General features: G+C 43.0%; 1 protein-coding gene across 1 annotated transcript; it reads right to left on the bottom strand.

Moving 5' to 3' along the window:
* Positions 1 to 15,701: 15,701 nt before the first annotated feature.
* Positions 15,702 to 49,229, bottom strand: KLF16 (Kruppel like factor 16). The gene is made up of 2 exons (XM_030220166.1): positions 48,677 to 49,229; positions 15,702 to 18,859 (listed from the first exon to the last, which is right to left on the bottom strand). Exons 1-2 carry the CDS (start codon positions 49,146 to 49,148, stop codon positions 18,552 to 18,554), a joined length of 780 nt encoding a protein of 259 aa, XP_030076026.1. The 5' UTR covers positions 49,149 to 49,229; the 3' UTR covers positions 15,702 to 18,551.
* Between the last annotated feature and the right edge of the window lie 16,942 nt (positions 49,230 to 66,171).

Below are 66,171 nucleotides of genomic sequence, written 5' to 3'. Positions count from 1 at the left end.
TAAAAGATCTTGACGACACCTCCTAGTCTGCCATTGTTACCTTTATGAAAGAAAATCAGGAGTGTTGCCATGCTGATAACATATGAAGCACAAATACAGCATGGACAGTTGAAGAGATTTTCATCGGAGTCCCATACAGGCAAAGCACAAAGAAAGTTGCATGTTCTCTGTCCCAAAGACTGCTGTTCATCTTTTATAAAAGTGTTACAAATATGTAATAAGGAATCTTTCCCCTTCACTCCAGGGAAAAGTACTTCACAGATCAGTACTAAGTTCCACTCTACAACATTTTTAGTGAAATTGAACAGGGCTTGTGATTACTACCAGACAAACGTTAGGCGTGGTTTGTAGAGTAGCGCATAGGCCATGGAATCGTGTAACTTTAGGCGTAGCCATTTACACCATCTGAAACATGGTGCAAATCTTTGCATCTAAATTAGGCGCACACCCTCTTTCCACCCATGATCCTCTCATTTCCGTGCTCCCTTTTTCAACTTGCGTGTAAATTTAGGCATGGATCCCACACCTAAACTTACATGCATATATTTTAATTAAATCTAATTAGTGCCAATAATTCTTAAGCCAATTATCAATCCTAATTAACTCGTTCAAATTGTGCACACAAATTTGGCACACACCTAAATTTGCACGCACAATTTTTAACAACTTTTATAGAATTCTGGGGCAAGTGGACAATTTTTTAAATGTATGGAACTGCAAGTGAAATTCCAAAGAGAAACTCCACACAGATTCCAGGGTTGGCTGCAAGGCCTGCACCATAAAGCAAATGCAGGGATTTCAAAAGGAAACTCCTGTATGTTTCTTACTGACCCCACCCTTTGTCAGCAAAGGTAAAAGTACATACAGTATGTTATGAAAGCACAAATACTATTACCAGCATGGGGGAGGGCAAATGTCAGCTTCGTTTTTACCCAGCTGACTAGTAAGTTATTGCGTTCAGCCAGAAACAGATCTTTAAGATTTTGAAATGTATTAGTCTACTTTTGAGTTTATTTGGCGAAAATGATGTCCATCCCAGGAAATACAGAACTAGGGAACTTAAAGGAGTATTGAGTATGGGAGACTTCGTTGAAGGTCAAGCATTCTTAAATCATTTCACCACAAGGTGGCAGTAAATGAAAATTGTTTGGGCAAGTAAAATTTGTTTTGCATGGCCTGGTACAGTTCTGTAAAATGTATTGATAAGCTTTTCTTTTTCTTTAACCCAGAATTAAAGCTTCCAGGCTTGTATATGATTAAAAATGTAACGGTAGAGCAAGAAAAAAAGAAAAGGTACTGTATGATAGATAATCTGGGGGTTCTTCCATGTACACTGGTACCAGGTCCAGGGAAGGTTGCAACTGAGCTAAAGTTCAAAAAGAGCAGACCTGACTAAGCTACATTTTTATTACTTACTAGTAAAACATGCCCGTTTCTTGCGCAAATGAAACAGGTGCTAGCACGGTTTCCTTCCGAACCTCCCCCCCTCCCTACTCACCCCTTCGGCGTTCTGAAGGCACTGACCGCCATTGTTGTTGTGGACCTCGGCACACCACCTTCAATCTGCTGTTTGTTGGTTGTGAAGCCACTGACGCCATTGCTCCGCCCTCGACGTCATCACGTTTGACGCGAGGGCGGGGCCCCAACACAGTGTTTTCGGTGGCTTCACCACCACGAAGGCTTCGAACCGGAAGGAAGTGCCCGGAGGACCTGACAGTGACGTCAGTGTCCTCAGAACATTGAGGGTGAATTTTATTATATAGGAGATATTCTGAGATTCTAGTGCTGGGTTTTCAACAGAAATGAGAGGCATTTGCCAAAATCTCTGAAGGTGAATGTTGATATAGCAAAGGTGATCTTGTTTTTTATTGAATGTGTTGTCTTTGTGGACTGACATTTTCAATTTCTTTTCTCCGCTCTTGCACGGGAGTTACAAGACCTTAAATTGCCCTCTTGCCCTTCTGTGGCCAAGAGCATCAAGACTGGATCTGCTTTTCAGGTGAAATGACATCACTCTTCTCTGGAGGTAAGAATAAAGCCAATTTAACATTTTAAAAACCCTACAAATTTCTTTGATATTGAAATGCAACACAAGTGTTAAAAATTATTCATGCAGTTGCACACTTCAGATAAAAAGAACACCCTCATTTCATTGTTACACAAATGCAACATCTGGATCCATTAACCCACAGCACAGACATACAATGTTCTCTCATTCAGTGCAGACTTACATTTTTTTTAAAGGCCAGATTTGCATTTGTTTAATACCCAAGCTGCAGTCTTCATGTGCATTCTATATGAAATTCAGATTAGAGATAATAAAATCCGTGTCTGTACATGGATTCCAAAACAAAAGCTGTCACCAGTGGGCCCACACTACAGTCTGTGATACATACAACAGTGCCGGAATACAGTTTGCAGGAATGTTTTCATTCAGGCAGCCTAGTAGAATACCCAGATTCTCCTCTTCCTCCTTGTACTCCCTGATGCTGCTCTAGTCCTAACCCCTACACATTTTCAACTGTATGTAGGCTTGACTCAACAGACTTGAATTGTTCAGCTCTGTGCTAATGATTACCCCTGCTCATAGTTGCTTTGTGATAATTAGATCTTTGAATTGACTGTGCTTCTGTACTGACTTTCAGGACATATTTGTGCAGCCCAACCAAAAGTACTGCTTGCCCCTTCTTCCCATACTGCAATAGAACACAGATTGGCATCCATTTGTTGCCTATAATGTGCATATTAATTAAAATAATATTTAATGATTTGACCAGCATAGAACCTGGAAATGCAGTCATTTAGGATGAAACTGGTCATCTCTTGCTTTCTAAAACTATGTTTAAATCTATTCTGTTTAAGAATAGCAATAAAGGGCTGACCAATTTACTTCAATTCTTTGAAGGAGTGAACAAACATGTGGACAAAGGGGAGTCAGTTGATATTGTGTATCTGGATTTTCAAAAGGCGTTTGACAAGGTACCTCATGAAAGGCTACAGAGGAAATTGGAGGGTTATGGGATAGGAGGAAATGTCCTATTGTGGATTAAAAACTGGTTGAAGGATAGGAAACAGAGAGTGGGGTTAAATGGGCAGTATTCACAATGGAGAAGGGTAGTTAGTGGGGTTCCTCAGGGGTCCGTGCTAGGACCGCTGCTTTTTAATATATTTATAAATGATTTAGAGATGGGAGTAACTAGCGAGGTAATTAAATTTGCTGATGACACAAAGTTATTCAAAGTCGTTAAATCGCGACAGGATTGTGAAAAATTACAAGAGGACCTTACGAGACTGGGAGACTGGGCGGCTAAATGGCAGATGATGTTTAATGTGAGCAAGTGCAAGGTGATGCATGTGGGAAAAAAGAACCCGAATTATAGCTACATCATGCAAGGTTCCACGTTAGGAGTTACGGACCAAGAAAGGGATCTGGGTGTCGTCGTCGATAACACACTGAAACCTTCTGCTCAGTGTGCTGCTGCGGCTAAGAAAGCGAATAGAATGTTGGGTATTATTAGGAAAGGTATGGAAAACAGGTGTGAGGATGTTATAATGCCGTTGTATCGCTCCATGGTGCGACCGCACCTTGAGTATTGTGTTCAATTCTGGTCGCCGCATCTCAAGGAAAGATATAGTAGAATTGGAAAAGGTGCAGCGAAGGGCGACTAAAATGATAGCAGGGATGGGACGACTTCCCTATGAAGAAAGACTAAGGAGGCTAGGGCTATACAGCTTGGAGAAGAAACGGCTGAGGGGAGACATGATAGAGGTATATAAAATAATGAGTGGAGTGGAACAGGTGGATGTGAAGCGTCTGTTCACGCTTTCCAAAAATACTAGGACTAGGGGGCATGCGATGAAACTACAGTATAGTAAATTTAAAACAAATCGGAGAAAATTTTTCTTCACCCAACGTGTAATTAAACTCTGGAATTCGTTGCCGGAGAAAGTGGTGAAGGCGGTTAGCTTAGCAGAGTTTAAAAAGGGGTTGGACGGATTCCTAAAGCACAAGTCCATAAACCGCTACTAAACGGACTTGGAAAAATCCAAAATTCCAGGAATAACATGTATAGAATGTTTGTACGTTTGGGAAGCTTGCCAGGTGCCCTTGGCCTGGATTGGCCGCTGTCGTGGACAAGATGCTGGGCTCGATGGACCCTTGGTCTTTTCCCAGTATGGCATTACTTATGTACTTATGTGTTTCATTCTTTATAATCCACTTTTCTTTGAAAAAGGAAAGGCTCATTTAATTGGCAGCTATAAAGACATGCCTAAATTTGTCTGTTGTAATATTTCTGTAGTTGAATTTGCTGCTAATCAGTTTTTAGCCTGTCGTGTATGGACTTAAGAGGATAAATGGTGTTCAGTATAAAGGAGCTCTTTTGTATGTATGGATAGGTGCCAGCTATGTGGGTGTTGTGGATGTCTGAGCACCCTTAATATTGAGCAAATGCATTCATTTTGTCCAGGGAGGGGTAATTTGTGATGGATTTAGCACGTCCAACTATTCTGAAAAGCTGGCTTCTATGTATGGATGTGTCACCAAATATCCCTGCAATAACTCATTTGTTTTCTACTAATTTTCCCCCTTTTATTGTTAAATCTTCTAATGAAGAAAGCATGGGGTGCTGAGGTGAGGGGTAAAGCCAAGTAGAGACAATCCAGAGCAGTTACCAAAATGGTGAGAGCCCGTCCCATATGGCTGGCTTACGAAAAGAATCTTAAGGACCTAAATATGCTAGAAGCTAATAAGAAACAGGGAACATAGCATTCAAATAAATACCTCAGACCTATTAAAAAAAAAAAAACCCACAAGAGTAGTTGAGTTCTATACTATATATGTGGGTCAAAGAGGTTTAGACTGAAGTGGCAAAGTAAATGCTTCTTCAAAAAGAATATGGTGGAAGCGAAACTAGTAACAGAAAAATCAGAGGATCCTTTGATAAAAAGGTGCAAAGGTAAAGCTTTAAGGGCTTCTTTTACAAAGCTGCGCTGCCGATTCTTGGTGTGGCAAAGAGGAAGCCCATTCAATTCCTATGGGCTTCCTCTCATTTGCCGCACGGGAATCACTAGCGCAGCTTTGTAAAAGAAGCCCTCAATGAGTTAAGACTCTTCAGTAGGCCTTACAATCCATATCTGCTGTCATTTTCTAGGTACATATGGAAGATTTCAGTCAGTTTCAACTGAAGACAATCCTGTTCAAATACAAGCTTTTTATGACACATGTAAACAAGAGCACACTCATATGAAAATAAAGGAACAAGAAAAGGAATACTGTTTAAAAATATATATATTTTACACAACAAAGAAGCCAACTCACATTACAAGATCCTGTACATAATTCTGACTGTCTGCTTCACATCAAATATGGCTTTCCACTCCTTCTCCAAAAAAATTCAAAGACACTCGTTTTTTTTACATACAAAGCAATAGGTGAAGTTTCTGAAAACATTTGCTTAAATATATTTTAATGATAAAATCAAGTAATAATAATTATTGAAGACATGATGCACTACATACTCTGCTTTCCAAAAGCAATGTAATACCTCCCTTCCCCTCCCCCAGCACACAAACAGAAAGAGACTATCATAAGCTGAAATGTTGTGATGTAAGTCCATGAAAACTAGTGCTAGGCTGCATGCTTATCATGGATAGTGTAAAACGTTGTCATAATACTGGTTCCGTTTTCGCCATGCCTTTTTTTTAGCTGAATTTGGAGCAAATTGCCAGTTAGGAGAACTCTATGTTGATTTGGAGCGGTGTTTGCTCACTTCTTCTGACTTTCTTCTGAACCAGTTTCTGATTACTGACCACTTGCACACTCTCCTATGCAATGATTTTACAACCAATTAGAATTTTAAAGCCTATAATACATTTTTGCTGTTACCCCCATCCTCAAGAAAAGAATAAAAATAAGGACTGCTATACAGTTCCATGTCTATAAAGAGCTTGGCTGAGGCCAACCTATGGGTCTCTTTTATCAAGGCGCGTGGCAGTGCCAACAGAGCCCATTCAGAGTGAATGGGCGTTGTCGGCGTTACCGCACCGGGAGCAGCTAGCGTGGCTTGATAAAAGAGGCCCTATGTCTTTATGCATCAAGGGGAGTAAAAGCAGAACCATCTCAACCTGGCCTTTGTGACACAGAATTCTAGAGTGACCCTAACAAGCAGCTTGCAGTGTTATATGACTGTCTGGGAGTATGAAAACCAGTATAAAACATGAAATCATGTTATCAATTAAACAGTGTTTACCCATTAGGCTAGCAAAATTGCTCACCTTTATACACAATGACCCACAATTTTAAGGCACTTTTTGATATATGTATTTAAGCTTTTTTTTTTTTTTTAATCAAGTAGTTTGGAAAGAAGGTGTTGAACACTGCAAGCTAAAGAAATAAAAAGCTGTAGGCATCATGTTTGAGGACTTTTCTCATTTCCCATCTTATGCCTCTTTTCACAAGGTCCAATCCATGATTTTATTCACCAGAAGGCCCTGCTAAACTAGGCCATGATAAAATTACAACTCCATTTAGTAGACAGGAACTTATTTGACTTGGGGGGCCCTTTTACTAAAGCTTAGCGCGCCACATAGCATTTAGCGTGCACTAACGAACATTAGTGTTTGCTAAGCTTTAGTAAAAGGGCCACTTAGTTGTTAGAAAACAACAGCAAAAAGTTACAGGAAGGTCAAGAAATACTCCTCTGGTGTACAAACGGAAACCTACCAAGTTCTTATGGTCTCTGAATCCAGCATACAACTGTGGTTTACAGGATGGCAGTGACATGCATGAACTGTATCCAGGTTTCTTCATATTGAAACTACTAAAGGCTCAATCCAAAGAGAAATACTGGGTTGTATACTGTATGCCTATGTATGATTGTCTGGATGAATTAGGACCCACATGAAAGGGTTCAGCAAAAATGAATCATTCCCCTTGCACAGGTTCTAGACTTGCTGAGGCTCCCATTCTTCTTTTCTTTCTCCTTTCGTGCCTATCTAGTTGAGGTGTGCACAGGGACTTGTGATAACAGGAAATCCGCCTGAATCCATGGTATTGGAGACAAAGGAGCCATTTATGTGGTGTGTGGGAATTGTAAAAGGTGTGATAGTAATACCGCAATAGCAAATTAAACAGTAGCCCCAAGGATGCAGAAATCAGTCTCTTGGTTAATAAGCAATGTTTTCTTACCTCCCTCCCTGTGATTTTGGCTGGCGGGCATGAGGCCTTGGGCATGGTCAAAGCCTACCGCCTTCTGGCCCCCTTTAAAACAGGAAGTTTGGTGGGAGCAGATGCAAGACTCCACGCTGGCCAGTAATGATCCCTCTTCCCTTTTGTGGACTTTAATGTTGCAGTTCGGGGGAGGGAGTAAGAAAACATGTATTTATTTTTGTTACATTTGTACCCCGCGCTTTCCCACTCATGGCAGGCTCAATGTGGTTTACATGGGGCAATGGAGGGTTAAGTGACTTGCCCAGAGTCGCAAGGAGCTGCCTGTGCCTGAAGTGGGAATCTAACTCAGTTCCTCAGTTCCATAGGACCAAAGTCCACCACTCTAACCACTTGGCCACTCCTCCACTCATGGGAGAAAGGGAAGGAAGGAGTGAGATTCTGGAACCCACCAGGGGGGAAGGGGAGAGGATATGCTGAAGACTACTGGGGGCAGGGGGAAGAAGTAAGATGCTAGAAGCCACATGAGTGGAGGAGAAAGAAGAATATGCTGGAGAAAGCAAAGTAATAAGCTTTGTACCTGAACAATAAGGATGAGTATTACGTGGTCACAGATCACAGAATGCACCAAATGCGCCACGATCCAGTAACAAAAAACAGACAGAAGAGGACCCTAATGGCGAAGGCTCTTGCTGTAAAAAAGATGTTACACAGAGAGACCCCAGTGTCTGTCTTCCTACTTCTGTTTTTATATTTTCCATGCAAAATTCTACTCCTGTTTAATTTTGCCTAGTACCTAGTCACAACTTGCATAATAAATGCTGTCTATTATGGTATTGTTTGTATTGTACTGACACAAGTTTACCATATTTATTGCATTTATGTTTAGATTTGGTCATTTTACTATTGTTACGATGTTAAAAGTTTTATGTTAAGCTGGACCTGCAGTACACCGCCTTGGGTGAATCTGTTCATAAAGGCAGTTAATAAATCCCAATAAATAAAATAAATAATTACTACTGATTCTTGGACTGAAATCCAGACAAACGGTCATTACACCACAGTTACACTGCACTACTTTGATGTAAACTGGTGCATGCATTTGGCAATTTTGGCAACAAGGGAGACCACTGATAAACTGGTGAGAATATTCTTTAATTTGTTTTGAGCATTTTGGCAGAGTATAATCTCTACTGAGCTAGTCTCATCTTTGTGAATGATAATGCAGCTAATGAAAGCAGCATTTCAAGACGAGGTCTGAGTAGGTTGTGGAAGTCATAATCTCAATCTCGTACTCTCTCATGGACTTCAGCTACCAAAAACTGAAGTCAATCCAAATATCTCCCCAGTGAGGAAAGCTAGTTTATAACATTGTGCAAGGAGGTACTTACACTCGCTAAGCGAATGAAACTCAACTGTTCATTGGAGAAAAGGCTCACTTAGTGCATGTCAACTCAGTAGAACAGCATTCTACTGACAGAGAAATCTGTGACACAGAATATGGAGGAGCTGCATGCAATTGGCACTGAAACTGGTGCAAACAAGCAGTTCCTGACCAAACTGTGTACAGTTGATGACACCTTGCTGGCAGAAGTTCTTATAGTATTATCTAACAAATATCAGTCGAAATGGCACCTGACAATTGCAGGCTTAGACATCCGTGTGAGTCATCCTTAAAGAATCGTCTTGCAGCTTGTCTAGATTGCTGTTTTACAGTTACAGAGACACACGGATCCAAGGCTGAAGGGTCGTTTAGATCTGATGATCCTCAAAGGGTGGAACAGAACTGTAAAAAGACAGCACTCACTAACAGCAGGTCAAGATGGAGCCAACTGCTAAACCACCAACATATCACCCAAAATGAGAATAATCCGAGACAATTTTTTTTGGAACCTTATTCAAGATCCAGGAAATGGCATCGGTGATTGACAAAGTGGATGCATACATATTGAGCATGGACAAGGAATTATATTCCTATCTTACTACCTACTGGCAGTAACGGTCTCATGTGTTGCTTGTTCCCTGCTTGGAACTCCTGCCACCAGTCCAGCATATCTTCAGAATGGTCATCTTGCTACTGAAAAAGAACAATCGAGGAACGTAGAATGGAGCTGAACTCTGGCTCTGTAGATGGTTTATTATTTTTACATAGTTTGAAATGATGGACTGTGAGAGTGTTATATAGACTTTGACATTTAAGAAAACTGTGTTAAGAATACATAGTTAAATATGCTAAAAAAGTAATGTCTATTGTTTTGTGTTAAATTTTAACAAGTTATAGGCTGCTTTTTATGTTTTGTTTGAATTTACAAGATCTTTTAAATGTGGGTTGGGGATGAGAAAGAAACTTTGAGGAAAAGAATTGACTGGGGACGGGTGGGGATGGGGACCAGATTATATCCCTGTGTACACCTCTACTATCCAGCCATTCCTACTAAGAAAACAGAACAAATTAGCAAGCAATGGAATCAGTGCACACAAAAATAAGGGCCTCAGTAATGTCAAAGACCCTAACATGTCAGCTGAACCCTCCTTTCTTGACCTTCCAAAAATAGTTTTAGGTGGGCCTTCAAATGCATGAAATTGCTGGATGAGAAGTGAAAGGAAAATTAAAAGCAGCATTCATAGTGTGACACTAATAATGTGGAGGTAAATCTTCACAGCAAGCTTCCATATTGCACTCTATAGCAAAAGTGTGAAGGCTGCTGAAAGGCGCAGGGCTCTACACAAATTAGAATATCAAAACAAGACACAAGAAGTATGCACTTGCACTCATTAACAAAATCAGGGCCCCTTTTACTAAGCGGCAGTAAGCCCAATGTGGGCTTAAAGCTTGCTAAACAGGAAGTACCACCGGGTTACTGCAGTAGCCCAGTGATACTTCCCACCCCTAGTGCGCCGTCATATCCGGCGCTACAAAAATATATTTATTTTTGTAGCACCAGGCTGTATCCAGCGGTAATTGGGCAGTGCTGCGTGCTGGCCGGTTACCGCCGGGTTAGCGTGGGAGCCCTTACTGCCATCTCAATAGGTGGCGGTAAAGGCTCCCCCCCCCCCCCCCTGAAATGGCTGTTTAGAAAGTGCTTTACTTGCCACACGGCCATTTCCTGCAGGAAATAAAGACTTCCCTTTTACCTGCTATGGTAAAAGGGGGCCTCTGCACGTGTAAAAAATATGCGCCAACGCCAGTGCAGGTCCCCTTTTGCCGCAGCTTAGTAAAAGGGGCCCTCAGTTTGCACAATTTTTTGCCAGTAAAATTTCTGGAAAAGACAAAGAAAGAGAGCTAGTTATTTTCCTTTATATTTGGAATCACCCCTCACAATAAGCAAAAGTGATTCTTCCCCTAGTGCTTTTCTGTCCACTTTGTTAACAATTATATGCCAAGTCAGTTCAACTCCTACCCGTTAAGAATAAAATGCTAAGTGTTGCTAACTAAGCCTTTCTGTACTTCACTTCTGAAAGTGAGGGCTTGTATCACATCAACAAGACACTGCTATATGGCTTGTGATCAACCTTGAGAAACTATACAAAGCCAGATTATAAATTAATAGAAACAAATATTAAATATTACAGACATGAAGAAAAGCATAAAAGCATAAGTTACTGGAACTCCCCTTCCACCGTGTACAGAGCCAGTATCCAAAGGAACAAGGCTTACTCTAAGGCAGGGGTTCTCAACCTGACTGGAACACACCCAACCAGTCAGGATTTCAGAATACCCACAATGAATATGCATGAGATAGTTCTGTATACAATGGAGGCAGTGCATGCAAATTTATCTCTTGCATATTCATTGTGGATAACCTGAAAACTTGACTGGTTAGGTATGTCCCGAGGACTGGGTTGAGAACCCCTGGGTAACTTTTTTGAGACAAAGTAGGATGCTTAATAATATAAAAAAAGATGGTAAGAATAAAGAAATAAAAAGAGGCACCTGATCAACAGTTATCCTCTGCAAACCATCAAACAAACAAAAAAAATTAATGGCAAATTATTAATTATATATATACACATTATATCAAACAACCATAGAAACAGGTTCAAATCACACATCTGTAAGTTACAGGTGATTTTTTTAACTAAATACTTTTTCAATTCCCATTAAAAAGGGAGCCTAGTGAGGGCAGCTAGAAAAGCAACCTATTCTTTTAAAACATTATTTTTTAAATATATATTTTAGGTTATTATAGAGAAAACTGTAAGAAATCTTTAGGTCATATACTACATAATTGTATACTCTCTTGCAAATAAAATCTAAAACATCATACACTTCTACAAATAATTTAAAGAAAATTGTGAAAATACTCTGAACCCACTTACAACTTTGGGCCAATGCAAGTAAACGAAAGTAACTTCATCATTCTGTTTATTTAAAAGAATGTATTAGAGTCCACCATGAAAGGTACCAAGATCAGAAACGTGCCCATATTTGAAATCGAGCAATAGGGTAGACTCAAAGGAGATTTCTGATTTTCTCAGTTGTGCTGGAAGAAGATTAAGAAAGTAGATTAGAAAAAGAGCCCTGAGCACTTTTATTTTCTAGTCTTGAATATATGAGTTACAGAGAGGGACATCTTAATTCTTTTCCTTCTGAGGATGACCTGTGGATGGGCAAATCATAGGAAGGCAAGCCTCCTAATGGGTCCAGCCATGAAGGCTTCCTCTAGTGCATTCTTTCATTATGAAAAGGATGCAAAGTTCTGGAACTAATACACAGAACAGACTTCAGTAACAAGAGGTATTTCACTCAAGCAAAGAGTCAAATGCAAATAAGTACCACCACTGGAAATAAGAATACCCAGAAGAATAAAGAAATAAATAAATAAATAAATAACAAAGGCGAATTACATGGTAGAAGATGAGGATAGTATGGAAATGCTCCTCCTCCTAAGAAGTTTCTTTTGGCCTTTGGCTAGCTGGGAATAGCTGTTCAACTGTCCACATGGGAAATAGAGCAGAGGAATAGCTCCAGTGAGCAATGACAGATTAAGTTCTGGGTGGGAAGCATACAGGGTAGTTGCTGAAGTCTGGATAAGATTAAGGGTTCTTTAGATTTATTTTTTAGTTTTGCTTTTATGTTCTTCAGGGTTCAGTTGGTTGGGGAGGGGAGAAATTGAATGTTTTATTGTCTGTTCTATTAAGGTATTTTAAATTGATGTTAACTGCTTTGGGTCTATTTGGAGAAAAACAGTAAAGAAATAAGAGTATTGGGAGTAGGGAAGAGAGCCACGACATTCAGGGTGCCATCTAGGGCCCAAGGCATCCGTAATCCATCCCTGCTGGTGAGCAAAGGCGCCATCTGGTCACACTCAACAGAAGGAAGAATAGGATTCTGTTTGGTGCAACTCTAACTGCAGCAAGGGCTGCCCACTGGAATGATCGAGTCCTAAGCCAACGGAGCTTCCACCCATACATACAGTTCTTTGGATAATTATACTGTAGTCAAGACTAAACTTCGCCAAAGCTTTCCTTGCTCTCAGATAGCTATTGGAAAGTAGATGTGATCGAAGCACAAGGATCCAGTATTTGTTACCGAACCTGCTGTATTCCAGAGCACTTAGAACTGCTTAGTGGTAACTGCCTAGCTGAACTAGCTGAGGCTAGGAGATACTGGAAGGACCAAGATAGTATGCGACAACATAACCTGGAAATCCACCACACAAAATAGCAACACAGATGTAGAGAGCAAAATTGAAAGATCCAGGTCAGGTCATGTTCAATTCTGGTTTTATTTTAGAAAAGGCTCTGCTGACACAGTGGCTTTTCTAAATACCTGCAGGAATGCATGTGAACTTTCTAGCATGTGCAGTGGAAGCAGCCAACTTACATATATACATGTTGAAAAAATGAATGGCACAAACCCAGCAGATTCCACATGGAGATAATGGCATTTACCTATGGAAGTGGTGCCACTTCTATGTATAGCTGTCCGTTTTACAAACCTACATGTGGACGTGCTGCCAGTTTTGCAGTGAGACTGCAGTTAACATGGCTTCCTCTTGGAGGTGGAAATAAACAATGGGGGATTAAAAGAGTGATGTCCTTAATCCAGCCTTTCAGCTGGTAATTTTCCCAATATATATGTATGGGGGAAAATTATCTGCATGGTATGGATCTCCACATGTAAATACTAGCTTTATGAAATCAGTATTTACACATATATACAATATACACTTGTAAAAGCTACTATTTACATGTGGATTTGTTTCTAAAATAATGGCCAGTCACTTCTGTGCTGGAGCACAAAACCTTTCATGGTTCAGCAAGGAACAGGGACATTCCTTGGTGACTCCAATGCATGCAATACTTTGTGTAGGCAATCACTACTGCAAGAGAAGATTGGAATGAAAATGTCCTGATGCCAGGTGCTGCTTTTATAGAGGAACTTGCTGGCCAAAACAAAGTCCTGTGCTGCTCTTTCAAACACGGCAGGGCACTTCAGAGCTTGGGCTACATGTGCAAGAAAATGGAAAATACTTGTGGTTTTTGTGTGATGGCTGATCAGATCCATTCGTGCAATTAGCTTTCTGGATTCTTTTGCACAATGTTATGACAGATGACAAAAGTAGGAGGAGGAGAAATCCCTGTTTCCTAATTTCCTTATCCATTTCCTGTAATAACTTCCTTTGCATTCAGTATTACATATTAGGACACTGCATGACTTCTGTCATCCAGTGAATGCAAATTATTAATGAAATGAACCTGTCTGAAGACTTAGGCACATCCCAAATGGTGAGGTAAAAAATTAAAAAAAAAAAAAAGGCATTTTCAGAGTTAGCCTCTGCTGACTGGCCATTGCAGTAGGACATAAATAATTTTGATAATGTAGTGTAAACCCAACAAACTATTGAAAATGAGGTAAATGAGAAACTATCTCATCAATGGATATGATATACCGCACATGGCTGTGATAAGCCTTTTCTGCTGTCGTTTCTGTTGATACTTTCATGACTTAGTGCCCAGTATCTGGAGTCTTTCAAGTGTTGAAAACTAAATTATACAGATGAACAGGACAATATCTTACAAGAGTCCACCTCAGTCATTTATATGTCTCAGGAGTATACAGATGTGTTGGGTAAACAAGCGGCTACAGAGAGCCCAGCAAGCACAGAATTAAAGCAAACACATCTTTTATGTCACACCTGTTGAACTGTACAATTCTCTGAAGATATCAAGGCAGTTAAAAAATCTATGCCCCCCCCCCCTTATAATGATAAAATGTATCATGTCATCACATCTGTGCAACTCCCTCACCCTAACCACCAGTTATCAGCTAGCAATTAGCCAACTGGGGAACTTAGTTTTAAAAATTTCCAGTATGTAAAGTTAGGTCATCTGGTGGAAAGATGGGTAAACATAATTTAATATAAGAAATATCAAAGCCACGTGGATATACACTTCTGGGTGCTATGCACAGATGAGGAAGCAGCATTACTGAAAACATAGTTGCTTGCATACTGTGTCCTCGACCAAGAGGTACACAGTGTTTCAGAGGATCAGCAGGCTGTCATTACACAAGGGTAAACTGTTTACATTACTATATATATGTGCCAACACTGGCATCTCATTCTGTAATATTGGTACTTATGGTTGTGCCACAGGCAGCAGTACCAGTAAACCTTCACCTATCCCACTCATTCATGGTGCTGTATTGTGCTCCATCAAGTGAGAAAAGAAAAATTCTGTTCAACCTGAGATTATTTTCTGAGAAAACTGTACAAACTGCCCTGGTTAATCTGCATTTAGATTTGCTTGGGATCACGGATATATGAAACCTCACACCCATTAGCCAGAGTGTATACATGAGCTAATTTTGTGTTAGAGGAGATTGCAAATCTAGGGGTATGTTTACTAAGGTGCGCTAGGCGTTTCTAATACGTCCTTAAGGTGCGTTAAACGCTAATGCGCCTATACATTTCTATGGGCACATTAGCGTTTAATGCGTGTAAACCATTTACGCACGTTAAAAACACTAACTCGTCTATAGCACACCTTAGTAAACATAGGCGCTAGTATGAAGAGTCTTCCCAAACTATAAGTTCCACCACTGACGCATAAATAGAAGAAAATATTCATGATAAATCAAGCTTTGTGGGATAAATATTCAGCTAACGGCGGTGACCATTTTGCTGACTGCTCCCAGCATTATTCCTGAATATTAAGGGATGGGACTTGATATACCACCTTTCTGTGGTTACAATCAAAGCAATTTACATATTATGCACAGGTACTTATTTTGTACCTGGGACGATGGAGGGTTAAGTGACTTGCCCAGAGCCACAAGGAGCTGCAGTGAGAATCAAACCCGGTTCCCCAGGATCACAGTCTGCTGCACTAACCACTAGGCTACTCCTCCACTCCATATTCAAGGCTGGGCAACGTGCAGACTTCAGTATTGACTATCCAGTTTTTGCAGAGCCAGCTAATTCGTAGAGACAGGGCTGACTTTTATGTGGCCTTATTTATGCAGTTAACCTGGCCAAATGCTGACTCGGCCCCCGGAATACCCCCCCCCCCCCTTCAAATAGCCAGTTTTCACTTAGACGTTAACCGCTAATTTTCAGCAGTGATAACCAGTTAAGTGGCGCTGAAAATAAGCAGATAGCCTGAACCAGCAATTTAACTGGTCAGTGACTGTTTCTTGCCAGTTAAATCGATTTGAATATCGACCCTCCCTCAGTGTTCAAATTTGGGAAACATCTTTTAACATTTTAGAAGAAAGAAAGAATACATTGACAAAACTAATGAGGATTAACCAGGTCTGAATGTACCTTGAAAAAGATGAAGACAGTGCCTGCAGTGTCACCAGAGGCCTGCCTCTGAGAACTTTAGCATGTCCATTTAACCTATGTAAATATTACAAAATAATGCATTTTATATCTCCTTACAGTTTTTCTCTTTCCTTTTCAACTTCATTTCCATTATGTAGGGGGGGGGGGGGGGGTCGTCTTTTTTCTCCATTTTTCTCTTGGTTATCACACAATGGACTCCATAATCCACCAACTTTAGTTAGGGGAGTGCAAACCTCTTCTGTCCTATTTCCCATCTGCATGCATTTGACTCATATTTAGTCTGGTAACAAAACCAGCTTCTACCTAATTTGAATCCATATTTACTTGAGCTTGTCTAGATTCATGTGAATGTTTTCAAATACTTCATTATTTTAAATATAGGCCTCACAAATATTCTCATCTAAATCTGGATGAAAAAACACCAACAAACTGGGCAAACAGAGAGATAAAAATAAGGTTGAGATGCCGCTGTGTCTGCTTTTTCAGCCACTCTGCGCCAACCTCCATTTGTGGACAGGGCTCACCCACCCCTAATTTCACTGGCACCCGGAAATCTTATAGGGCTGGAGTTTCATAGGCTTTGCTGCAATAGTTGCATGTATAGGCATGATTTTCATACCAGAACCCACATACAAAAAGGTTAAAGAGAGACCAGGCATGCCAGAAGAAGCTAAAGTGGCATATACATCAAGAGTCCTGACCAGTTCAATCAAAAGATAAATCTCATCGATCAAAACAATAGCTCTAAGACCCTAATTCAGAGCAATGGCTGCTGTCCATTTCCTAGTGTGTGTGTTTATAAAGGTATATACATATAGATACTCTACACATATATAGGTACAAAATTTACAAAGTCATTCCTAGTAGACTGACCCAAGAACATGGTCATGCTATCTACAGTACACAGATTGGCAGTACTTGAGTACCCACGTAAAACTGATACTGCATTAGCCAAAAATGCTTATTATACCTGACTTTACCCACATTTCACATATAAAAAAAATACATAAATAGTGATTTCCTAGTAAGGACCTGATATACTACACTTTCTTTCTCTACAGATACATACTGGGAAAAAGCCTTAATAAAACAGGCGCTAAATGCCCTTTTTTTACCAGGACAACTTGCCACAAAAAATGTGTGAAATAGCTTTTGGGTAATTTTGCAAGAAGATCCATGCAAATGCAAGAGTGCACCGCACAATCATAATCACAGAAAAATCATTAAAATACCTGAGCTGAAGGGAACAGAGTCTCTTGTTAATATCAACGCTAATTAGATTCAGATCTCGATGAATTTGTAATCTGAGTGAAAAATAATCTGAAAACTGAAAATTAAAAAGATGATAATCTAAAATAAATCTCTGGTGCTACCCTTACATGGATTAACACTGGATCAGAAAAGATCCAACCATTTCACAGAGAAAATACCTTTTATTATCTTAATTTACACTTCTGAAACTTTTTTTACTTTTTCAGCATATATTGCTCTGAAATCGGAACTTGTTTTTTTTGGGTTTTTTTTTTTTTTTTTGCTTTTACAAGTACTAAACACAATTGAAAAGTGAATGAAATTCTAAACACAGTTGAAAAGTGAATGAAATGTAGCATCAGACAAAGTTTTGCTTGGCCCAGCATGGTGCTCAGTGGCCATGCAGAAAACCTTGACTGTATTCCCAGGTCAGGTCCTCTGCGTCCCAGGTTAGCTGTGGTGCAGAGGTGACCGCCCCATTTTGGGTAGGAGTCCAAGTCATTATACAGTGGGAGCAAGTAGTGGCCAGCTTTAAAGCATATGGATGTGGGGTACAAGACCAAGGACTACTGCTGCAGTAACTGGACTAGAGCAAGCTGATTTAGGATACAAAATGGGGGGAAACATTTCAGATAATTCCAAATAAAGACTCGTAGTGTTAGATCTTAGTCCCGGCTCTGATTAAACTGGAATCCCAAAGGAAGAGGTAACTACCAGCCATCCCTCTCCCTACAAAAATAGGAAATTAGCAGCTCTTTCTCTTTCCCTATACCTATAACACAAAGACATTTTCTGAACTCCTTTACATTTTTCTCTTAGAGAATGTCAGAAATCAGTTTTGCATGCTACTCACAAGAAAATGGTTCTGTTTCCGAAAACACGTTTTAAAGAAAAGATAGACTGGGAGAAATGAACAGTCCCAGTGACAACTATGGCCAAATCTAGAGGCAGCTGAACTCATTGATTTATGTAAGCAGTAAACCAGAAACTCCAGATGTTCACATACAATCATTTGATTCAGATCAGATATTTGTCTGAGAAGGGCTAAAGTAGCAAAGCAGAATGTCATTTAAATTTGGAAACTCAAAGTGGCACCTGTGTGTCCCTACCCAATCAAAAACATTTATTAAAATATGCAATTTTAGACCAAATTCTCTCTCCTTACTAAAGTGTCCTTATCAAAGAGAACAAACAACAAGAGGTATAAAAAGCTACATCTTTCTAACAACGTCCTTGAGCTAGTCCTGATTTCCTATTAACCACCAACAGCTTGGTTGTGAAAAGTCTGCAATTGGTAAATGCCCATAGAGATCACCTTCAGTGTATGCCTGTACAGCTTTCTACAGGAATTTGGCTGGACTGGGTGCAGGACTGGTGACAGGACTCCCTGTCAGGCTGCAGGGTGCTGATGCCAACGAGTCGCTGGGTGAGCTGCTCCGTCCACTCTGCCGCTTAATCATGAAGGGATGAAAGCCAGGGTGGCGACGGGCGTGCTTCATCAGATGGTCACTGCGCATAAAGCGCTTCTCGCAGAGAGGGCAGGCAAACCTCTTCTCTCCTGTGTGTGTGCGGTAATGGCGGGCCAGCTCGTCGGACCGAGCAAACTTCTTAGAACAGCCAAGCCAAGTACATGGGAAAGGCCTCTCACCTAAGGAGCAGAAAGAGAAGATGGGGGGGGGGGGGGGGGGGGGGAAACAGAAGAAAAATAGCAGTAAGAAATATTTAACATCTTTGTTTAGTTTAATAAAAAAAAAAAATCATCCCTCCCTAATCATCACCCTTCCTCACCCTCCACAGACAGTGTGGGGGCAATTTTTAAAATTATACATTTCCTTTAAAAATGTGGGGCCAGTAGAAATTTCTGTATGGCCAATTTGCACAAGGTTCCAACATAACATTCCTTATCTCTTCTGGCATTTTATATTGTGCTTCCACAGCATGGTCTCTCCTTCCACAGAATGGTCTCTCAGGGAAGAGCAGTTTTCAACCCTAGCAAATTTACCCCGCTCTCTTCAGCAGCTAAATCTGGCCTCAGAGTTTCACAAGGTATTTGTAAAGCAGCTAGATGGCACTACATCATCATACCAGGACAAAAAAAATACACCAAAAAATGGGGGTAGACTAATGCAGTGCCAACACAGGGATGTTTATTGACAGTCAATCAACTTTGAACCATGAAAGAAGTGACTCGGCACAGTCCTGCGTTTTGGCGCCACACGCGCATGCCAATCTGAATGTGAGAGTTCGAACACACAGTATAAAAAACAGCATGCTTCTGTTTTTTTCATACTGTGAGTGTTTATGCTCACACATTCAGATTGGCAGAGATTCTTTATTAGATGCTATGAATTGTCAACTATATTTTCTCAATTTTGGCTGAAGTTATTTGACTCCTCAGGCAGGCACATATGAAACATAGGACTGCATTGAGTCACCTTTTGTAATAATTCAAATTTGATTGACTGTCAATAAATGTCCCTGTGTTGGAACTGCATTGATCTATCCCCCATTTGTTTTGTGCTTTTTGTCCTGTTTTGGTGTGCTTAGAGGACTTTTCTTCTTTTTGCTCTTCCACTACATCATCATACAACATAATGACCAGTAAAGTGTTCAGATAAAGGACAGCACTCACCCCCTTCCCTCCAAACTCTAATACATACGTGAAGGAGATGTGGAAATGTAATGGTCCATATTACTATAGAATGTATGCACACTTTTTAGTTATGAATTAAACAAGGCAATATAATCTTTAGAAACAGCCTGTATACTAACGCTATCAAAGCAAAAACGCCCCTTCTTGCAATTTATTTCGACAGACCTCAGCAGTGCCACTCAAAGGTTCAAAATTTCATTACCTCTGAGATTTACACACCCACCTCATCCTATGTTCTGATATTTAACTGACTTTAACTGTGATGAGGTGGGTGTGTAAACCTCAGAGGTAAAGAGGTTTTGAACCTTTTGAGTAGCACCTCTGAGATCTGTTGAAAAAGATTGAGTGAAAAAGTGTTTTTGCTTTGATAGCACTTTTTAGTACGTGCATACCTTGTAGCTAATTATCAAAGAAAAATGATCCAGGTTGTTACCTTTGAAAATTGCCCACAAGGCCTATGGGTATGATTTAATTTAATTTGGTATTTATATTCTGCCTTCATCATTTAGAGTATTGTGTTCAATTCTGCAGACCACACCTTCACAAAGATATAAACAGGATGGAGTCGGTCCAGAGGGCAGCTACTAAAACGGTCAGTAGTCTTTGTCATAAAGCATATGGGGTCAGACTTAAAAATTTCAATATGTATACTCTGAAAGAAAGATGGGAGAAGGGAAATATGATAGAGACATTTAAAACTTCCATGGCATAAATGCACAGGAGGCAAGTTTTTCAAATCAAAGGAAGCTCTGGAATGAATGGGCATAGGATGGAGATAAAAGGAGACAGACTCAGGAGTAATCCAAGGAAATACTTCTTTAGGGGAAGAGTGGTGGGTGTGGGCAATGGCTTCCCCATGGAGATGGTGGAGACAAAGACTATCTGAATTCAAGAAAGCATGGGACAGTCGCATAGCATATCTAAGGAAGAGGAAGGGGATCAGTGGCATAGTGGGAAAAATTAAGATGGGCCCCCTTAACTCCATCTCTCACAGGGTAGTGGGGACTGGGGTGGGGTGGGGTAGAAAGAGGAGAAATCCCTTCGGAACTCCTGTAAACAAACCCTGCAAAAATCAAACACATTCCAGACCTATGTAGAAAATCTGTAATAATAACAAAATAGAAACTTAGATGAAAGATATCAGAGATACACATTTCCCAAAGCTGACATATTGCAATTAATAAAGTCAGAAAAATACTTTTTTCTACCTTTGTTGTGTGGGCATTGCTTTAGTCCGTATCTCTTTTCTGCTTTTCTCTGTTTTTTCTTATCTCTTGTCCCAGGTTCTCCTGTCCTTTTGATATTTTTCTGTCTCTGGGTCCACTATCCATCTTTCCTCTGCATCCCTATCTGTCCTGTCCAGCACTCTGCTTCCCTGTCCCTATCCTCTCCCCACGTTCACCATCTTCTCTCTTAGTGTTCCTATCCTCCCTTCATATTTAGAATATCTCCATGTCCCTTATCTTACTCTATCCAGCGTCCCCCTCTATGTCCCTATCTCACCTCTCGTATCCAGAATTGACACTCTTTGTCCCAGTCCCTATGCTCCCTCCATGGCCCAGCATCTCTTATCTGTGTCCCTATCCCTCCCCATGTCCACCTTCTCTCTTCTCTCTTCTCTCTCACCTTCCTCCTGAACCCCTCCTCCCATGGTCCGGTATCTCTCACTCCTTCTCTTCATTTTGTCCAGCATCACTCTCTCTCACCCCTGGTTCAGTCTCTCTTCCCCCCACCCCCCAAGTCCAGCATATCTCCTCCTCTCTTCCCCCTCCCATTTGCTATGGGTCTCCTTTCTCTTCCCTCTGCTTCCCACCTAGGTCCAGCATCTCTTCCTCTCCTCCACATGTCTGGCATCTATCTGTAGCTGCCCCCAGCTGATCCTCCCAATACGTGGCGAGTTGTCAGTAGAGGCGGTGCTAAAAACAGGCTACCTCTGGCTGGTCTCACCAGGGTCTTTCCTCTGCAGCGTCCCACCCACTGAAAGTTCCATCAAAGAGGCAGGACACCACAGAAGAAAGGTCCTGGTGGGGCCAACCAGAGACAGCCTGTTTTCAGTTCTACATCTGTCAGCGACCCGCTGCATGTTTGGAGGACCATGGGGGCTAAACAGATGATGGACTGGGGGCAGGGGGCAGAGGAAGGGAAGAATGCCTGAACTGCAGGGGGAAGGGTTAAATGCAGGCACCCCCTACCATTGAGCAGCCCTGGGCATTTTGCTAGGCTCACTGAACAGTAGCTATGCCCCTGGACGGGACAAGTTTTGATTTTTATTTTGATTTAATCTGCTTTAAACCCACTTCATAGAAGTGTCAGGAGGCTGTCTGGATGTGGCGTTGGGCTCTCCAGCATGGTATGCTCCTTCGCACTACTTTTCTGGCAGGCAAAAACAATAGCCTGGCCAACAGACTGAGCAGGGTCATGCAACTGCACAAGTGGTCTCTCAACCTGGGCGTTGCCTGCAAGGTCTTCCGAGCTTGGGGCACCCCCTCAGTGTATCTCTTTGCCACTCACATCAATCACAAGGTCACTCAGTTCTGTTCCAGGCTTCAGGCCCATGATAGACTAGTGTTGAATGCCTTCCTCCTTCATTGGGGGACAGGTTTTGCTATGCATATCCTCCCATACCTCTTGTGGGGAAGACTTTGTTAAAACTCAAGCAAGACCGCAGGACCATGATTCTAATCGCTCCTTACTGTCCTCGACAGATCTGGTTCCCTCTTCTTCTGGAGTTATCCTCCGAAGAACCATGGAGATTGGAGTGTTTTCTAACTCCATTACGCAAAACGAGGGGTCTCTTCTTCATTCCAACCTCCAATCTCTGGCCCTCATGGCCTGGATGTTGAGAACCTAGAATTTGTTTCCTTGGCTCTGCCAGAGGGTGTCTCCTGGGTCTTGCTGGCTTCCAGGAAAGATTCCACTAAGAGGTGTTACTCTTTTAAATGGAGGAGGCTTGCCATCTGGTTTGGGATCTGGCAAAGCCTTAGATCCCATTTCATGTTCTACACTCACCTTGCTTGAACACCTTCTACACCTTTCCGAGTCTGGTCATAAGACCAACTCCATAAGGGTTCACCTCAGTATGATTAGTGCTTATGATCAACGTGTAGAGGGTAAGCTCATCTCTGGACAGCCTCTAGTTCACTTCATGAGAGGTTTGCTTTTGTCAAACCTCCACCTGTGTCATGGGTCCTCAACTTCATTCTCATCCATCTGATGAATGTTCCTTTTGAGCCACTGGATTCCTGCCATCTGAAGTACTTGACATGGAAGGTCATTTTCTTGGTGGCTGTTACATCAGCTTGTAGAATCAGTAAGCTTCAGACCTGAGTAGTGGATGCGTCTTACACAAAATTTAATCGTAACAGAGTAGTCCTCCACACGCACCCTAAGTTCCTGCCTAAGGTGGTGTCAGAGTACCATCTGAACCAGTCGATTGTCTTGCCAATATTATTTCCTCAATCTCATGCCCATCCTGGTGAGAGCGCCTTGCACACCTTGGACTGCAAGCGAGCATTGGACTATTACATGGAGCGAACTAAGCCCCACAGATAGTCCGCACAACTTTTTGTTTCTTTTAATCCCAACAGGATGGGGACCACCATCAGGAAACGCACAATCTATAATTGGCTGGCAGACTGCAATTCTTTCACTTCTTCCAGGCTGGGCTGACCCTGGAGGGTCATGTCAAAGCTCACAATGTTAGAGCCATGGCTGCGTCAGTAGCCCACTTGTAGTCAGCCTCCTTTGAAGAAATTTGCAAGGCTGCAATATGGTCTTCGGTCCACACATTCACATCAACTACTGCCTTGAGCAGGATACCCAATGCGACAGTCGGTTTGAATCTGGGGTCAAGAATCCAACTCCACCCACCCACCCCGGCCCATTTTCTTCTGTTCTAGGCTGCACTGTCACATAGTTTCAGGTTAATCTATGTTATGTCCTCGCCGTTGTGAGGCCCAATTTACCAGTGGTTGTTTTCGATGAGCCCGATAGCTAGGGATTCCCCATGTCTGCTTGTCCTTGGAGAAAGTGAAGATACTTACTTGTAGCAGGTATTCTCTGAGGACAGCAGGCCTTATATCCTCACAACCCTCCTGCCTCCCCTTGGAGTTGTCTCCTTTTTTAGTGTTTTTATTATCTATGCTGTAGTATTGTACTGCGGTAACCGCGCTCTCACGGCAAGTGGGAAGGCACTCACGCAAGCGTAGTGGAGCATGTCTCACACTCCACAAAGCTCTTAATAGCTTTGTCATAAGCTCTACACCAGGCTACGCGGGATCATGTTACCCATACGTGAGAATATAAGGCCTGCTGTCCTCGGAGAATACCTGCTACAGGTAAGTATCTTTGCTTTACTGGAAAATCTCAGCCTGCACCCTTTCTTTGGGTCCCCCTTGGTAATGAGATTTTACTGAATGGGAAATGTTATTCTACAAGAAAGGGTCTTTTCTCAAGCACAGCTTTTTTTCTGGGAACTTGTAAGACTCAAGTTTTTAAATGATGAAATAGTAAGTAGTTCCTTAAGATGCTCCATGTCTATGAAAAAACCTGAGACCATGAGGAAAAGCTCACATACAGATTCACCAGATGTTTGACTTTTCCCCTCCCCCCCCCCCCCCCCCCCCCCACACACACGCATGTTCTTCCCCTTCCCCAAATGCATGGAATGACTTCCCAGGCAGCTGATGCCCCCTTGGCTTTGCCCAGCATCCAGAAGGAACATATCTTTAAGACTAAAACGCTGGAAATAGCTAAATTATCTGTATAATGGCAGCCTTCCTGTCCTTCCCTAGACAGGGATGACAGTCCTGTAGTCTCCTCAGGATCCCAGTACAGAACCTCCAATATTTATTTTATTCCTTCCTCCTCTCAGCCAATTACCCAAGCTGGCTTATATTGTGCTAGTATATTTTCACTACAGGAGACCTGAGTCAAGCCAAGATGTCCACAAAAGCAGGTAGAGGCAGTTATGAAAAGGGATTTACGTAGCTAACTAGTAACATAGTAAAGCCAAAGACCTGGGTATATCCCTTCAGCAAGGCAGCTAAATTAGGAATGGGGCAGAGGGAACACTAGCAGGTACAAGGGGCTGGTAAAGGAGACCAAGTACACGGTTAAAGCAAGTGCAAGTACCACTGACCTAGTCTTGCCAACCTTTCACCCGTCTGATGTTTTGAAAATTCTCAAATGCTTATAGTATGCTGAAAAAATACTGGTATTTAACATGATAAAACCAACTGAACACTGGAAAACTAGATTTAAAAAATTGACCTGGTCTAACCTTTACATTAATGAATCGTACTGGAAGCATGCAGTACAAGTAAACTGAGATTTTAATGAGTTTCATCTGTAGAGAAGGCTGCATACATATCACACTGGCTATCCAACAAAAGAACCCTGAAGATTTGCATTGCTGCTGCCACCTGCATTATATCAGGTATGAACATTTAGGCCCGTGAGTGCCGTTTACTGATCCTGCCAAAGTGAGGCAACTCCCTACCTGGAATTTAAACCTGACTCTGCGATGGAGAGGATTACAGGGTGTGTCTGAGGCAGAGGGAAAGATTACAGGGAGAAGCAACTGCCAATTTCATATAGAGAGAAAGAAAAGTGAGGCAGGCAGCCTGGTTATACAATGTCTGCTTGCCTTGTGGAGGGATTTACCAGCTTCCCTCGGGCATGACCACTAATTTTGCTGCAGGTCATTCATACAAGGGATCATCTTAGCAAGACTTAGATCAGTGCCTCCCAATCTTTTGGTAGCTGTGACCCCCTGTGATCATGGCCAAATAAAATTGTGAGACCCCGTGGAGGTCCAGAATAGTTATGACCCCATTTGGAGTCCCAACCCACAGTTTGGGAAGCTCTGCCTTAGATTTTTAATTGTAAATTTAATACAGCATTTATATTATGCGTCAACCACAAACCTCAAAGCAGATCACAAATATCAATAAAATATAATATGCCCCAAAAAATTAAAATAATCCAGAAAATACATTAATGAAATCAAGATACCCTCTCAAACCCCAACACTCAATCATATCACAATCTAAAATTCCTATTACTCTTCAAAAAATGGGTGAGCAGCCAGGTTTTTAGCCTTTGACAATAATTTGTAAAGGCAAACTGTTCCAATAGCTCTGTTACAGCCTGTGGAAGCCCTGGGTCTCTACTCATTTCAAATCTTCAGGATGAATATATTTTTAGACTCAGTCTTGTATCAGTAGTAATCAGTTTGGAGTTTCTACAGAACGCATATTGTCAACCTAAAACCTAGATGAGTTTGTACTATTTAAACCCAGTGTAACTGCATTGTGTCTTCATTGACCTGATGAGAGAGGATAACTCTCCAAAGCTTGCCAAAATGCACTAAGTTACTCCTGTAAAAAGGCATCACCTATAACTTGGTTGCTGACCCTTATTTTCACATATCCAAGTGGATTAACACAGCAATCACAATTCTCTCTTCAAGCTATGAGTCTATGCATGTATACCATAGAGGGGAGGATGGAGGGTGCATACGTGAGGTGTGTTGGAAAGTCAATACGTTCTATTTCCTCGATGATGGCTGCCATTCCAGTTTTTTGTTCGTTTCCTAAAACATACAAGCAACTTGCTGACGAATTGGTATCCTAGCATATTGCAGGACATGAAGCAGTTCCTTTCTGAAAAGCAGCTTATAAAATTTACTACTAGTAACTTCAGGGCATGTCCCGTAGTCATTGTGTAATTTTTGCAAAAGTAAAAAGTCAACTGGCGTTTACTCGTTCCACTCACTCAAAATTTTATAGACTTCTATCATGTGGCACGTGATGCAAGGTTCCATACTAGGAGTCAGCTCCCAGGAAAAGGATCTAGGTGTCATCACTGAAGACACTGAAGACCCCTACGAGAAAAGCTACACTGGCTACCACTTAAAGAACGCATCACGTTCAAAATATGTACCCTAGTTCACAAAATCATTCACGGAGATGCCCCAGCCTACATGTCAGACCTGATAGACCTACCACCCAAGAACGCTAAAAAATCATTCCTTAATCTTCACTTCCCCAACTGCAAAAGTCTAAAATACAAACTAACGCATGCGTCAACCTTCTCCTACTTGAGCACACAATTCTGGAACGCGCTGCCGCGCAACTTAAAAACGATCTACGAACTAACTAACTTCCGCAAACTACTGAAGACCCATCTCTTTAACAAGGTATACCACAAAGATCAACAAATGTGAACTCCTACACATATATCCAGAATTGCCTTACGATATTGCCTTACTACTATCATGCTTTATCATTATCATGTTACCCAAGATTCTTATGCAATACTAAATATATATTTTCTAATGTATTTCCACTATTCATGATGTAATGTAAGCCACATTGAGCCTGAAAAGAGGTGGGAAAATGTGGGATACAAATGCAATAAATAAATAAATAAATGGGAACCCTCTGCTCAATGTGTAGTGGCATTAAAAAAGCAAATAGAATGTTAGGAATTATTAGGAAAGGAATGGCAAACAAAAATGAGAATGTCTTTGTATTGCTCCATGGTGGAACCACACCTCAAATACAGTGTGCAATTCTGGTCACCGTACCTCAAAAAAGATATAGCAGTACTAGAAAAGGTACAGAGAAGGGTGATGAAAATGAAAAAGGGGATGGGATGACTTCCCTATGAGGAAAGGCTAAAAAGGCTAGGGTTCTTCAGCTTGAATAAGAGACAGCTAAGGGAAGAAATGATAGGAATGCCTATAAAATATTGAGTAGAGTGGAACGAGTAGACATAAATCACTTGTTTACTCTTTCTGAAAACACTAGGACTAGGAGGCATGAATGAAGCTACTAAGTTGTAAATTTAAAACAAACCAGAGAAAATATTTCTTCACTCAACGTGTTAATTAAACTCTGGAATTCATTGCCAGAGAATGTGGTAAAAGCAGTTAGCTTAGCAGAGTTTAAAAAAAAGTTTGGATCATTTCCTAAAAGAAAAGTCCATAAGTCATTACTAAGATGCTTATTTCTAGGATAAGCAGCAAAAAATCTGTTTTACTTTTTTGGGTTCTTACCAGGTACACTGTTGGAAACAGGATACTGGGCTTGATGGACCTTCGGTCTGTCCCAGTATGGCAACAGTTATGTTCTTATATTCTCCCTTAGCTATCTCCTCTCCAAACTGAAGAGTCAAATTGAAGAGCTCCAACTTTCCTAGCCTTTTTTCTTATGAGTCATTCCATCCCTTTAATCATTGTGGTTTCTATACCTTTTCTAATTCCACTTGTCTTTTGCGATAAGGCAACCAGAATTGCACACAGTATACTCATGGTACAGTTGCACTATGGAATGATAAAGGCATCATATTTTTTGTTGTATTCTCTATTCCTTTTCTACTAATTCCTAACATTCTGCCTGCTTTCTTGGCTGCCACTGCAAAATGAGCAAAAGATTTGAATATTTTGCCTATGATGACGCCTAGATCCTTTTAAGTATCAGTCCCAATATAGATCCCTGTGGTTGTCCACTATTCACCTTCCTCCACTGAAAGAATTGGACATTTAACCCTACTCTCTATTTTCTATCTTTTAACCTGTCCCTAATCCACAACAGGACATTGTCTCCTATCCCATGGCTTTTTAATTTCCTCAAGAGCCTCCCGTGAGGAACTTTCTGAATATCTGCATAAACTACATCAACTTGCTGCCCTTTATCCCATAGGTGCCGACTCCGTGGGTGCTATGCACCCCCAATATTTTCACCCGCCGGAAGTTGCCAGCCCGACCTGTCTGGTGCCCGCCCTCTTCTCCCTCAGCAGTCCTCTGCTGGTCCGCCCTCGCCTTCCTGTGTGCCACCCAGATATTTTAAAATCATCGTAACTCGGGATCCCGGCGGCAGCAGTGAAAGGCGAGCAGGCTCTGCACTTCAGCCTTCCCTTCTCTCTCAGCTCTGGTCCACCCTTAAACATTGCATCCAACTAACTGAACAAATTAGTTTCTTGTCCCAACCATTCCATCACATCAACATAGATTGAAAAAATCTGTGATGTAGGCTAGACCTATACTCTTAGGTGAGCAATTTAAAAAGAAATCTAAAAATTCCTTTGATGAGCCCTATACTCATCTACCCCAGGCAGGTATCCATGTGCCTCAAGCCTGCTATTATAACTATTAAAAAATAAATTCAAGCAGCTGTTCCACTGTGCTTAGAATTAATTCCAGCTATACAGTTCTATTAGTTGTAGCACTACACATTTTAATATTGCTATTAAAGACAGATCCCTGAAGAGAAAGAACATGCTATATGCCCCTACTGGTAGGGGATTACACTAATGGCAATCATCAACCCAGCTGATAGTTTCATGATATGTCCTGAATTAACAAAGATGTTTAAAATATTCTGACTGATTGTTTCATTTTTAGTTGATCGGACCACACCCTGAGGCAGCAATTTGTGAAACATGCCGCATGTAGGTGGAGGCGTCCGTGCACTGCACCTTTATGGAAACATTGTATGGAAGAAAGGAAATGGATTTTAAGAAGCTTTGAAGCGTTTTAAGATATGCTAATAAATGATACGAATTTGTACAAATAAGGAGTATGAACATGGAGATGAACCGTTTCTTAGAATAAAGCATTAAGTCGGTTAGAATACAAAAGAAGTTGGAGTCAAGTGATGTTATAAATTAATGAAGCGACTAACAGCTGGATTGATGATTGCTTATATACAGAGATACCTTTGCTGATTTTTCAGACCAATTAAGGAGATTCCAACACTAATGGCAACATTTACACATTGCCATACTTATAACAAATGGAAAATCAGGCATTTTACAGCTGTGTTAAAACTGACCTTAGCGTACAAGAAAAACCTGTGCAAGGGCGCACTAAGGCCACTGTTTGCCGCACCTTAGTAAAAGAGGCCATACGAGACCAGAGGTTCAAATGGTAGAAGAGTTTGGAAAGAAAGGTGGCCAATGGAAAAGGAAGGGTAGACAGGTGGACATCACAAACAGCCACTGATACATTAAGCTGGATTCATTCTGTAGCCAGGCAAGGTCCAGAGTATATGGACTGTGCTGGTCATGGTGCTCCCCCCTCCCCCAATGAATGCGTTTTGGCCTTTTTATTGAATCTTTTCAGGAAGCAGTTGCTTATCTTCAATGGCAATCTCTCTCTTTCTGCCTCTGACTTACACACACCCCACTAAGGCAGGAAGAGAGTTTTATACATTTTACTCTTATTATGTCTCAGAAGCCAAATAGAAAAGAAAACATTAAAGACTAGATTCACTAATGTGAATGCAGTAGTACACACTGTTTAATAATAACATATGTTAACTATTAGTGTGTGCTGACACAACAGTGTGCAGTAGTACACATTAACAGCATTAATGTGCACTGATACACTCGTGTGCAGTAGTACACATTGTTTACTAGTAACATGTTAACAGCACTGTGCACTGACAATCGTGTGCAGTATAGTACATACTGTTTACTAATAACACAAGTTAACAGCATTAGTGTGCGCTGACACACTTGTGTGCAGTACACACCGTTTACTACTAACACAGGTTAACAGCATTGCTTTGTGCTGACACAATAGTGTGCAGTAGTTCCCACTGTTTACCAACAACATGTCTTAACAGCATTAGTGTGCACTGACACAACAGTGTGCAGTAATTGTTTACCAACACTTGTTAACAGCATTAGTGTGCGCTGACACAATAGTGTGCAGTAGTTATGGATTACCAACAAAATGCCTTAACAGCATTAGTGTGCACTGACATAATAATGTACAGTAGTACCCACTGTTTACCAATAACGCATGTTAACAGCATTAATGTGCGCCGACACAATAATGTGCAGTAGTACCCATTGTTTACCAACGCCTTAACAGCATTAAGTGTGTGCTGACACAACAGTGTGCAGTACTACCCATTGTTTACTGACAACAACCCTTAACAGCATTAGTGTGCACTGATAAAATAGTGTGTAGTAGTACCTACTGTTCACCAATAACAGGCCTTAACAGCATTAGTCTGCACTGACCCAATAATGTGCAGTAGTACATACTGTTTACTAATACACACGTTAACAGCATTAGTTTTCACTAATACTATAGTGTGCAGTAGTATGCACTGTTTACCGACAACATGCTTTAACAGCATTAGCGTACGCTGACATAATAGTGTGCAGTAGTACACACTGGTTAACAACAACAGGCGTTAGCATTAGTGTGCGCTGACTCAATAGTGTGCAGTAGTATGCACTGTTTACCAACACACTAACAGCATTAGTGTGCACTCTCACAATGGTAGTATGCACTGTTTATGAACAACCCACTTTTAACAGCATTAGTGTGTGCTGACACAACAATGTGCAGTAGTACCCACTGTTTACCAATAACACACGTTGACAGCATTAGTGTGCGCTGACACAATAGTGTGCAGTAGTACACACTGGTTAACAACAACAGGCGTTAACAGCATTAGTGTGTGCTGACTCAATAGTGTGCAGTAGTATGCACTGTTTACCAACACACATTAACAGCATTAGTGTGCACTCTCACAATGGTAGTATGCACTGTTTAAGAACAACCCACTTTTAACAGCATTAGTGTGTGCTGACACAATGATGTGCAGTAAAATGCACTGTTTACCGACAACATGTTTTAACAGCATTAGTGTGCACCGACACAATAATGTGCAGTAGTACCCACTGTTTACCAATAACACACGTTGACAGCATTAGTGTGCGCTCGCTGACACAATAGTGTGCAGTAGTATGTACTGTTTACCAACAACAAGCTTTAACTGCATTAGTGTACACTGACAATTAGTATGAAGTTCAAGCATGATCTAACAGAAATCACAAATGAAATCAAATACAGCCTCCATATCATGAATTCCTGGGCGGATGCATTTCAATTAAAACTTAACGCAGAAAAAACACAATGTCTCATCCTTTCATCACAATATAACACAAACAAACCCACCACTATAAACACTCCAGACTACACCCTCCCTGTTTCAGATAGCTTGAAAATTCTCGGAGTTACAATTGACCGAAATCTTACATTAGAAAACCATGTGAAAAACACAACGAAGAAAATGTTCCACTCAATGTGGAAACTCAAAAGATTAAAACCTTTCTTCCCAAGAGAAGCAGCCAGACTCATATTTGGAAAAATGAAATACGAAAGCGCCAAACTCCTAAGAGAAAAACTACATTGGCTCCCACTTAAAGAACGCATTGCGTTCAAAATTTGCACCCTGGTTCATAAAATCATTCACGGCGAGGCCCCGGTCTACATGTCAGACCTCATAGACCTACCAACCAGAAATACAAAAAGATCAGCACGCACATTCCTGAATCTCCACTACCCCAGCTGCAAAGGACTAAAATATAAATCAACATATGCATCCAGCTTCTCCTACATAAGCACGCAACTATGGAATGCACTGCCAAACGTCGTAAAAACAATGCACGACCTAACAAGCTTCCAAAAATCACTAAAAACTAACCTGTTCAAAAAGGCATATCACAATGACTCATCCTAAATACCAAAAATCTAAACCTATAGCAGAATTGGACAAAGCCGAATTCTCTACACCTGACTAATTTACCTCTTATTTTGGAAATGAACTCTCTATACTGACTGCTTAACTTACTTTGTCACCCAAGAACTGTAACGCAGTACCTTTTTGTATTTTCAGTCCGGAAATGGCGATTGCCACTACGACATAATGTAAGCCACATCGAGCCTGCAAATAGGTGGGAAAATGCGGGATACAAATGCAACAAATAAATAAGTAGTACACAAAGTTTACCAACACGTGTTAACAGCATTAGTGTGCGCTGACACAATAGTGTACAGTAGTGCACACTGTTTACCAACAACACACGTTAACAGCATTAGTGTGCACTGACAATTAGTGTGCAGTAGTACACACTGTTTACCAGCAACATGTGTTAACAGCATTAGTGTGCACAGACACAATAGTGTGCAATAGTACACACTTTTTACCAACACGCGTTAACTGCATTGATGTGTGCTGACACAATAGTGTGCAGTAGTATACCCTGTTTACCAGCAACGTGCTTTAACAGCATTAGTGTGCACAGACACAATAGTGTGCAATAGTGCACACTGTTTACCAATAACACGTTAACAGCATTAGTGTGCGCTGACACAGTGTACTTCAGTAGGTCTAACCCAAGTGCACTGAAGTTGCATAGGCAGCAGGTGGGATTATTAAAGTGGACTAATAATGGAAACCAATAAAGGAGCTCACACAGAAACTTACAAATGGATAATGTACAGCCTGAACCACTGCAACAACAGCACCCTGGGCTTTTGAACAACCTCATGTCAATGCCCTCCAGGTACTGATGTCATTGTTTACAGCAGTGTTGTCAAACATGGGTGGGTTTCTAGCCCAGTTAGCTGTCATGCGGCACATGCTTTGCTCCCTGCTCTTGTCAGACAGCAAACATGTTGCCACAGCAATGTCAGCAAACCCATGCACTCTTAAGGTGTCATAATCCCATATTTCCAGGGTTACAGCTCAACCTTCATAGTAATGTAAAGAGCTAGCCAAAACGCTCCCTACCACATCTTGCAACCTAAGATGTCTGATCACAGTGGCACCTGCTAGCTGGGACTATCTTGTTCTGTGCCTGCTAAGGGGCCAATGCAGAAAGCAACCTCGGGCCTAACCACACAGTTTCCACAGGTTGAATGCGGGTTGTGTGCGCCAAGCAATGCACAGAGGGATTGAACATGGGTGCTAACTCATATGGCTGCACATTACATTGAAATGAATGCTAACGAGGCCATTGAGTATTCCGTGGAAATGCAGGAGGTAAACAGGGGCTATTGACGCGGTTACTGCAAGAATCTTTTTGCCAGATCAGGGTAGAGTACAAGAGTTCATGAAGAGGATTTCATGCCAGTTTGAGATTTAACTGCCAATTTTGACTCCTTTTGCAACCAGAAGGAAGCCACAGCAAAGTTCAAAGGCAGACAGGAAGTAACAGATACATGTGTGTGCCTGAACAAATCCAAAAGTGAAAGCACGCATCGGTACCTGTTCTTCTGCGCCTAAATATGAGCCTCGGAAAAAATTTATATGTGAGCCATTTTTGCAAGGCTCATATTTAGGTGCAGAAGAACAGGCGCAGATGTGTGCTGACACTTTTGGGTTTTGTTTGGACACGTACACAAGAAGCTGTGCTTATTATGAAACATTTGTGTACGTGTGTCCGGCACTTCCCCCTACCTCATTAGCCAGTCATAAAATCTGCCTGCCATCAGCATTTTGCATGGCGCACTATTACAATCTGGTAGAAGCCATAACACGCAGACAGCCACAGCAGGATCACCATCGCCCTGACTGATAACCAGAAGCATCCAAGCAACAAGAGGTTAAGAATAAGATTTCATTTTCCTGTCAATTTTCCTCCCCATAGCTCTCTCTCTCTCTCTCTTTTTTTTTCTTTCATATTCTCCTCCCCAGCAAATTAACTGTACACAAAAAAGAGTCAGAAAAGGCCAAAATTAACATAATATGCAAATTTATGCAACTATTACCCCGCCCAAATTGGGTCACAACATCTGAAGGACATCCATCTACCCATCCCTGCAATTAATCCACTTACAGTACATTTTTCCCAATGAGTTTGATTTTCTTGTCTAAATAGGGTATCAGTGGGGCTCAATTCTTTAAGAATCGCATATGAAGGGCTTGTCCTAAGTACAAGCCTATTAACTGGAGAGTGAACCCCTTGCCAGACAGAGATGCTGAGCACAGCGAGCTCAGTAGTACCCAGGCAGCTTAGCTCTACAGCAAGGTGTTAGGAGAACAGGAAGGAAATGGGATTTAGCATCCAACCATCCTGCTTGCTTATGGGTCCCAAGGGTTCAGGCGGGGTGACAGCCTGCAGTTGGCAGGTTATTATTTAAACTTATTCTGGTGCAAACAAGCCAAAATGGGAATGGATCAACCCAAGCTTGAGGGCGGGGTTGATCTCATTATTAATTTATGTGCCTCTAAGGATCAGGGGACTCGTGGTAGGCAGCTTTCTCACCCACCATGCCCATTCTGTTATTGTTACAATTTTGACTTGTTCTTTCAATTAAGAATTGTTGTACTTGTCACAGCGAGGCTAGGAGGCTGTTTTATTTCTTAGGGCTTTAATTTTCACCAGGTGGTGATCATTAAGCCCCACTGCTGTGGGTCATAACCGGGACCTCAGCATCCCAGCCCTGTGGGTTATCCAGCTTTATATGACTGGTGGATAATTTACATGGGTTGGAATGTATTATTGTTTACAGTGTTAACAGCTCGGGTATTGTTATGCTTTTATATTTTTCATAATAATCAAAGTTGCGACCTGTTTAATACCACAAACTGTCTGGTGTTTCCATATTAAATAATTCAAATTGGTCTGATCATAAAGTTTATACGTTTTTTTAGTATTAATTTAATTGTGTACGTGTATTTATCGATGAGTATGTAGTGTCAAGTAGGTAGGGTATGGTTTCACTTTATCTAATAATAAAGCATCTTGGTGGCAAGGGTGGTCTCCCGTCCCCTGTTAGTTCCGATCAGAACTGTAAGAATTCAACTCTGCAAATATTTTAACATAGCCGAAAGACGCCTGTGCCTGTGACACTACTGTGTTGCAACTGTACAATATAGGGATCCATTCTATTTTTATCTGTCAGGTAAAATGTTACACTACCAACTGCAAAAATCCAAGCGTATGTTGTTACATTATATGTTTTTGACTGCCTGGAGGCCAATTTTGAGGCAGTGTTTGAGTGACACAATGGCTGAATTTACTATATGACTATGGAGCAATAAAGCAGGATGGACTCATCCTAATCACCGGAGAAAGTTTCAACAAATCTGGGAACCATTATGGATTGTTAGGCCCCATCGAGCACGCAGCTGGATTCTAAATTATTGAATTTTTTTCCTAGTTATTTGCAAAGCTTTTATACTCTTATCTTCTCTCAGACTTGGACAAGAGCACACCAGTGGGCCAATGCTCAAAACGTAACGCCAGCAGCACTAGAGGGTAATTAGTGCCAGACTAGCGCCGGTGTTAGTGAGTGCAGAATGCTCAGAGGGCTCAAGCACAGGAGACAATGTGTACCCCAAAGATCAATGCAAATGTAATCAAATGGATGTTAATGAGATAATTTCCTATTTCCTCCCAATGCTCAGAAAACAGTGCACAAAACAAAGCTGGTTTTACCACTGAAAACCTAACACCAGCATGGAGCAGGTGTTAGGGTGTTTGAAGAGAAGATTTTCTTTAAAATCTGTCAGTTTTTACGTAATTTGGAAGCAGAAGGAAGCCCTTGCTAGCCTCTAAGCACTAGTAGTGAAAGATGAATGTGTGTGAGTCAGAGCAAACCCGAAAGTGAAAGCACATATTGACGCCTGTTTCCTGCGCTTAAATACAAGCCTTCCAAGTAAACACATTTTTTTGAAAAGCTTATTTTAAAGGCACAGAAAACAGGCAGTAATGTGTGCTTCACTTTTGGGTTTGCCTGGTGCGTGAGCATAAGAGTTGAGCTTACCGTGAAACTTTTCTACCCCCCCCCCCCCTTTGCAGCACGTATATAATTTGAATACCATTTATCAATAGCACTGGTGAAATAGTTTTCTGCGCTGTTCCAGAGGAATGGGTTCTGCACTGTTGGCTTTACTGTGGGAGTTCGTGAGGGGTGGGTGGAGTTGAAGGGGTTCTCTTGTTTGTCAAAAATGTGTTATTGTGCATTATATTTTGTTATTTCTACGCTTGGTTTAATTACAAATATTTTATTTAAAAAAAAGTGTTACACTTCTAGAACGATTCTCTCAGATTCCACCAAGAAAAAGATGATAAGCAGCCCAGAGCACATGTGTACAAACACATATTATTATCCTGGATTTTTGTATCTTCACTTTTACTTTAAATTATTATTTACGTGATTATTCTGCTACTGCAGTTTCAAACCACGTCTTTAAATCAACTTTGGTGAATGCCACTTCAGGTGGTACTGAAAAGAGCTATAGCCAAAAGGTTGTCTAAGTCCTTGCAATATAACTCTCTCCATTAAAAAAAAAAAAAAAGATAAATGTCTATTGATTTAAAATCCCTTCTGCAACTTTGTAGGATTTTATGGTGCGATGGAGAGACCAAAAACTAAAGCCCACTGCAAAGTCTGCTGGGAGCTGCAGTCCTTTATGCACCTGAAACAGAAGTCAGATACTACTTTTCAGTCCATGGTTGAATTTACAGTTAACATGTTAGAACAGGCTCCTTTCATAAGACCCTGATGCCTCCATTACAGAGCAAACACAGTTCGGTCTTTCTTTCACAGCTGCTCATACTCAGACGATAACCTACTGCATAAAACACTTAAGAGAAACAAAATCTGATTTGGCAGTTATAAAGCAGAATGTGCTGAAAAGCTATTGAAGGTGGTAAAGCTGGCAGACAACTTCTTTTCCAAGGGATCAGTTAAACAAGAATCCAAATCTTGGCCAAAAGGAACTGAACAGAGTGCAATCCTTCTATTTCCTGCAGTTATATCTGAGCACTCGCTTTAACCCAGAGCTGTGTCATCAGGTTTTCTTTTCAAAAATATCATGCCTGAGATGAAGTCCAATACAGCTGACATGGGTATGTGAAGATTTCTTATGCATATTCATTGTGGCTATTCTGAAAACCTCACTAGCTGTGGCACCACAGATCAGGTTTGGGGAAACCCTATGTTAATCTGTGTCTGTGATACTGGGCCAGGCCACATAAGCAGCTAGGGGCAGTGTTTGTTAAATCTCTAGGCCGAGGGCACGTTGACACATTCAAAACTGTTGTTCAGCACAGCAGCACTCACAGAGTAGGCAGTGTGGGCACAAGAAAAGACTCAAATTACAACTGGAAAAGCTGGAGAAGAACTATACGCCCCACCACTGGAGAGACTCAAAAGGAGAAGGGGGAAGAGGAGGACATGTGATGTGCAGTGTCAATGTTGCACAAAACAGGGCCCAGCTATCTGCGCTCTACATGCCACCTGTGAATTCTCCACTCAGGGGCCAGTGCACAAAGCCATGCAGTAGAGCCTGCTGCCCAATGGCTGAGCGTGCAGCTTCTACCAAAGGATTACCATAAAAATATACCGTGGTGATGCAGTAATCAATGAGCATGCAAATTACTGTCACATTAAAACACTGCAGTATTCCACAGCTCACTTTGAAAATGTACCCCTTCCTGTCAGTTCATGAGTGATGACTGGCTCATGCGCAAACTAGAAGGGGGACTTTAAAGAAAAAAAAACTGGGTCTGCATCCATCCCAACATCAAAAAGCCCTGGTAATCTAGCAGTCTCCCCCACCCCCACCCCGGACCTGATCTCACTGCCTCTGGCATTAACCAAAAATCCCTGGTAGTCTGGTGTACTCCCTCTGAACCCCCAGACCCTCCCCAGCCACTTAGCTCCTGCCTCTGATGTCACCATCATTCAAAATGGTAGCACCTGACTTATAGCAGTGCATTACAATGCACCACTAGGGGTCAGCCTATCAAATAAGGCAATAAGCATTGCCTTATTTGATAGGCTGCTACAGGCAATGCATTGAAATGCCCCATTAAGGGGTCAGTGTACCAAATAAGGCAATATTTGATACACTGACCCCCCCCCCCAGGTCAGGCACCGCCATTTTGAATGACAGTGGCACCAGAGGCAGGAGCAAGTGGGCATAGCTCCTGCCTTTCAATTTTTTGATGGGTGAGAAGAGTTGGGAGTGGGGGTTTGAGGAGGGGACAAGTATACACTAGATAGCCGGGGATTTTTTTTTTTTACATATGGATAGGGGGCACTGCTAGACTACCAGGGTTTTGCTTTGTTTTTTAAAGTCTGAAGAAGGAGTGTTATGTCAGGGGGCTTCTAGACTATTGGCTTTTTATGTGGGATCCACTAGACTACCAGGGATTTTGGTTTGGGGCAAGAGGAAGTAAGATTTGGTCAGGTCAGAAGGCTGCTAGACCAGTGGTTCCCAAACCTGGTCCTGAAGGCACCCTAGCCAGTCAGGTTTTCAGTATATCCACAATGAATATTCATAAGATAGATTTGCATGCAGTGGATGGAGGCAGTGCATGCAAATCTGTCTCATGAATATTCATTGTGGGTATCCTGAAAACCTGACTGGCTGGGGTGCCTTCAGGACCAGGTTTGGTAACCACTGTGCTAGACTACTGGGGCAAGTAACCCTTCCAGTAGATTCCGCCTGAGGTGGAGAACTCAAAACGCCCCATGGAAAAATACAAAAGTGTGAAGAGAAAGAGGGGAAGGTTTGGCCACGGATACCAAAGACTGGAGAGGTGAACACTTTTAATCAAACGTTTATTGATAAAAAAGACTCAATAAATGTTTATTGATAAAAAAGACTCAATAAACGTTTGATTAAAAGTGTTCATCTCTTCAGTCTTTGGTATCCGTGGTCAAACCTCCCACTCTTTCTCTTCGCAACTAACCCTTCTACACCACCTCATATCTGGAGATAATTTCTTGCATTATGCTCTTGTTAAAACGTCCAGTGGACTTCTCTGCAATAGCTAATAGGCTTCTATCCAAATATTGTAATATGCTGTGTGCTGATGGCTACCACATGCGTTAATTCAGGCACTGAACTCCTTCCTGCATTGTTTGCCCTCTAACATGCTGTCATTCATAGGCATCGACTCTGTGGGCGCTCGAGCACCCCCAATATTTCACCCACCGGAAGTTCGTTCCCTCCCTCCCTCCGAGTTCCAGGGTCGTCCCCCCCCCTCCGAGTTCCAGGGTCGTCATCCCTCCCTTCCAGTTCCAGGCCACCTCCGTCCGAATTTTGTCATCTTGACTTATCTCGTCGGGGTTACGGCGGCCAGCAGCAGTGGTAAAAAGTGTGCAGGCTCGGCCCTTAGTTCAGTTTTCCCTTCTCTCTCAGCTCTGGTCCCGCCCTCATTTCCTGTTTCCGCAAGGGTGGGACCAGAGCTGAGAGAGAGAGAGAAGGGAAAACTGAAGTAACTGCCGACCCTGCATGCTTTTTACCGCCGCTGCTGCCAGCCGCTGTAACCCCGACGAGGTAAGTCAAGATGACTTTTAAAATTCGGACGGAGGGGGCCTGGAACTGGAAGGGAGGGAGAGAGGGACAACGACCCTGGAACTGGGAGGGAGGGAGGACCCTGTGGAACTGTGAGGGGGGGACCCTGTGGAACTGGGAGGAAGGGAGGGGAGGGGCCCTGTGGAACTGGGAGGGAGGGACCCTGTGGAACCCTGAGGGAGGGAGGGGGGAACCCTGTGGAACTCGGAGGGAGGAGGGGGAAGGGGAATGCACCACCTGTAAAAAAAAAAAAAAAAAAAAAACCTTTCAGCACCCCCCCCCCCCAATCATTTTGAAAATTTGGTTCCTATTCTGTCATTAAGCCCATGCTTCTGCTGGCGGTAGCTTTCTGCATTGGCCCTTCTCTGGGGCTCATGGTATATCTAGGAATGAGAAAGCCAGGTCTGACTACACTTGTACCTGGAAAAGAGCCACAGCTGGAATTTTAGCCCATGAGCAATGAGAGCAACAGGCAATGGCAGCTCTTTTCACTGGCACACCTGATCAGGTCTGCTTTGGGAAACACTGTATTAGGGAGCTAAAGCTGTAACCTAAGGTCCCACCAACTTTACATACTTCTGTACTGACCTTGTCACAAAAGATACTATTTACTTTATTGGTGACAACTTCATTTCTTGAGAGACACAATTTGTCTTCAATTTAGTGCATCATTGCATATTGGGTGAATATTTATCATGCATATATGTATCTCTTAATCATTGTCTATGACAAATTTTAGGGTAAAGACTGTTAATAAAGGAGCTAGACCATTGAGTTTTGGGATGATTTAAATAATGTGTGACAAGCATGCTAAGATATTGCAATTATGAACCCTCTGAGGGATAGCTTATATGATTTAAAACAGGAGGGGAGTACCAAACTGCACTGGTTGCAAAGAGGACTGGTTTTCAGTAAACCATGCAAATTAACCACAAACGATTCCCCATGCAAATAAATCTCAGAATTATGTGTTGTAGAGATCCTGAAACCAGACCTGTTTGCACCTGTAACAACCAAAGTTTGACAAGCCCATATTTAAAGTAGTTTTTGTGCCAAAGAATTCCTCAGGAAAAAAAAAAGGGCTGCCTTGTACTTTGTGTGAATAATGTGGCCTTTCATCCAAACAGGAACCTACAGGGTTTTACAGTGAAACATTTCAGAAATGTACCCCATCTTTAGTGTGAGATGGGGTGGTATCACCCCAGTGATCGGATTTCACCAATTTGATTAAATTAGGATAAGAATAATTAAATTCTTTACCCCAACTTTTTCAGGTCACTGAAATTCAATCCTAAATCACCAGTGCATTGGCCTCTCTCTCCCTGTCATCCAACCATGAGCAATCCCTTAGGGCCTATAAACAAATCAGATTGACTTAAAGTTTCACAAGCAGTTTACATCAGTGAATGAGAACCAGCATTGTAAACCATTTTTCCATGTGCAATACAATTATTGTATGAAGAAAAAGTACATTCTCCTTGCCCAATATTATTAAAATGTGTTAAATTACACTTGCAGAAAAGTGCAATCTTTTTGTGTTAGAGACTTGAGTTAGTTTTTTTTACTAACAGAGGTAACATTTTGCTCATGTGAGTTCAGCTGTTATTAAAGGTAAGTGCAGTTTAACTATACAAACATTTTGTATTTTGAAACAAAACAAGCTTAAATGTTTTGGCCACATAGAGGTCTCTTTTCAAAACATCTTTCACATTTACAAGTAAACGCATCAGTAGAAAGAGAAGCAGGTGATTCCCTTGAAATTGACTGGTGAGACCTGATTCACTTGAGGCTTTTCTGTTTTGTACTGAGGCTGTTTAAGCTGAATTGGGCCCATAATATAAGATACTAGGACCAACCTTCAAACCAATGACCTTTACAAGCCTATTGTAAAATGCAGCACAGTTTCCCCTGCCCACACACAAAAGAGCTTCCTACATTACTAAAACTTAATTCAAGAGGGAGAAAGCATGTATACAGAAACCAGTCTACATAGAACTAACAGAGTATTTTCCAGGATGCACACACATGTCCCATGGATATGTGTGGATCAGAAAACAAAACACATACACACTCACAACAAAAACGGCCTTTAATATGCTATTGTTAGAGGGTCAAGGATTCAACTTTTTGACTTAAATGTGTTTCTCAATCCAGTCCCATCAGATTTTCAGGATATCCACAATGAATATGAACGAGATAGTTACATACTAGAGAATGACACGGGGACGGGGATCCGCGCGGATGGGGACAGGTCTTCCAGGGACGCGCCGGGAATAGGGGCAGAGCCCGTGAGCAAGGGGACAAACTTTGTCCCCATGTCAGTTTCTACTTTGAAGCCTGTTGATGAACTGGACTATTATTTATGTTTGTTTGATGCAGACAACAATATTTTTATTTTTTGGAAAAACAAGCTAACATGCTGGCCACAGGTAGCAAAATCTGCATGGGGGATCCTGTACATCCTGCTACCAGCACATCTTGTAAGAAGACATCTTCTATTGCAGGAGGGACTGTGGAAGACAGGAGAACTAGACTGAATCCTGAGACTGTTGATGACTTCTTATTCATCCACAGATTAAAAAATCATAACAGTGCTTCACAAGGCATATTTCTCCCCTCTAGACACACAGAACGGGTTGTATTTTGTACCCCTGGACATTTTAACAGGGTGGATTAGGATTCCTTGGGGTAGTAGAAGTCATCTGTTGTTGGGGTTGGAAGGGTAGAGGGTGGTGTTGGTGGGTTTATTATAGTTGCTCATTGTTATTATTGTTTTCTATTTGTAATTTATATACAACAGTTGCACAGCATATTGTTCCTTTTTATATTTTAATAAAAAGATTTAAGTATAAAATCATACGTGTTTGAGGCATCTGCAGATGAGAACAGAGCCCACGGGGATGGGAACAGATTTTATCCCCATGTCATTCTCTATTGCACACCATGGAGGCAGTGCTTGCCGATCTATCTTATTCACAGTGGATATCCTGAAAACCTGAAGGAACTAGGTATGCCTTAAGGACTGGTTTGAGAAGCACTGTGCTAAACTTTGATCTATACCAGGGGTTCTCAACCCAGTCCTCTGGGCACACCATGCACCACCTCCATTCTATGGAAATCTCACTCGTGTATTTTCATTGAGGATATCCTGAAAACCCTGAGGTGTGCCCAGAGGACTAGGTTGAGAACCCATGATCTATACAGATGTAACTAATATATATCTATCTATATACACATATCTAACTGACAACAAATTGGTATATCATATTTCTTTTTCAAATTCCATTTATGCTCAGGAGAAAAATATATTGGGTCGATTGACTCAGATTTTAAAAATATAGAAGTAAAATATTTCTGGCCACTTATGGGTAATGTTACTGTTTTGTTTATTCCATTAAAAAAAAAAAAAACCCACTGTGTTTCTTCTGCTGTGTGCACTGTGAACATAGGGCCTCTTTTATAAGTGCGTGATACAAAATTAGCGTGCGCTAAATGCTAAAGACACCCATTATATTGCTATGAGCATCTTAGCATTTAGCGCACGCTAAAAACACTAGTGCGCCCTTGTAAAAGACCCCCATAAGGACTTATCTGCCATTCTGGGACAGGCCAAAGGTCTATTGAGCTCAGCATCCTGTCCTCCGCAGTCTCTGATCCAGGTCACAAGTACGTGACGGTATTCCAATGATTAGAGCCATTCCTTATAAGCTTTCCAAGCTTACATGGCTGGTAATGGTTATAAACGCTTCTTAAAAATCCTGCATCTCTAACTGCCTTGACTGTATCTTCCACAGTGTGTGTAGATTAAAGTTAAAATAAAAATACAAAAAACTTCAATTTGTTTTAAATGTACTACCTATTAGTTCATGGAGTGTCCCCTCATTTTTAGCACTGTTTGAAAAGGCAAACGGTTGTTCCCTTACCAGTTCTACCCCACTGGTACTTCATAGACCTCCATTTTTATCTCTCCTCATTGCTTCTTCTCCAAGCTGAAAAGTTCCTTCCCATCCCCTTCATCATTCTGGTGGCTCTTCTAGACGCCGCTTCTATTTCCACTGTCTCTTGAGATGGGATGACCAGAACCATACGCAGTACTCAAGGTGTAGTCACATCATAAGAGGCATTAATAATAATCTTATTTTTTTTATTTCCCTCCCTTTCCAGATAATTCCTTTTATTCTATGTATACATTGAGCTAAGAATTGTTTGTTTGCAATGGCTTCATAGCTATGTGATAATAAAGTTGTTTTGAATACGGATAAAACTGAAGCCTGCTGGGTGACATGCCTTACCATGATCCCCAATTTTTTTGGTTTCTTCTTTGTGTTACTTGAGGATTATTTTTTATACATCTCTCTCTTTTCAACATCAAGTGTCCATGGTGCTACAGGCTTCTTTGCCCTTCATCGCTTACGACCGTTGTGAGGTTTTGTTTTAATAGTTATTCAGTGCACACACTGGTTCATGATTTTATGATTTCTCAACTAAACTATTCCAAGGTCATGTATGCTGAACCAACTTCAAAGATTAAAAATGCTGCAAAATACAGAAGCCAGATTTTGATTGTGTTACCAAATACAGTACTGTGTAAAGCAGGGGCGTAGCCAGACTTCAGCGGCAGGGGAGTCCAGAGCCGAGGTGAGGGGGCACATTTTAGCCCCCCCCTGCTGCCGCCACCACCGCTGACCCCCCCCCCCCCCCCGCCATTGCCGACACCAACAACTTTGACCCCCCCCCCCCCCCCCCGCTGATGACCCTCTCGACCCGCTCGCCGTCACCTACCTTTGCTGGTGGGGGACCCCAACCTCCGCCAGCCGAAGTCTTCTTCCTTCATTTGGTTTCTCAGTATGACGTCCTGCATGTTCAACGTGCAGAACGTCAGACTCACAGAAACAGAATGAAGTCCTACAAGGCTTCGTTCTGCTTCTGTGAGTCTGATGTCCTGCACATTGTACGTGCAGGACGTCAGACTGAGAAACCAAACGAAGGAAGAAGACTTCGGCTGGCAGGGGTTGGGGTTGGGGTCCCCCGCCAGCAAAGGTAGCAGGCGGCGGGTTGGCGGCGGGAGGGGGGGGGTTGAGAGGTTTGCCAGCAGGGGGGGTCCAGGGCCAAATCTACGGGGGCCCAGGCCCCCGTGGCCCATAGCAGCTACGCCCCTGGTGTAAAGTTTAAAGTTTTGTCCTTGGCCCGTACCCATAAAGATATTTATACAAGAGTACCGTACTTTCTTTCTATATTCTAACCATGCGCACTTAGATTAGGTAATGCAGACCATCTAGTGGTCCCCTCTCCAGCATAGGAGTCTCGTTGAGTTTGTTCAGTGCTCCACCTTTTTCCTTTTAGCCCCTTTGGAACACTTTACCTCGTAAGTACATAAGTATTGCCATACTGGGAAAGACCAAAGGTCCATCAAGCCCAGGATCCTGTTTCCAACAGTGGCCAATCCAGCTCACAAATACCTGGCAAGATCCCAAAAAAGTACAAAACATTCTATACTGCTTATCCCAGAAATAGTGGATTTTCCTCAAGTCCATTTAATAATGGTCTATGGACTTTTTCTTTAGGAAGCCGTCCAAACCTTTTTTAAACTCCGCTAAGCTAACCGCCATTACCACATTCTCTGGCAACGAATCCCAATATCTGTACTATTTTTAATTGCCATATGGGCCTATATGGTTTCAATTTTATTTTTGTCTTGTTTTGAAATTATCTAAATTTTATTAATGCACTTTAATGTATTTAATATTACTTTTGTTTAATTCTGTTTTCTTGCGGGTTTCTTTGTGTTCCTTTAGTAGTAGGTTAGTAATGTGTGCTTTTCTATTTTGGTTTGGTAAACGTTTTTATATTTAAACCACCTTAACTGTTTTGTATAATAAAGGCAGTGTAGCAAATCTTAACAAACATAAACATAATTTCAGTATCATCCGGGTCAAGATTTTTTACTGGGTGGTGACTCCTAATATTAAACTCAGCAAACCTACTAGTTAAGATTTGTTTTCCCTACATGCATTACTTTGGCTCACACTGTCATATAAATAAATCACAAGAAAAAAAAGACCGAATTAATTAACCGAAGAGCTGAAACTTTTAGATAATCATGTGGGCTTAAAATACCTCTCTTCAACAGCCTAACATTAACCAAATTCTTTAAACTATTAAAATAAAACATTATATGCCTTTTTTTTTAAAGACAAACAAAATGGCTCACAATTACGTTCTCTAGTGACCCAGAGGTGTACCAAGGCCAGTGAAATGGATGAGGGTCTCCAAACCTTGCGGCTCCAGGGAGCTGCCGGAATTGCTTTCAAACCTCATCCTACATCTTGTGTTTGCTGGCCCCTGTGGGAGGAGAACTACAAAATCCCCAGATGGTGCTTAGTTTAAAAAAAAAAAAAAGGTTCCTCATGACACAGAGCGTTGTGGTCACCCATCAAGGCTGGAAGAAGGGGGAGGGGTAGCAGAGGTAGAGTGGGTGTGTGGGAACAGAGTCGCACAAGCGAGCACATAGCTAAGCCTGGGTCCATATGTAGTGCTGAGAAAATATATGTGGGGGTCAATTATGCTAACAAACACTCATGGCCCTGGCAGGATCTGCCTCTTTTTAACAAGTGTGGTTGTCTTATTTGGTGAGGGCATAGGAATGCTCTGGTTGCAGGGTCGTGAGAAAATGGCTGATCTCTCCATTCTCATCTTTAAAACTTGTAAATAAAAAGTAAATTAATTTCTTTTAATCAGTGCTCCCCACCTCCCCCTTTCTGACTATATAGATCTATCTACATGCTATTTTAAACACTATAATGCACATATACACACCCCTCCCCCACGCCCATTCACTAGTTTCTTGGAAAGAACTCCCGGGAAATGTGTCCACACACATCCTCCTCCTCCCCCTCCCAGCAAGGAGGAGGCCAGCTCTGTCCCCTTCTCCCTACCAGATCATAATAGGAAAGAAGCGTTCAGACACTGGCCCTTTCTCCAAGACTCTCTGACCCAAGCTGGGACGTGACCTCACCTCCCCAAACACATACACACACGTTTTTTTTCTCTTCCTTTGTAACACTTCGGCCCCTCCCCCTCCTACAGCAGCAAGTCATTTCTGTTTTCCAGGAAAAAAGAAACCCCGTTGGACTTCATAGAATTCATCTCCCTATATCACGTCTGATCCTTGCCTCTCAGCAACACTTTCAACCACCCCCACTCCACCCCACCCCCTTCTTCAAATGAAAAAGCTTGGGGTTTTTTTTCTTTGTACGTTTAGTGTAAGAAACATGCGAGCAACCGAGCATAAATGCAACTTGCTTCTATTGTATTTTTTTTTTCTTTCAGTCCAAACGCTTACGACCAGCACGTTTTTTTTTTTCAAACGAAGGTCTCGGTTTCATAACGTGCCACGAGTTCTCTTCTCCTGCCACACACTATTGCCACGCCTACCCCCTTCGTGGCGCTGCCAGTGCCACCCCCCCCCCACCTTATCCCCCAGACCGCTGCCAACAAGGAGGACCTGCCCTAGTGCCCTTCTGTGTATTAGCCCCCTGACCAAGATCAGATGCCACTATTCTTAACGTAGCAGGGCAATCGAACCAAATGAAGTGCTGGCGAAAAAAAGCCAGGTATTTTCCTTGGAATTCCTGCATTTTATTAATATCAAATGCAACATTATCCCCTCTAATGTACCACAACCAGCGTCACTCGTGTTTTTGGAATTTGGAGACGAAAGAACTCAACATCCACCCACCCACCCGTTTTATATAAAGCAATCACAATTAAAATCTGCCATCTAATAATTAGATTAGCAACATTTTCATTTTTCTTCTGGTTATCTGTAGGCAAAATATTTAGTAGGCTACTTATCCCAAACGCCATAAGGTGGGGCGGGAGCAAAGGTGGTTTATATACAAAAGGTCAAAAAAGAAATCAGGAAAAGAGGAGGGGAGGCAGGGCAGGGCATACATAATAACGTGGGCTGAAGCGAGGAGGGAAAGGGAGAGAGAAGGTACTGATCAGAGAGAGTCTGGCATGGTTTGAGTATAGCCTGAGTAGAAAAAAAAGGGAAAAAAATAAACTGAATCACGTAATAGAGAGGATTGCAGCAGGGTTAGAACTGGGAGGGAGAAGCTGAAGTGGGCAGGGTTAAACTGGAGAGTAACTGACTCACTAAAGCATGGAGGGAAAGGAAAGCAGTGCCAGCCAGGGGGATGCCCTGTGCGAGTTTCCAAAAAAGAAGAGTGGTGGTGGGTGGGAGAGAACGAGCGATCATGGAAGTAAAAGAAAACCCTGAAATGAGGGAAGGGGGGTGGATGAAAGTGCACTGGAGATCGCCAGAAAGGGCTGGGTGGAAAGTGATCCCACGCCAGGACTGGCTGCATGCGGCTGAATTCCCAATAAATGGAGACTTTGAAGAATCGTGGGAAGGAAGGAAGGATGGGGAGGAGAGCTGAGGAGGCTGTTAGCTGGGCATGGGGTGTGGGATAGAGAGGATGAGAGAAAGAGGCCAGTGAGTGCAGGGGGTAAAGAGGGCGCAGAGAGAGCGAACAGAGCTAAGGACAGAGGAAACAAGACTAGTCGTCTAGGGGGAGAAAGTGGGCAGGGCGGTGGATGCAGGCAGAGGGGAGGGCGAAAGAGATGGAGGGAAGAGAGGGAAGTGGGCAGGGTGCACCGCTAGGCTAAGCTAGAGCCATACCTGTGTGGGTCCGCATGTGCGCTTTCAGATGGGACGACTTGCCGTAGACTTTGTCGCAGCCCTGGAAGTGGCACTGGTGGCGTTTGCCCGGCGGGGACGGCTGCGGGCGGAGCAGTGCGGCGTGGCCGGGCGTGGGGGTGGTGGCCGGGGTCTGGCCCGGGGTGCTGGCCGTGCCATCGGACAACGTGGTGTAGCCGCTCTCCAGGTCCCCGGCCGACGACGAGTTGCTGCTTTCCGAGTGGGCGGACATGGGGCGGAACTTGCCCAGGTCGGTTAGGATGTTGGCCACGGCTAGCAGGTTGGTGCCCCCCGTCAGCGTGTCCCGCACCTCGCGATCCTCGCTGCCCTCGGGCTCCGGGACCGGAGGAGGCTGCGGGGGCCGGCTGCGGGAGGGGCCATGTACCACGGCGCCGCTGGAGATGGACACCAGGCACTCGGCGGCGAAGTAATCCAGGCAGGCGAAGGCGGACATGCTGCTGCTGCTCTTGCGTCCCCCCGAACAGCGATCGCGGGCTGAGCCGGACCAGATCTAGTCTTGCCTTCTTCGCCCGGGACTCACTGCAGCCTCTTTGTGTCTAAAAAAGCCGGTTCATGCGCACCGCCTCCGCCCCCACTTCCCACTCCCACCGCCTCCCGAGCGCAATGACGCACCGGCCCTGGCACCCGGGGAGAGCCCTGCCCTGCTGGGAGATGCCCAACCTGCGGGGGGGAGGGGAGCTTAGGAGTGGGGGGGGGTGGAAGAGATCCAGAGAGAAAGCTGAACCCTGTCCTGCTGGGAGATGCCCAACCTGCGGGGGGGAGGGGAGCTTAAGAGTGGGGGGGGGGGGGGGGTGGAAGAGATCCAGAGAGAAAGCTGAACCCTGTCCTGCTGGGAGATGCCCAGCCTTCGAAGGGGAGGGGTGCCAGAGGGAACCTAGGGAAATGGAAGATGCCCAGCCTGCAGGAGTGAGTTGAGGAGGGGCAGGCAGAAGAAGCCCCCACAGACTTGTCACGTTTGGAGTGGGTGAAGTGGGAGAGGAGCACAGAAAGAGATGGGGGGGGGGGGGCTGTGCAGCTCACCTGTGAGAGGAGGACGAAGGTGCAAAGAGCTCAGATGTACCCTGCTTAGAGTGCATGGAGTGCAAGTAAAAGTAAGGATTGCAGAAAAACAGAGTGATTTAACCTTCTGCTGGGAGAACTCTAAGATGCATGGAGTGCGGGGGGGAGGGGGGATCCAGAAAGAGGTGAGATCAGCCTTGCCCGGCCTGTGGAGGTGGGGTGGAGAGAGGGAGCGAGGATCCGTTCTTGCTTGAGTGTTGGGGATATCCAGAGGAAAAAGGATTGACAGAGGAAAAAGGATAGCTGAGAAAGCTCGAGCTGCTTTGCTTGAGGTGCATGGAATACAGGGCAGAATGGAAGGGAGCTCTAGCCTCTGATCTGTCCTGCTGGGAGACGCCCAGCCTACAAGATGGGGATGAGGGCACTCTAACCTGTCCTCTTTCAGATGGTTAGTGTGGAGTGAGACAGAAATTAGACAGCCTGCAGGTAGATGCCCAGCATACAGGCGGTGGTTGACATTTGGGTGAGGAGAGATGCAGAAGTAGCTCATCATTACTAATTGGGGTGGATGGGGCAACCAAGAAAATTGAGAGGGACACAACTCTCCCTTTTAGCGTTTTGAAGGGTCTCTCAATCTGCAGGGATACCCAGAGAGAGATGAGCCAAGTCCTGTCAGGGGTAGATAAACTGAGGAGCAAGATCCCAGCTGTGTCTTGCTGTTATCTTTATTATGATCTGTGCTTTCTCATTTCAGCCTGTTTGTTTGGGTCCAGAGTTCCATCCTCCCTTCTTCAGTCCTGGAGGGAGGATCTTGAGTGGATTTCAGATCTATTTTTGTCATTTTCTCACTTTTTTTATTTCACTTAAATCCCTGCACCCTCAGAGCATTAAGAACTAACTGCTGTGCACTAACACACTTTTTTTCTTTTCTTTTTACTCTTATTTTATTAATTTTATAACAACTTTACAATTTAAAAGAAAAAAAACACAAAATGGAGGTATGACAGCAAGGATACATGTTAATATGTTAATATAAATCATACATTCAGCTTTATTGTATCGAAGTGGAAAGATATCCAATATTTTCCATTTATGCAGTCTAGCTGGTATGCCTGAGGAGTGAAAGATTAATGGTTGTTCATATTTCTTGAATAGTAAGGTCCAGTTCTACCACATGTAAATATTGATGTTTGAGTTGTCTTTCCAATGTGTGATCATTAACTTTAATGCCACCGTGATTAAAAAGTCAAAAAGGGATTTTTCATCATCTGAGAGTGCAAAGGAAGTCGAGGTGGATTTCCACAAAATATATTTAGCATGTAAAGGAGCTTCAAATTTAAAGATGTCAGAGTTTTGACCAGATGTCCTCCCAGAAAAATTTCAAATTAGGGCGTTCAAAGATGAGAAGCAGGAGAGTACCTGTGGTAGAATAACAGGACCAGCAAAGGTCAGATGATCTAGATCTGGCCAACTTTCCTTGGGGTCCATAGAGCGCTTATGCTAAAGAAAGGACATAGACTGAGTCAGTGAGGTTGATAGCGATGCTCTAAGACCAATCAAACAAACTGCAGACCATTGAGCGTCAGATGTGGATTCTCCAATGTCTTTCTCCCGTGCTTGTTGGGTGCTATGACAAGAATAGGTAATATGAGATTGGAATGTCTTGTAGAAAACAGTGGCTCAATAAGATAGTGAAAGTGGACCAAAACTGAAAGTGTTGAGGTGACTAGCATATGTCACAGTAGCAATGTCCCATACAGAGGATTTGATGGCACATTGTAATTGAACTACAGAACGACAAGCTGGAATGAGAACCAATTTCAAATAACAGTAAGACTCTACAATACCAACGATGAAGAAGCTGACTGTTTATCGCTGGGAGCTTCTTGAGGCTTTTTCCTCCCTTGCTTTTTGACACTTACTTTTCTTTATGAGAACGTGTATGTATAGTCTTTATATTGTAACTGAATCCAGTGCAAAAATTGAGAATCTGGTAACTTAAACGTGCAAAGGATTTCAGTTTTCCATTATTATTTATCATGACTAAATACCAAATATTACATTTTTGCCAAATAGGCCAATGAATTGGTTCTTTATTACCTAGAATACTCTTATTCTTCCATATAACCACATCATTCATAACATTAGAAGGCTTAGGTAATGCAATGACAATTTATGAAAGGCTCTCTTGGTGATTATAAAGACGGAGTTGTGTTTGGAGACCTGATTAGAGGAATTGTCCATAACATGAAGAAGAAACGGTCTATTTAACCTGATTTCAACTTGGAGCCAGGTGGGGGGAATTAAGGACATCATTATGAGTAAACCAATAGTACCCTTTGGATAAGATGAAGGAATTATGGTAAAATGAAAAATCCTTGGGAAGTTTTAAGTAACTAGTATAAAAGGCCCGTTTCGGTAGGCAATGAAACGGGCGCTAGCAAGGTAATCCCCCCCCCCTGCAGCATCCTTCCTGTCTCCCCTGCCCCCCCCCTGCAGCCACCCATCTGGTCTCAGGACCCCCTCTCCACCAACCCTCCTCTGCCCCTGCAGCCACGCATGTGCAGCGGCCCTCCTCCCCTGCTCCCCCTGCAGCCACCCATGTCCAGCAACTCTCCTCTCCCCCTGCCCGTCCTGCAGCCACCCATGTCCAGCAACCCTCCTCTCCCCCTGCACCTACCCATGTCCAGCGACCCTCTCCCCTGCCCCCCTGCACCCTGCCACCCATGTCCAATGACCCTCCTCTCCTTTCCCCTTGCCCCCCCTGTAGCCACCCATGTCCAGTGACCCTCCTCTCACCCTGCCCCCCCCTGCAGTGTCCCTTCTGTCCCCTGCAGCCACCCATCTGGTCTCAGGACCCCCTCCCCACCTCCCTCTTCCCTGCCCCCCCTGCAGCCATCCATGTCCAGTGACCCTCCTCTCCCCCTGCAGCCACCCATGTCCAGCGACCCTCCCCTCCCTCCTCGGCGCATCACCCAAACCCCTAGCCCCCCAGCGCATCACCCAAGCCCCTACCCCCCCCCCCCCCCTCGGTCACATCAACCCCCTCGCCACCTGCAGCCGCCAATACTAACGCTGTCCGGCCGCTGCTGCGTCTCCTGTTGAGCAGTAGCGGCCGGTACAAAAAGAAGCCAAAAAAAGATTTTAAACCTGAAACACGGCTCCGTAGACAGCCATCTGGCATTGGCTGTCATCTCTGCAGCCGCTCCTCCTCTCCCCTCTGACGTCGCTGCTCTCCTCCGGGGTCTTCCTGCAGGGGCAGTGACGTGGAGGAGAAAGGAGGAGTGGCTGCAATGACGACAACCAATGCCAGATGGCTGTCTACGAAGCTGCATTTCAGGTTAAAAATCTTTTTTTGGCTTTTTTCTTTTTGTACCGGCTGTTGCTGCTCCACAGGAGAAGCAGCAGCAGCCAGACAGTGTTAGTATTGGCGGGTGGCGAGGGAGTTGATGTGCCCGAGGGGGGGGTAGGGGCTTTGGTGATGCGCCGGGGGAAGGGTCTTGGGTGATGCGTCGAGGGGGGGGGTAGGGGATTGGGTGCTGCGCTGGGGCGGAGGGGCTTGGGTGTTGCGCCAAGGGGGGGCACTGAGAGCTGATTGGTAGGCAGGGGGAGGAGTACCTACTCTTCCCCTTGCCTTGGAATCAGCTGTCAGTGACATCACTGACGTCAGTGCATTCTAAACTGCCTAGCAGACCACCTCCGAGAGAGCCACGGTACCAGGCACATTAGAATGTTGGAGGTGAGAATTATTATATAGGATTTGCCAGATATTCGGGGAGGTTTGGAGTTCCAAAGAAATTGAAAAAGAATTCTATCTGTGGATTTAATCCTAGAATCAGGGAGCGGAATGGGTAGCGCAGGTAGTGTATTCTAGGGGCTGAGGTCATTTTTATAGACTCCAGTCTACCCCACCAAGAGGAGACCATTTCGATGTTGGGAGTTCTAGAGATTGCAAAAGTATTTCTGTATTTTTGGAAATAATGTCTTGAAGAGAACAGCATAAGTACATAACTAACTATTTACCCCTGTTTACAAAGCCGTGCGGCATTGCCGACACAGCCCATCCAAAGTGAATGGGCTGTGTCGGCAGTACCGCACCGCCAGCCACTAGTGTGGCTTCCTAAACAGGGGCCTTATGTGTGAGAGCTGGGCTTTAAATTGAAAGGAGTCAAAATCTTATATATTAATGTTGTCGTGGAGGGGAAGACACTCGGTCTTATCCCGTTATCTTGTAGCCTGATATGGAGGAAACATTTGTGATTAAAGAGAGTATGTGTGAGATAGAGGGGGTTGTGGTGTATATTAGCAGGTCATCCACATAAAGAGAGAGTTTTACTGAGCAAGAATCAAATGATATGCCATCAATTCTGGGGTCAGAGCGTAAAGCAATGGCTAGGGGTTCAGTTCAATAGCCAAATTAAACAATAGAGGGGGTAAGGGACACCCTTTCCTTGTTCTCCTGGATACGTAGAAATATGGGGATATTTTATTGTTGACAAAAATGCTAGCTTTAGGGTGTTGCTATAGTAATTTAATCATTTGTATTACCTTAGGGCCAAAGCTAAAATGCTGAAGTGCAAGAGAGAGATATCTCCATTCGACCCTATCGAAAGCTTTCTCCACATCCAGGGAAAGTGCAATTAGGTTTGTATGTCAATTTGCCAGTGGGAGGATGTTACAGAACAGGCAAGCATTATCACTGATGGCTCTATTGGCCATAAGTCCACATTAATCCGGGTGAATAATATTTGACATGATAGAGGATAGCCAATTAGCAATGATTTTAGCGTAGTTTTTGCTGTCCAGGTTGATTAAGGATATCAGTGTATAGATGGAGACCGACGATGGGTCTTTTCCTGGTTTAGGGAGGACTACAATACGGGCCTCAATGAATGTTCCAACAACCAGGTCATTATCAATGATACCCAAATAGAATTGTGGGAGTAGATGAGGCAGCTGATGAGAGAAAATCTTATAATATTCAGCAGATAACCCATCAGGTCCAGGAGCTTTATTTATGGGGATATTTTTGATGGGTTTCTCTATTTTAGGTTTTGAAATAGGAGTTTCCAGCATATTGACTTGAGTTGGAGTTGAACGAAGGATAGGCAGTGTATTAAGAAAAGCTTCAATGACAGTGGCTGAGGTCTGCAATTCAGACTTATACGGTAGAATTATTGAAATTGGTGTAAAATTTCAGTGTCTTTAGTGACTATGGTATTAGTAAGGGGTTTTAATAGAAGTTTCACTTTGTCTTTTGGGCCCTGTTAAGATAGCTGGCCAGTATACAACCAATCTTGTTGTTCTCGGTATAGTATCTAGCACCCAGGGAAGTTAAATGATGAGACACTAACTTACTAAATATGACATTATACTCTGAGCGGAGTTTACATAGTTTCTGGAATGTTCTGTAATTATGATTAGAGGCGTATTGTAATTCTAGTGTTCTGAGTTTTGATTCTAGTTCAGTCATGTAAGATTTGTTTTCTGTATGCCATTTGGCAATGAAGCCTATAATAACACCTCTGATATAGACTTTAAAGGCATCTCACCAAATTGTTAGAGGTGTTTCAGAGGGATTGTTAAACTTGCAGTAATCTGTAATTCCCTGATTGACTATATCACGAAAACTGGATTCATTGTATGTTTCTATTTACCAATTTTGGGTTAAATCTCCAACTTGGTCTGTAGGCTTCACGACCAGAAAGGGTAGTAAATTGCATATAAATCGGAGCATGATCTGAAATGGTAATGGGTAAGATATCTGCAGAGTCTACAATTGAAACTGCATCATTGGACACAAGAAAGTAGTCTATCCGTGAGTGGGATTTATGTGGTATAGAATAAAAAGTAAAGTCTAGGACAGATCATGTGATGCTGTAGCTATAGGAGGATGTGTGCCTGCATAGCTCCTGGGCTCCCCATCCAAATTTGATGGTACTTGTCTACTTACCCTATCTGACGACTCCAATCCACTACTATAGCCTTTTGCCAAACATATGGACAAATTTTTGGAAAGAATGTCTGACTCCAGATCAGCTAATCCACCTCGAACGGACCACACTCAGGGTAAGAACGGAGAAGACAAGATGACAGCCTCGATTTCAGGAGAGGTAACGCAGTTTACTCTATCAGCGTTATCCAACATACACAGCATACAATTGAACAAGCCCTGGGGCCCAAACCAGAAGCTCTCTCATCAATATCAGATTTGAAACACTGCTCACTGATTTAACTAAACACACAACCGATTTGGAATCCAGGGTTTCTGACATAGAAGATACGTCTGGTGGAGTCTCTGCAGAACTAGCTGAGCTTAAAACTCTGGTTCAACAGCAATCAGTAAAACTGGAGGACCTTGAAAACCGTTCAAGATGTGACAATATACGGTTTGTAGAAATTCCAGAATCATCCCAGATGCCACCTGCTCTCTGATGTTGAAACCTGGCTGGAAAAGAACCTGTCCTTGTCTAGTGGACTAGGCTCAGCATGCCTTGAGCGTGCTCACCGCGTTGGGAAGAAGAAAGCAGGAGATAATAAACTTAGGGTGGTTGTGGCAAAATGTCACAATTACCTTCATAAAGCTCAGACTCTGAGACAATATAAGACCCACCGAGAAACTTTGACGTACAAAAGAGAGCCTGTGTGTCTGTTTCAGGATTTCTCGGCAATGCTGCAGGATAAGCGGAAAGCATTTCATCCGGTCTGTGCATCCCTAGTAGCATAAGATTCATGTTCCTCTACCACGCAATTCTAAAGATATTCGATAACAACACGTGGAACATTTTTGATAATAACTACAGTAGCACAGAAGTTTGTAGCTGCTCTCAGCCAAACCATACCAGAAGAGTCTTGAAATTACCCACATAGCAGACAAGATGACTAGTTCAACAGGATATGTGTGATAATAACCGTTACCAAGATAGTAGAAACTTTCTTGCAGTACTTTAAAGGCTTTTATTTGCAGAAGGCACTGATTAGTGGGCCTGACTTTAGGGATTATTTAACAGATTCGGGCCTTTCCCAGTTTACATTGACAGACATGCGCCAATTACAGGTAAGGAATTTCAAGTAGCACTGTAATCCCTTAACAATAATACTGCACCCGGGCCCAACGGATATACCCCAGAATTTTACAAAATGCTGAACGTGGGAGTGGTGGGTCCCTTGGTGGCACATCGCAACAGTGTGGTGAAGATGGGTGCCTTCTCCTCCCAGGCCAACAAAGCACTGATATCACTAATTCATAAACCAGGCAACCCGAGAGCCCAGCCATCCTCATACCACCCAATTTCGCATTTAAATGTGTATCTTAAGATATTTGCTTGCATCCTGACAAACTGTTTGACTTCCATTTTGCTGTCCAAGATCTGTGATGCACAAATGGGATTTGTCAGAAATCGACAGTGCTTAATGTTCATAAGCTTGTTCTTGTGGTGGCTAATGCCCAGTCCACCGATACGCCGGCTATAGTAGAAAGCCTAGAGGCAGAAAAAGCATTTGATCAGGTGGATTGGGCATGCCTCTTTACTATTCTCCAATATATGGGCATGGATGGTTGGTATCTTCAAGCCCTTCATGCTCTTTATTCTAGTCCGATGGCAGCTGTATTGGTAAATGGCATTAAATCCTTGCGTTTTCCCATTGAACAAGGTACTAGACAGGGGTGTCCACTATCCCCACTTCTTTTTCTATTATACCCAGAACCCTTATTGCATATGATCCAAAGGGATGGTGATATACATGGGGTGCAAATTGGTAGCGTTGAAATAAAAGTCCTCGCTTTTGCAGATGATATTCTTTTTTTTTATTATTTATAACCATTTAAATTTTTACAAGTGATAAAACAACTTGCCAGAAATACTGAGAAAGTAATATATAGGAATTATTTCAGTCAGATAATTCTATTCTCTTCCTTAGACCACTAAATAGGGAGAGTGAAACAAGACAAGGAGATCAATTAAACAGTAAACAGAAAAAAAACGTGGTATTAACCTGATTATCCCCAGATATTACTCATCTAATTCATTATTCCACATTGATCATCTGGTTGGCTTCTTCAAGGCCAATACGGTGTATAGTCAAATCATTTCATTTGAAAACATACTTATTGTCCAATATTAGTTAGAAATAATACATCTGATTACATTCTTTCTCTTTTAAAAACCAGAAGTTATTTAACAATACATATACTTGTCTCTAATTCAAATCCCACTGATTAAAGTAATCACAGTTTTCACAGGCTTCACTCCTTTTAAAGTAATAATTGAGGAAAACTTTAGGAGTCATACCCGGAACTCTGGGAAGAACAATAATCTCGATATTAATCATCTATAATAATATTCATTTTGTTATTTAAAGTTTCTGGTCTATTATCATTTTCAAAATTAAACCACTTATTGCTCGTGTAGAATCATTTGTTATATCAATTTTCACTCTCAAAGGGTTCAGTTAAATTGTCCATTTAACTCTCTAATAAAATTATATCTGAAACAAAATTATTTACTGCCACCGTTAGGTCCCGAAGCGCCTTCCAGATGGTATTCAATGTAACCTCCATGGGAGCCAAAAACTCCAAGGTGATTTCTCTTAGGTGTTTAGGAGTGGTTCCGCCGATTCGGGTTCTGCTGTAAACGTCCTCCGTTTCAGCATATGCCTCTAACTCACTCCTCTAGTCCTTTGGACAAGGTGGTTGAATAATTCGGGAGCGATGGAGTTGTTTTTTCCAGGTCCAAGAGCATCGACGCAGCTTCCTGTTTCCACATAGGCGAGAATACATCAGAGGGAAGGCTGTGGGGCTGGTGCGAGCAGTATGTATCAGTCACTGCTCACTGCAGGCGAAGATCTACTATTTACAAGGTATGCAGGAGGGACAGTTGTTAAGAATTTTTGGCTGATGGGGCTTGGGGATCCCTGCCAGCCACATCATAGGTGTGCTGCTACTGGGTGGGCCTGGGCATACCCGGGCTCACCCTTGGCTATGCCACTGGCCTAACTACCAAGCCAGTGGGTTGTTTAAGTTCTTAATTGAAAAACAGATCTTGGTCTTGCCTGAATTAATCTTCAGAAATGTAGTATTTCATGTGAATTAATTAGTAATGGGGTTTTCCTTTTGTATTGCCCTGATTTTCAGATACAGCCCCGGGATTCCCAGGATGCCACTAAAAATTGAATGCTTTGGGCCCGATATTCAGACTGTCGGAAACAGCCCGCATTAGTACCGCGATCGGCGCTGAGCCTGGGTATTCAATGGCAGGCCGTTTTTGGTGACCAGCATTGAATATCTGCAGGGTTTTTTTTTTTTGACCAGATTTAACTGGCTAAGTGAATATTTAGTGCTGGCCGACTAAAGATAGGACTGCTATTTAGACAGTCCTATTTGGCAACTAAACGTAGCTAGCCAGCACTAAAATATTTGCAGATAACTGGCTGTACCATGCAATATAGCTGGTTAGCCGTTATGCACTTACCGCGAATATTCAAAGGAGACAACAGCTATCTCCGCTGAATATTATCAGTTAACCGGCTAAATGCTATTTAACTGGCCAGAAGCCATTCCTGGTTGGTTAAATAGCGCTGACTATCTGCTGGACTGTATCTGAAAACAGAAAGTATCACTTTCTGCGCAGGCATGCATTTCTTTAATCCTTCAGATATAAACAGAACTTAGTGTTACTGAGACAGGAAGGAGAGGAGCTATGAGAGAGAGAGATATACAAGACAGAAAAAAATAGGAAAAGAGAAACAGGAAAAGGAGAGAAGATCAGCAATTCACTATCATAGCAACAGTAGTGAGGGAGCATAGGATACAGAGAAGCAGATAGATATCAATCCCTGTCAGATTATTTTACCTCACTCCTCCTCTGCCCCACACTGCTAGGGTTTCTTCCCAGGCTCTTTTCTGGCTATAGCATTGCACCAAACTGGATGGGCCCTTATGGTCCTTGAGTGGACTTGTATTTTATGCTTTTTTTTCCCCTGCCCCCACCCCACTTCCATGTTCCTCTACCCCATGGGCAGTGGAACACCTTTTTGATTGGATGGGCCAAACAAACCAATCCCCATCCCCACCTCAAGCTCTCTAATTGTTAATGCTGTGTTGGGCAAAAATATTCATAGGTCCATGACCCCAGTGGCCCCTCCCATTTCATCACCATTTCTGATGGAAGGGTTCTAAAAACTGTCACTTTATCCCCCACGAGCATATTCCGTCCATTTGTCTGCCTTCTTTCTCCACATCTCTCAGATTCAGGAGCATTTCCAGACATTACATGTACATGTTTTACCAAAGAAATACATAAGGGTTTAATTCACTCGTTACAAAGGTGCACTAGCGTTTTAATGTGCACTAAATATTAGAGCATGCTAACCATGTAGATGCCCATAATATTCCTATGGGCATCTACACAGCGCACGCTAATTTTTAGCATGTGATAAAAATGTTAGTGCACCTTTATAAAAGGGATCCTAAGGCTTTTCTGCTATTCTATGGGGGAAGGGTCAAAGCTTAGTGAAAGCAGGCAGTGAGGATGAAAACAGTGACTTCAAAAAGGCAGGGGATAAATACAGAGGATTCCTACCTAACAGGAGGAGGTGATCAAAGCAAAACAAATGAGGTAGAGGGGTGTAACCTGCCCAGAGCTGCAGATACAGTCCTAAACAAAGGCTTAAAGGAGGTGACTTGCCTGGGCAAACCAGATGGACCATGCAGGTCTTTATTTGCTGTCTGTTACTATGGGACCCTTTTACTAAGCTGCATTAGATGCTAATGTGCACCCAATGCAGGACACGCTAAAGCATTTTGTGTTAGTTTTGCCATCTGTACATGTTAAGTTTATGATTATTTAGAAGGGGTGTGTCGGGGTGGAGAATGGACCCAGATGCACTCATCAGCTAGCGCCCTGACATTACCACAGGGGCGTAGCTAGGTGGGGCCACAGAGGCATGGACCCCCACAGATTTAGCCCTGGCCCCCTCTACTTTCAACCCACCCCTGCTGCCGACCCTCCCCCGCCACTTTAGACGACGACGACCCTCCCCCGCTGCCATCAGGAATCAGGACTCACAGAAACATCAGCAAACAAAGTACAGCAAAAAAAGAACCAGGAGCCTTCAGAAACAGGCCACTTCTATTTAGTAAGAAATTAGATATTTTAGTATAGACCCGACATGGGCCTTGTTTCGGAGCACAGCACCTGCGTCAGGGGTCAAATTATGTCTGACAGGGAGTCTCTTGGAGACGGAATAAGCAGTAGATCCCGATACAGAGGTCCAGGAGAGGAAGAGCTGGAGCTCTTGAAGGTGTGACCGGAGTGAGTGGAACTGACTGATGTGACCTGGCTGATGTAGCCAGGAGAAGTGCGATGACCTGGCTGAGGATATCTTCTTATTTGATTAAGAAAATTCGATTGCTGCATATAATATTACTTTCCTGTCAGAAATAATTTGACCTCTGATGCAGGCACTGTGCGCCGAAACACGGCCTGTGTCGGGTCTATACTGAAATATCTACTTTCTTGATAAGTAGAACTGTTCCCGTTTCTGAAGGCTCCTGGTGCTTTTTTTTGCTGTACTTTTAAGTGCTGGTACTACCATTAATTAGCACACAGTCAGAAATACAACAAATAGAGAAAAAAACAAGTCCATTTTATGATGCAGCTTAGTAAAAGGACTCCTGTGTTGGGCCCTGTCTAGTAGGAGGAAAGAACCCCAGAGTACAGAAGAGAAATGCCAAGAATAGTTCCTGGGTTCTGGCGCTAGTCTATGTTGTCTTCGGTTAGATCCCATTTCTGGACTGGTGGCAGGACATGGCAAATTTTATGCTATTTCCTCCATTGTTAAAGAACTTTTCCTGCTTGTTCTTTTGTGGGACGTCTCTTATTTTTCTCTCTCAACTTTGAGAAATATGCATTTCTTCTGTTTTTGTATTTTGCACAGTACAGGAAGAAATGCATTTCAGTTTTTGTTTCCATTGCATGCAGAATCGGGCTTCTTGTTTGTCTACACATTTCAACTTCTAATTTGTAGTCACATATTCTGTATTTGGTGAAGGTATCTGGATATTTTGTATTTTGAAGGGAACATTAGTGACTGTAAACTCCCTTTTGAATCTGCTTCTGATGGTCTTCCTCCCTCCCCATTTCCCAGTGTCTTCCTTATCCCTGGACTCCCTTATGATGGCTACTCCACCCATTGTAACTTGGGTGACCTCTGTTTCCTCTTTGTAAGGTGTAACTGAGAACAGAAAGCTGAGCTGCAGCCAGACCTAGGCTTCCCAACACCCTGTCTGAACTAACTGAAGATCCCACTTGGACCAGACCAAGGGACAATAGGGTGGAACTGGCTTCTGGTTTCCTCACTCCCTGGGAGTAGGAGCAGCTCTAAAGTTATCGCCACTCCCCCCCCCCCCCCAAATCGTCATCCATTGCCGCCCCCCTCCGATCGCTGCCGTTGCTGAAATACCTTGGCTGGCGGGGATCACAGGCCCCGCCAACATAAGACATCTTCCTCCAGCACTGACTGCCTGCCCCTGTGGCAGCTTTTCCTCTCAGGGCACACTTGGTTTCAAAACCGAGCCTGCATGCCTAAGAGGAAAAGCAGCAATGGGCAGAAGAGCAGCGCTGGAGAAAACTCCGGGTCCTCCCCAACCTCCAAGCGGGGCCCGGCGTTGGAGTTCTCTCTTCTGCTCCTGTAGGGATGCGATCACTCAGGTCCCGTCAGGAGCAGGAGAGAGACCCTGGCGTGGCTCGGGCCCGGGGAATTTTGACACACACACACACCCCCGTCGGTGGCCCTGCTGTATGTTTGTCTATATATAGATAGATATACTGTACATATATACACATACAGATTTGCACAGACTGCAGTGTTTTAACCAGGAACAGTTGATTCATACACTTAACCTATCTGGTCTCCACACACAAAAGTTTTTGCCTTTTCAGCACTTCATGTACGTACTCTCTCTGCTGCCCTGCTCACACCTACACAAATATACAATGCACACTCACCCACCCACACACTCTTGCATGTTGTACTATGTCAAAATCTCCATAAACAGCACAGCAGAGGCCTCAAGGCAGGAAGTCTGATTACCAAAAAAAAACCAACCTCCTCTTCAAAGAAGAGACCCCCCCTCCCAAAAGGTGGCCTCTGTGCTCAGAGCTGCGCCTGTCTGCTATGACATTCTGAAAGGGGAGGCCTCACGCAACCTTGACCTCCATTACAGGAAAGACTGGGAGAGGTGTGTTCACCCAATATGCCTTGAAACAACTGAAATGGGGAAGTGATCTTGTTTTCCAGAACTCAGGAGCTGGTGTATCATCTTTTGTTTTTTTTTTAGCTTCATAGTTTATTAAATTTTCTCATGCATTGCAATTTAATTGACTTGAACAATTTACAACATGCCTTTTTAAGAACTAGTCTTGTATGTCAGTAAAATGGTTCATACTACTACTACTTATCATTTCTATAGCGCTGCTAGACGTACGCAGCGCTGTACACTTGAACATGAAGAGACAGTCCCTGCTCGACAGAGCTTACAATCTAATCAAGACAGACAAACAGGACAAATGAGGGATAAGGACATACCCCATACTCCCATGAATTAACAACAAAACCCCAGAAAGTCCAACCGTCAGTTACATTATTTTCTTCTTTAGTCTGTTGCAAACATGCTGAAACAGAAATAGTCATAACAGAAAAATAAGGAAACTAGAAAATTATTAAATTAACACAAGTTTCTTAGACTACAATAAGTGAAAAATATTTTTGAATATTGAAGAAATTATAACAGGTGTATCAAGAGCTAACAGTCCATAAATTCAAAAGATAAAACACTACATATACTACTGAATAGGAATGCCTAATATAAGAAGACCACAGGAGCAGGAGAATTAACTGGTTTTATTTTGAAAAAATGCTTACGTTTCCAAAATATCCACCTGGCTCCTTGGAACTGAACCAAACAGTTACTCAGAAACTTAAAAACACTGTGCCCCAAATGAAAGAGCTTCCGTTTAGTGGACGTCCGGACATGGCACTGTACAGTGGTTATTCAAATGCAATGTTTCCCTGCCCTAAAGAGCTTACAGTCTGTGAGGACCTGAGGCAATGGGAGACAGTGGGTTGCCCAAGGTCATGAGGTATGTCAGTGGCAGAGGCAGGATTCAATCCCTGACTTCCATGGTTCTCAGCCTATTTTACTCTGACAGACATCTGTAGACATGGATGGCCTAATCTCAAGAAATAACTTCCTTCAGTGTACCATATTCTGTATCATTATATCCTAGTGAACCAATCTCTCCCCTCCCCCCCCCCAAAAAAAAATTATGGCACCATCTCCTGCTATGGCTGGCAGGGGTCCTCCACCAGCTGTCTGGCAGTCAGTGACACTTTCCATAGGCCACTGCCATCCTGCCCCCTGCATGCGCAGTTTTCATGTATGCACAAAAGCCAAGCATGTGAAGGGGGCTGGTGCAGCAATGGCCCATGGAAAGGGTTGCTGACAGCCAGGTCGCTGGTGGAGAACCTCTTACGCTGGCAGACCTTGGGGACCCCCACCAGCTCAGGTATTTGGGGGTTGAGGGGGTGGGGCCGAACATTTTGCCCCACACATACACTTTAGACAAGGCTCCCCCCAAATTCAAGATCTGGCTATGCAGCTGGTTCACATACTCCATTATGGCTGCTGATGCCCTGCCTAAAGCCACGGTACTTATGCAGGGGGCACAGTATTTAAATTTAAACAAAAAAAACAATCTTATGTTCTTATTCCAATAAGGAGTGGAGGAGTGGCCTAGTGGTTAGGGTGGTGGACTTTGGTCCTGAGGAACTGAGTTCAATTCCCACTTCAGGCACAGGCAGCTCCTTGTGACTCTGGGCAAGTCACTTAACCCTCCATTGCCCCAGGTACAAATAAGTACCTGTATACAATATGTAAGCTGCATTGAGCCTGCCATGAGTGGGAAAGTGCAGGGTACAAATGTAACAACAAAATAAAATAACATGACTATCCTATGCCAATCACAAAATAAAAATTAAAACATTAAGGGGCCCTTTTATAAAGCTCACAGCAAAAAAAATGGTTTACTGTGGAGTGCGCTAAGGCATCCTGTGGTAATTTTGGGATGTGCCTTTCCTACCCATAAACTAATAAATTTTCTGGCCAATATTCAGAGTGATTTAGTCGGCTATTGACTGGTTAAATCACTTGGGGCTTCTTTTACAAAGCCGCACTACTGATTCCCACGCAGCAAATGAGAGGAAGCCCATAGGAATTGTATGGGCTGTCTCTCATTTGTCGCACCGAGGCTCAGTAGTGCGGCTTTGTAAAAGAAGCCTTTGGTCAGGGCTAGGTGCTCATTTTCAGCGGCACTTAGGAGCCTCTTTACTAAAGGGTTGGCAGGTGGCAACAGTGCTGATAATCAGCCCTTAAGCAGCCAGGTTTAGCGCATAAATTAGACCACATAAAAGTCTGTCTTACTTTTTTGCACTACCCCATGGCTACTTAAGTGCTGAATATCCACTTAAGTGTCTATCGTGTTGCTGGCTCAAAAATAAGCAGCCATTCAAAGCCAAAGTCTGGACAGGGCCTGGTTTTGAATACCCAGGAAAAAGTCCATCCACAGGGAGCAAAATGCTCACCACTGTTGGCTGAATATCAGGCCCTTTATTTTTTAGCATTGGGGGCAGAGAGTGGGCACGTTCTGTGCTAATAGTTTTAGTACGTGCATAGTGCTTGAGCCCTTACCGCCTATTTAATGGGTAGAGGTAGGGACTCTTATGCTAATGGCCAGGTGTTAATGAGAAAATTAAAATAAAAGAAGAAAAACCGGCCATTTTACCCCAACTGTCAAAATGGCCTTAGCACGCAGGAAAGACCAGCATAAGGGTGCGCTAAGGCCACTTTTTATTGCTGTTTGCTAAAAGGGCCCTTAAAATAAGTGGATGGGGAGGATTGTACAAGAGGCTTGGTTTGACATAACTTTCTGATTGTTGTACAGTTGTTTTTTTTTAAGTAATTTTTTGAAACCTTTGGTGGGAAAGGGACAGAGAGGACCTTTGGAGCCCTTTTACTAAAGGGTTGGCGCATGGCAACAGGCTTGCCGTGCACCAATCCGGATCTACAGCAGGAGCCTGGTGGTAGTTCCCACCCCCAGCAAGCGCCATTTTCTATTTTTGTAGCGCTGGTCCTTACCTGGCGGTAATCAGCACTGCCCGGTTACTGGCGAGTTAGTGCAGGAACCCTTACCGCCACCTCCCCCAAAATGACCCCCCCCCCCGGTAAGTGGTTCACTTACCGCACGGCCATTTCTTTTCCAGAAGAGAACAGAGCCTTTTACCCGCTATGGTAAAAGGTAGGGTTACCATATTTTGTCCCCCAAAAAGGAGGACACATGCCCTGCCCCCACCACACACCCCGCCCACCCTTTTCACACCCTCGCTCCACCCCCTGTCAT

This window comes from Microcaecilia unicolor, chromosome 11 (assembly GCF_901765095.1).
Source record: "Microcaecilia unicolor chromosome 11, aMicUni1.1, whole genome shotgun sequence".
In the NCBI taxonomy this organism is placed as follows: Eukaryota; Metazoa; Chordata; class Amphibia; order Gymnophiona; family Siphonopidae; genus Microcaecilia; species Microcaecilia unicolor.
This window is presented reverse-complemented; position numbering and strand designations above follow the sequence as displayed.

Excerpts from the sequence above, each read along its gene's own strand:
- KLF16 (XM_030220166.1), bottom strand. The coding sequence starts at position 49,148 with ATGTCCGCCTTCGCCTGCCTGGATTACTTCGCCGCCGAGTGCCTGGTG. Across the intron at positions 18,860-48,676 it reads GCACATGCGGACCCACACAG|GTGAGAGGCCTTTCCCATGT; the intron begins GTATGGCTCTAG and ends TCTGCTCCTTAG.